General features: G+C 45.9%; 3 protein-coding genes across 3 annotated transcripts; all 3 read left to right on the top strand.

Moving 5' to 3' along the window:
• Positions 1-26,616: 26,616 nt before the first annotated feature.
• Positions 26,617-32,959, top strand: LOC104352130 (putative P2Y purinoceptor 10). Its single transcript, XM_009958383.2, has 2 exons — positions 26,617-26,635; positions 31,927-32,959. Exon 2 carries the CDS (start codon positions 31,929-31,931, stop codon positions 32,949-32,951), a length of 1,023 nt encoding a protein of 340 aa, XP_009956685.1. The 5' UTR covers positions 26,617-26,635; positions 31,927-31,928; the 3' UTR covers positions 32,952-32,959.
• A 10,520-nt stretch (positions 32,960-43,479) lies between these two features.
• Positions 43,480-44,595, top strand: LOC104352128 (putative P2Y purinoceptor 10). The gene has a single exon (XM_009958381.1). The coding sequence runs from the start codon at positions 43,480-43,482 to the stop codon at positions 44,593-44,595; it is 1,116 nt and encodes a 371-aa protein (XP_009956683.1).
• Positions 44,596-58,875: 14,280 nt separating this feature from the next.
• GPR174 (G protein-coupled receptor 174) lies at positions 58,876-59,861 on the top strand. Its single transcript, XM_009958382.2, has one exon. It carries the CDS (start codon positions 58,881-58,883, stop codon positions 59,859-59,861), a length of 981 nt encoding a protein of 326 aa, XP_009956684.1. The 5' UTR covers positions 58,876-58,880.
• Positions 59,862-71,861: the final 12,000 nt, after the last annotated feature.

Raw genomic sequence — 71,861 nt, 5'->3', positions numbered from 1 at the left:
AGGAGGACAAGGATTTGGGAGGAGGAAGGCTGAGGAAGAGAAGAGAGATGGTGTGCACTGGAATCAGATCATGAATTTCCCCAAACAACATATGGAATCTTCCACAGGATTTACATCCACTTGCCAAGCTGGCTAGATGCCAGCCGGCTCACACCTGAAATCCCTGTCCCTGCCTCAGTACAGCACTGTGCTCCAGGTTTAATAAAATCCCGGCTCTTGGCAGGGATAGCTGGCCTAGGAACAACGCTGAGCTACCACATCCCTGTTGTTTCCATCTGGGGCTTGGCCAGCCCAGAGCACGAGCAGAGACAGCTCACGCCAACTGCAAAAGCACCCAACTTCAATACATCAGGTGCTTTTCAAACAATTTTGCAATGAAATGTGTTTTTTTTTGTTACAAACAGGGTTTTTTTTTAACCAGAACAAGCTGGAAACTAGTTTTGCAAACAAGCTTTATCATCTTAGACTGGAAGTTTTATCATCTTCGACATCTTCGACTGGAGGAGAGAAGAAAATTGCAATGCATTGCCAAAGCGATTCCTCCATGCCTGTGAGTCACCAGTTTGACTCAGCCTGGTGGGACGCGAGGCATCTGACAACAATAGAAATTTGGCAGTTTGCATCTAAGAGTTAAACAAGCTCATGCGCCCTAAAAATAAAGCCTGCTAAGCTGCTGAAGTCGTATTTTCCTACCAAATTTCCTGCTGAACAGTTCCAACCATCACTTGACCACATACTGCCTCATTGATAGACCCGTTTGGTTTAATGTAGTCAGGGAGATTTAATTAGTAAGTAAGGAAGCAAGGAGTTCCTGTTGGTGGGTTGTTGGGGTTTTTTTGAGGCGGGAGCAGGAGGGCAGGACAAATGAGACCAAGAATTATGAGCAATATGCACAATTTTCTGGCATCGGAGTCACCTCAGAGTAAGAGATGCTATGACACACCTCCTTACTCTGCATGTGTCTCTCCTTTCCTTCCCTTCATAAAGTATGGTTTAAATAAAGAAACATCTGCAGAAACTTCACAGTAGATGAGCCCTAATCAGGCAAAGATAAATATATGTATTTGGGGTGTGTACAGAAGTGTAGGATATTAAAGGTCTTCACAAGAAATGGGTGCCAAGTCACTTGAGCTGCAGATTAGAATTGGCAGGGATTTCAGGGAGCTGAGCACCTGGCCTGGGAAAACGTGTTGCAGTGCAGATGCAGGCACAGGGAATACTTACAGGAAAGTACACACTGAAGCATCACAGTACAAGAAGGACATCTCAGTAAAAAAGGAAATGCTACAAGTGAATCTATACAGCAGATGTATGGAACAAGTTCCTGACTATGCAAAGAAATTTGTGATGTGTGTAGTTAACAGCGACAGCTGGAATTACCCTTCGGTTCAAGAACGACTTGTCTTATGTGTGGGAGCTCTCAGAAGTAGGCCCTGTCTATCTTTATATAGCTCTGTCTGTATTTAGGGAGAATCCAAGGCAAGAGTTCACATCCTGACAAGAGATTTGTTTGGGAAATAAGAGCTGTTAAGGGTCCCAGTCTCAAGTGAAGGTGCTCTCTGGATGCTTTACAGAAAAGAAGGGCATGGCCTCTGCTCCTAATGGATGTGCTTAATGTTTTCCACTATTGAAGCAGCAGTCTATATGCAGTGCTTCTTAGCTATACTGTCTCACCATTAAAAATTATCTTTATCTGATAATGGTGATCAACACCATAGTCATCTCTGTGCTTCGGACAAATCTAAGGAAATCTAAGGAAATCTAAGCAAACACCACACAGGGCTCTGTGAAGAGTGACTTTTTCAGCAGCCATTGCTGGTACTGTTTTCACACCTCTCTCCTGGACTGCTCTTTCTCTTGCTCTTCTGCTAAATATTTATGAGGGAAGACGGGTGACATAGGAGATTTAAAGCAGTTCCTCATAAAACCTGCTTAGTTTCATGGCCCAAGCTCCAGCAGTAAAATTTCATCTGGTAAGGCTAAACAGACAGTTGCAGCTGGAGCAGGGTGAGACCAATGGCTAGAACAGGATATATTTTTACTGGCTTTGTCTCACTTGACTGCTACAGAAAGAAACCCAAGGGCTTTAGGCAAGGAGCAGAGATCAAATTTACTTCCTTTTCTTGAAGAGTTTAAAGAGCATATTCCACAATGCTCTCTCAAGAAAATATATCAAGCATAATTCTACTCTCTTTTTTTCTCCCTTTCTTTCTTTCTTTTTGCAATAGACTATGCATGACTGCTCTGGATAAAGACCAGAGACAGGGCCTGGTATCTGTCTGTACCATTGACATTGCACTGGATGTGCTGAGCCACATCACAAAGTTCCAGAGATACATTAAAGGACACATTTACAGGAAGAATTCAACCAGCTAATTTTTAATGTGCTTGTCCCTGCACGCAGAGCCAGGGGCTCTGCGAGAGGCCTATAGGCACCTTATGGAGCTGATGAAAGCTACACATCTTGGCTTTATAACACTCTCTAAACCAGAACTGCAAGGTGCTTACCAATTTGAGTCAGATTGTGCAGCTCAAGGTCACATTTTACTTTGCACGGAACAGGACAGTCAGACTGCCAACTTCACAGCATGGAAAAAGTCACCCCATCTTAGTTACTTCACAGGACTAAGGAAAATAATTCTCCCAAAACCTCCATCTCCCCGGTCATTTTTGTAATGATGAATTGTCACAGCATTTCACACAATTTCAGACCTCAAGAAGCAACTGGCTAAAAATAAGTTATCACAGAGGTTTCCACTTAGTTTCTCAGGAAAAGTCCAGTGGTAGGTAGCAGGTTTCTGATTCGTGCCCTTCTGTTCACACTGGGAACATGAAAAGTGAGGAAGGAAGCTCCATCCCCATATGGAAAACAATGTTTTAACTGAAGAAACACAGGATAAATTGAAATACAAATTGATGCAGATAGTTCAGAAGTTGAATGACTGTGTGTTAGCTAGCAAGCTCCAGCGGTATTTTGGGGACCCTCATAAAAAAGGCTATTTGTTCCTAGCACCATAGTGACGAAAAATAGGTTCGTGTTAGCTCCTCTTGTACTGCAGCCAGGCTTGCAGTCCTGTGTCTCCAGCAGAAAATCAGGGAAGGAATTTTGATTACAAGTGATAACTGCTGAAGATGTGTATTCAGGTAAAAAGACTTTTCAACGGTTCCTTTTGTTTCTTGATTCATAGTCAAACTCTAATCCTATGTGTATGGCCTGGAAAGTGAATTTCCATAGCAACTCTTTCTAAGCTAGCTTCAGGATAGCAGAGAAAGCTGGCAAAGGGGAAAGGTCATTATTTAAATACCATATTACTATTATTTCTACAAGAAATCTGATGCCAAACTTGCAAGAACAACTGGACTTATTCTTAAGCTTGATCTGTTTATAAGTAAAAAAATTCTCCAATGTGAAAATCCTTCATTTTAGGATCTGCAAATTCTTGGTCTGCTCTCACTGTGTGGCCTATATAACCATATATCACTTAAAACACTCTGTTTCCTAATCGAAGAGGCAAGCTTTCTGGTGAAGATGTTGGGCAAGAGAGCAAAGGTGGCTTTATTTTTGGGGGTGTATACTTTGGAGAGTCGTGCAGAAACATTTTTTTAGTTAGTCTTCTCTGCTGTAGGCCCTAATGTTGAAGCAGCTATCTTCTATAGTCACACTGATCGACAGAGGAAGAGGCACGATGGATTGCTGACACTGAAACTAATATCCCTTGAAACAGTCTAGATTTGCTCCATTAGCTGAAGGACTGGAATTTATACTGTTTATTTAGAAATACACAGAAAAGAAGAAAGCCTGCCCAGCATGCTGCACAACTTCATGTGTTTGTTTCCAAGCAAGCACACTCCCATCAGCGGCTTCAGGTCAGAGCTGTGGCAGAGGTAGGACTGATGCAGACCCCAAACACAAGCTTCAGAGACTTGTGTACAGACCTTCCCAAAGCAATCCCCCAAAACCAGAGAGTTCTCTGCTGAGCTGGCCCTGAGTTGTTACGGACTTGGAAGAAGTGAGTCCTAGCTCAGGGGTCATGCAGAGCTGCCTGTTCCCCACAGACTGTATTTCTGTATCAGAACTGGATACAGAATAGGGTGTTTTTCCCTAACCATGGAAATGAGACAGACAGGTTTGCCTTAAAACAATGACAAAACCCGCAGGCACTGAATTGTACAGTCAAACCAACAAAACAAGGCATAACGTCCAGAGTCTGCAGACTCCTGCAGTTTGGACACCTGAAGCAGCAAACCACTGCCTGCACCAGCACTAGGGCCTCGATCACAAGTTCTTCTGTGGCCTCCACCTTCAGAGCCAAATGCTGACAACATTGTTCTTCCCCTCCAAAAACCCAACACTTCAGTCAAATCTAGCAGTGGGAAGGAGGCAGCTGGGCATTACTTGTCCGTGAATATCCAGGTGCACTGGGTTTCACTTCAAATGGCCAGTCATCCTACCACAACCATCAATGTGCCTGGCCTACATGATGCTAAACCACTGCTGACACATTTGATTTCACATTAGAACTCCTGAGACAACAGATGCACAATTATTTCAAAATACCAAGAATTTAATTTACAGGCAGTGACAATATTTCTCTTCAGTCTTTGAAGCTATGGCTCATTTTCTTAAGGGAGTATTTGTAAAACTCTGACCCTTGAAGGTGGTAAAGGATGCTTCTCAGTTTTACAGATCTAATTACTGGGGTTCTGTGCACAAGGAGAGCCTTCTCCAATGACAAATGATTGCATCCACATGATCAGTTCTTCTCTGGTGCTTAGAAAAGCAAGAATATACACTTTTATTCTCCCTTTGCACATGAGAAGCTGTCCAAGGCACATCAGTCCTGTGCAATAGATGGGTTCCCTCTGCATCACTTCCCCAACTCACAGAAGATACTCACAAACTTCCCCTTCATGAATGCACTCTAATTAACTGGGGTCTTGACATATTTTAAATTCAGTAACAGTTTGTTTTCCCACACTTCTGCTAGAAAGCATTATTTATTCATATAGCTAGGTACATACATGCATTCAGTGAGAAAATGCTCATGCTCTTAAGCCTTGAATTTCACGTCTGCTGCCTTCTGCCTCTTATTTCAGTCATCTTCATTTCTAGCTCCACATCTGGCTTATGCATTTATATCTTCTTTACAGTAAGCAAGTGTTCTTTGGCTATCCTGAGGGCAGTGCAGCCACTCCTTTGGAGTGTAGTCTGGTACTGCTCTGTTTTGTGGCTTGCTCAAGTTAACTTAAGAGACTAATGAAGCTATTAAAGATAGCAAGGGCCTGAAGAAATAGCAAGTTTCCCAAAATTTTCTTTTGCCTGTTCTCCACTAGTTATATACAGACTCATTCACAATTTAAGCCGTCTATGTTCCAGACAGCGGCTCCTTTTTCTTTTCAAAAATTAAAAGCAGCTTGTTTACAGCAGGTCTGTGTTGCTCAGATGTTGCTCTGAGCTAAGCAGTGCGATGGGTCTGTTCTGCTCCATGTCAGGGTTTTACCCAGTCTCCGGTTAAACTTGAACCTCTTGCACCCCAGAGCATCCCTTGTACCCCAGAACATCCCTTGCAGGCTGCCCACAGCAGTGGTGGTTCCAGAAAGCTTGAAAGAGTGAATACAAGGTGCTCCCAAATTACTTAATTTGATTTCCTGACTTGCTGGACCAAAACCATTGTCCCACACAAGGGAATAGGCACAGGTGATTTAGGTTGCTGCAAAAATAAAGAGCCATTTCTTGTGTTTTTCTTGTGTGAAGTTTTCATTGTATCAGAGATGAAATTGTTATGTATGTCAAACATAATGAGAGGTCAGATCAGATTGTGCATCAAGGAGAGGTGCCAGTTCTATCAGAGTACCAGCAACACCAAGGACAGCCGTGGGAAACAAAAGGGAGGTGTAATTAGACGCTCACAGGAATCAGTAATATACATCAGAATGACAGTTGCCTTCCATGAACTCAACTACTGACAGGGAAAACTGAGGATATCTTTGGGAGGAAAACATTGTTGCCACACACACGACCTTCATAAGTAGAGGAAGGATACGGCAAAAAGAAATTCATAAGGGGCCTTCAAAACCAGCTCATGTAAAAGCTACTTACCCAAGCTAGCCTGAGTCACTCCAAATCCTCATGATACATATTCATAGCAACAATTTCTGCCCTATAACTGCTTTTGAAGATCCTCTTCCTCTGAGCTGCCTTCTTTATTCCACCATTGACAGATTCCTTTGATGAAACCTTTGTTACTCCAATGAAATTGCTTTTCCTATTGCACTGTCCTGAGTTACAGATTGACCGATCAGTAAAATCCCCAGACCTGTGTTATCTACACAAGGGAAGCACCATCTTGCACAAAACTCACTGTGATTCAAAGCAATAGGGCACAGCACAGGAAAAAATACAGCAATGCTAGAAATAAAGGCAGAACTGAATTAAAGGGGAAGAATAAGGAATGGATTGCATTTTTCTAAAGGAAAGGAATATGAGCTACGTAGGCACGGGGGAATAAATACTTCTTTCATCTCTTACAAGCCACTGTAAAGGAAAGGATAAGTTCGCGTTCAGTTATTTTCCAAATTAAATATTCTAACTAGTGCTCAAGGCGTGTACTGCCATCATGCGTTCAGATAGGAAAACACAAGGTAAGAGAAGGAACTGACCTAATCAGCTTAGTGGGTGGGTGAGAACACCTCTGCTTTACGAGATTTTCAAGCCATCATATAACATCAGCTACCCCTAGGCTTTAGTGTTCCGTTCCGATTTACTGCTCCGAGCAGCTCAGCTCTTTTGCCCAAATAAGCTCTAAAATACCCCTGTAGAAATAAGGTTTCTTCCTGACAACACTGCATATGCTTCAGCAGTGTACTGACATGCAATAAAATAGTCCCCTCAAATAGGTACTGAGATAATCAAACAGAAGAATGCTGAGAGTAGGAAAAAAAAAAAAAAAACCCACAAAAGAGAAACAGTCTAAATCAAACTCTTCAACCAGCTCATCACACAAACTTGTCCTCTCCTGCCTCATCCTAGTTCAGACCTGGGAACAAGGTTCAGGTGGGGAACAAATCCCAGCTGAGCCTGTTTTCTAGCTTTCCTCCCACTGCGAGCACCTTCCATCCTTGTCCTGAGAAACTGCTGATGGATTATCAAATTGCTCTCCAACCTGCAGTTCAGAGTCACCTATTGGCAGTAACACCAATTGTGATGACAGAGCCACAGTCCCGCAGACAATCTGAAAGGCCCTCAGCTTCTGATGAAAAGCTGATGTGAGACTGGCCGACCTTCAAAGCAGACACAGTTGAAGTGGTTAAAACTCAAAAAAACCCCCCACCATCTGTTAAAGTATAAACCTAAGCCAAGTTATTTCTCCTTTGAGGTTTACAAGAACAAAGCTCTTTTTGCTCCCCACTTTCACACCTCTTAAAAGTTATTTAATTCCAAATTGAAAGTGCTGGTGCTTTGCTTGGACCCACCATAACATCACTCTGCCAGATGTTAGGTTTTCTTTTTCCTTTTCTAATGAACTACAGGCACAGTCCTGAGCACCTCTGAGAACTGACCCAGCTCACTTCCATCCTGTTGCTCTACTGATGCACAAGTTCGAGTGTTTTTGCAGCTTACTGGAAACTTAAAGGACAAGATCAGCTGGCACAGCTCTTTCCCAGGAAGCAGAAGCTAAATGTCAGCAACCAAAAACCTGAATGAAGCTAGATGTTCAAGATAGGAGTCTGGGACATAACTTGCATCAACGATGTTTGGAGAGAGGTCAATTATTTAACATCAACTAATTGGTAAGGATTCTCTTGAGAAGGTGTCTCTATTCCTTGAGCAACCCAACAGAAAAAAGCTGAAGAATGTGAAAATCCTAATGAAGAGATGGCTATTGCTTGCTGCCTTCCACACACATTAGGGTCCTGAGTCACGAATTTCCAATAGATTTGCTAAGCGGTGTGACAGCTATAGCAATATCAGATGATAGATACAGTTTCTATACTATCTTCTGGGATTAAAAATGGTGCAGTGGCAAGTTTGGAAAAGTAGAGCAAGGACCACACTGAACGGCAGGGGGCATCTAGCTGTCCTGAGGTTGTAACTTAGACAAAGTTACTGCACATCGCTCAGCAAAAGATTTTCTATTTGTGAGATTATCCAGAGATGAGGTGTAGAGGGAGAATAGAAGAGAATGAAGAACAGAGGACTCTAGGAATCCTAAAGAAGTCGGGGAGGAAGACATATTCCGAAAAAAGGACTAGAGACATATCAGGAAAACCAGGAGACTATGGAATTCTGGCCAAGAGAAGACAGAACTGTGCATTTGGGATTAACCCAGAGAAGGAGAATTGCTAAATACAACGTCACAATTTCTGAGAAAAAAATCATGTGTGTATTGCAGAAAGGCAATGGCATTCTTGCCAGGTAGACACACAAGCAGAAGAAGGGTATGGAACAAAAGGCAGAGCCTGAAGTTGTCAGGCCAGACCATGCAACATGAGGAAGCAGCAGACGTGCAAGATGAATCATTGTGGTCATAGAGGACAAGAGGAGGAGACTGCAAAAACAAGACAAAGAAGCGCAAGCTGACATTAGAGAAGTTGGCTGAGTGAAGATCCCCATCAACAACCAGGGGCTGGAGAAGAGGAGAAAGGGTGTGGGGTGCACAGAAGTGTGTGAAGGCGGAGTGGGAAACAGAAGCCAGGGAGGTGAAAATGGACATTGTCAAAGGCAGGAGCAGTCCTGGAGGACTGACATATGAGGAGGCTGTGAGGGGTGCAGACTTTTCTAGAGACAAAGATTTCAGAGACAGAAAAGGAAAAGGTAAGGGAGAGGTAAAGAAAATGAAACAGGAAATTAATTAAATGAGAGACAGGTTGGCAAAAATAGTAGTGGAAACAAGCGTGGGAGATGTAAAGACAGTGATCTGCCTGCATAAGCAAAAGGTTTCCTGAACTGAGGAGGACAAGGAGACAAATGCATTTGTGAGAAAGAGAAACACATCAGGACAGAGAGGGAATTTTACAAGGGTTGAGGGAGGGAGAATAGGGGAGAAAAAGCCAGGTGGGAGCGAGACGAGAAAACAGAAAGACATCTTTACTGTCAGGAGAGTTGCACAGAGAGAGAATGGCTGGCAGAAGCAACACACACGGCTGTTAGGCTTGCGTGGACAGATGAAAATCAGAAGCGTTTCTGGGTTCAGTTAACAGAAACAGGCACCTTCCCTCAGAAACCAGCACCAAGGCGCAGCGGGGGGTGCCAGCAGGGCCAGAACCAGCAGCAGCCCTCACCACGACACCCAGCTGCTTCCCCTCTGCTGCAGCGCTCTGCCAAGGTGGTTGCCAGGCCCTTTCGCCCCACAGAGCTCCCCTCAGGGGGAGCGGGGCTGCTGCCAGCTTACAGCAGCATGAAGCTGAAACACTCCACATGGGTGCTTATAGCACCTGTGGGGAAGTGTGGCTGGCTGGGGCCAGAGGTGACATGTTGCCTGCTGTACCTTGGGGAGGGCGAGCAACACATGCTTCCCCATAATCACTCCTTTGGGTCCATCCTTCACAGGAGAAAATTGCACACTAAAAACAGAAAAAATACCAATGGCAGTGGAAACACCCTGGGGAGGATATCTGACAAAGAACAAGTGCTTGCCACAGCACCCACCCTGTGAGGCAACAACCTGCGGGTTCCCTTGCATGCCCTGTGAGGCCCCAGAATGGTCACAGCTCCCAGGGCCAAAAGGCACCTGAGGGCTGACCCTCGGGATGGCGTCCTCCTCCTGGGTGTGCAGGGAAAGGGAGGGGGTCTCGTGTCTTGCTGCTGGAGGCAGCCCCTGAGCCGCTGTTTCCTCTGCCCCCACAGCTAAGGGGGCTGTTGGCCCTCCACAGTCACCTTTTCTGTGAGGCATCCACAGGGACAGCACAGAAGCCCTGTGCTGCACCAGCAATGGGGGAGATCTTGTTACTGGTGCCCATCTAGGTATGTTTTTAATTAAAGGAAAAAAACCCAGCAGAGTAAGAAGTAAGGGTGCCCTGGTGATGGAGTATTCAAAGAAGGTGGAGCTACTGAATACCTTCTTTGTCTCTGTCTATACTGCTGGAGACTGTCCTCAGGAGCCCCAGAAGGAAGTCAGGATAAAGGAGGAGTTTGCCTTGGTTGATGAGGACTGGGTTAGGGATCAATTAACAAGCTGGACATACATAAATCCATGGGCCCTGATAGGGTGCACCCGCGGGTGCTGAGGGAGCTGGCAGAAGTCATTGCTAGACCACTCTCCATCATCTTTGGTAAGTTGTGGGGAACAGGAGAGGTGCCTGAGGACTAGAGGAAAGCAAATGTCACTCCAGCCTTCAAAAAGGGCAAGGAGGAGGACTCGAGTAACTACAGACCAGTCAGCCTCACCTCCATCCCTGGAAAAGGGATGGAACATCTTATCCTCGATGCTGTCTCTAGGCATATCAAGGATAAGAAGGTCATTAGGAGCAGTCAACATGGCTTCACCAAGGGGAAGTCCTGTTTGAACAACCTGATAGCCTTTTATGAAGGCATAATCAGGTGGATAGATCATGGTAGTGCAGTGGATGTGGTTTCTCTTGGTTTCAGTTAAGCATTTGACACCATCTTCCATAGCATCCTCGCAGCTAAACTGAGGAACTGTGGTCTGGATGATCAGGTAGTGAGGTGGATTGTGAATTGGTTGAAGGAAAGAAGTCAGAGAGTTGAGGTCAATGGGACACAGTGTACTCGGAGGCCTGTATCTAGTGGAGTCCCTCAGGGGTCGGTCCTGGGACCAGTACTATTCAATATATTCGTCAATGACCTGGACAAGGGAACAGAGTGCACTGTCAGCAAGTTTGCTGATGACACAAAACTGGGAGGAGTGGCTGACACACCAGAAGGCTGTGCTGCCATTCAGAGAGACCTGGACAGGCTGGAGAGCTGGACGGGGAGAAATTTAATGAATTACAACAAGGGCAAGTGTAGAGTCTTGCATCTGGGAAAGAACAACCCCATGTACCAGTCTAGGTTGGGGACTGAGCTGTTGGAGAGCAGCGTAAGGGAAAGGGACCTGGGGCTCCTGGTGAACAGTAGGAGGACCGTGAGCCAGCAATGTGCCCTCATGGCCAAGAGGGCCAATGGCATCCTGGGGTGTATTGGAAGGGCTGTGGTCAGTAGGTCAAGAGAGGTTCTCCTCCCCCTCTACTCTGCCCTGGTGAGACCGCATCTGGAATAGTGTGTCCAGTTCTGGGCCCCTCAGTTCATGAAGGACAGGCAACTGCTTAAAAGAGTCCAGAACAGAGCTACAAAGATGATGAAGGGGGTGGAACATCTCCCTTATGATGAAAGGCTGAGGGAGCTGGATCACTTTAGCTTGGAGAAGAGGAGACTGAGGGGTGACTTCATTAATGTTTATAAATATGTAAAAGGCAAGTGTCAGGAGGACAGAGCTGGGCTCTTCTCAGTGATGGCCAATGACAGAACAAGGGGCAGTGGGTGCAAGCTGGAGCATAGGGGGTTCCATGTTAACATAAGGAAAAACTTTTTCACTGTGAGGGTGGCAGAGCACTGGAACAGGCTGCCCAGAGAGGTTGTGGAGTCTCCTTCTCTGGAGACATTCAAAACCCACCTGGATACATTCCTGTGTGACCTACTCTAGGTGGTCCTGCTCTGGCAGGGGGGCTAGACTAGATGATCTTCCAAGGTCCCTTCCAACCCCTAACATTCTGCAATTCTATGAAGCAAGAGGAAGATTAAGTGCTTGCTGAGGTGAATCTTTGCTCAACATTTCCAGGCACATATTTACTGCTAAAATAAAGTTCAGTTTGATGGAAATGTCTGTCAGACCAAAATTGGTTAAAATGCTTTGTATCAAAATTTCATAAGGTTCTTTGTTTCAAAGAAACATCTTTTCCTCTTTTCAAGCTCTCACTAACAGTGAAATAGCCTTCTGCTTTCCCTACACCTACAGACATCTTTTCACTCTTGTTTTCATTTCAGCCAGAAAACATTTAAAGCTAATTTTAAATCACCTCAAGTGTTTTTTGGAAATTAACATTTTTTTATTGCTCCACATATATTGTATTTCCAACCCCACAGCACAAAATATTCAGGACAGGGTCTAAACTTTAATGACACATTTTCAACATTTCACATGTATAAATTCCTTCATTTCATTGTGTTTCAGCAGCAGATGCCTTATAGGCTGAGGCAAATAACTGCTTACAGAAATTTTATTATCTGAAGTGGAACTGAAGCTTATTGCTACAAATATTCACATAATTAGGTTAAAAGGGACATATATCTTCACAAAGTCAAGTTGCTTCCTGCTCTAAAGGCACATTTTCAGCGAGGGAAAGTCCATTTAGCCAGAGCTTGAAGCTGAAAAATAAAACAGCAACTAAGCTCAAGAAGTTAGTAAGTCAGTGTTATAAAATAATGTACCCTGTAAATACAATTGTATGAAATTGAAATGAACTCCACAGCCATGTCTGCCAGAGAGCAAGAGATAGGTCACAGAGGCTGGTAGGGAAGAAGGGGGACTACGTGGCCTCATTACCAGTGATTTCATGGTTGAAAGGAAGAAAAAGCAGTTCAACAGCCAGAAAGGCACTGGGTTGAAGGGAGCCCAGCTCCTGTTTTGATCTTTATGCCAGGTGGCCAGGCTAGATCCAAAAAGGATTTTGGCAGGTCACATAAGCAAAATTTAGATGCTTAAATCCCAGGCTGACATCCTATAGTTTCTCATGCTTCTGCCTGAACTCTGTAGGGCATGTCTAATCTCAACCTTTTCCATGGCTTTAGACACCAGCCATGGGACACAACTTGCATAATCGTAGATGCTAATTAGTCATCTTGACTTCCCTGTAGGCACTTACAACAGCAAAGTTTAGCTTCTCATAGAATAGGTATCTAAAACAATCACACCCTAACCATACCCATTTCTTCTTGGTAACTAAAGGAGGAGCCCAGCGTGAGCAGTTCACAGCACAGTGCTCGCTTGTGCCCCAGCAAGGTCCAGGGTCCATCCAGGCATTCCAAGCAGGAGCAAAGGGAGGCAGAGCCAGAGGCAGGGCTGGAGACCAGGCTGCAACACAGCTCCAAAGCCTCTCCCTCCAAGAACCAGGGTCAAAGCCCAGGCTGGAAGCAAACTACAATGTGTACCCAAGGGTCTACCCCAAAGATAAGTTACCCGAATGGCTGAGATCCATCCCAGAGGCAGGGCCAGAGATGGGTACACCTGCAGCAAGTGACGAAGAGGCTAAAGCCTTCCCTTCCTGAGCTTAAATGGAGCCATGGGCAGGTGCAGGGGAGTCCCAGGTGAGGGTGCTTGGGGCCAATAAGAGGTACTGACCCTAGCAAAGATTTAGTAACTGGATATAGCAGCTGCCAAACATCACCGCTATGAGACTGTTGTCTGTGGAGCCCTGCAGCCTTCCAGACTTTTCCACACTAAGATGTTGAGCCACTCTCATACCAGCTTCCTTTCAGCAGTCCCCTAAAAAACCTTCTTCCTTTTCCAGTAAACCAATATCCTGTCTGCACAGTAGAGGCCTCTTTCCTCTCTTCACCACTACCGTAACTGCTGAACACAGTGTGAGGATGTGCTCTCGTGAATCCAGGATTGATGTTTTCCCTTCCACAGATCTCTGCTGGCCTCCTCCAAGCACAAAGACAGGATGTGCCTGGTGATGGTCTTAACCTCCCATCCCTCCTGCTCTGCATAATGTCTGCATGCTGTTGTAGACCCTGTGTGCCCTACCTGCCACATGGCTCCATGAGAGGGCCGTGCAGAAGCAGGGAGAGGCTGCAAGGCGCGCAAATTTCCACTGCAGAAGCCATCAGCCATGGCTTTGGCAGAGGCAAGACCCAAAGCCCAAACAGCTTCTGCAAGAGCTGTCAAGTTTGTATGAGATAGAGGTACATGCAAGGTGGCTGTCTGTGCCTCACCTGGCTGTCCTGCTTCCTCTCAGCCACCTTGCTCTGCACTGGGGCTGGGCTCTGAGCAGCTCCTGAAATTCCCCAGTGGTTCTCAGTGCAAGTCTTTTATCCACCTCATCTGTAGCCCTTTCTTATGTGGACTGCTCCAAAAGTCAGGCCCTAGGTGATGGGAGCAGCCTTGTCTGATGTGATAAAAGAAAACCAATACAGCTGTCAGGCAATGCACATCAAACAGGAATAGCCTTCTGCTGTCCCCTGCCCAGAGTGCTCGTTGCAACTCTGTATCGATCTGCCTATGCCCCTTTCAAAATCTTTTCCAGGATTGCTTAGAAAAAAAATCTAGGCAAAATGCCACACCACCAAGTAAATAGAAAGGATGGCACAGCCTGGAAGACAGCCCCAGTGACTGTGATGTTTGGGTTAGCAAGCACAGAAATAAAGAGAGCCATCAGTCCTGCAATGCAAGCGGCATGTGCTAATGGCACAGCAGCTGCCTTCCTCTCTAAATGGAACAGTGAATGGATTGAGAACCAATTCTGCTGTTTCAAAAGAGAGTGATTTGAGACTGCTGTGGTCTGCTGGGCACATTCTGGTCTTTAAGAAGGCTAAAAGGCCCTAAAATCTGCAAGGATCTTTTCAGAGGGCTGCGGGCTGGCCAGCTGGTTTGGCATGGTTGTGTCCGTTAGCAGAGCTGCAGTGCGAATGAACCTCTGCATGTGGAGATCACTCATTAGAGCAGGCAGCTATAGAGGCAGAGCCAAATAAACACTGACACAAAGGGCTGTGGGTAAATGGACCAAGACCAACATGAGAAATCAGAAGCTTTTTGTCTTACCCCTTGCTGTTTCTTGGTCCTCTTTCTGTGAAACAGAGCTAATATCACTGCCTTTCCTAGCAGGCTGAACATATTAAAGGCCACAAGGTGCTAAAATAATTAATCAGGAAAGTTATACAAATATACAAACATTTGTCTATGCTTTATCTCATAGCTCAGGGGCCTTCAGACCTGGTGCCTGGGTAACTAATAACTAATAACTAAACTAGCCACAGCTGCAGAAAGCAGTGTGGGCTATGAAGTCTGCCCACAAAGCTGCATAAATATCCAGGCAGCTCATGCAAGGAACTGTGCTATTACAGCCACACTGCTCAGTGCTGGAGCTAAATGGTCTGAGAGTAAAGCATTCTGCAGCAACTGCAGCATAGGGAGACACAGGAATTTGTGCACCACGGGATTATCCAAGAGGTGAGAGTTGGTTTGGATTCTGGGTGGGGCAGTCACATTTCAGTCAAACAAATCAGGACAAGCAGTCTCCCAAACACTCAAGTTGAGGTTGAACAAAGGACTTGGGATTCTTAAAAGTGGTATTGGTAAGACAGAGGTACCAAAACTGCAGTCACAGGAAGCCAGCACTGCCCTGGATGCGCCCAAGTGCTTTAAACAGTTTGCATTTCCACTTGTGCTACAGAAGGCGCCTGGAACTGAACTGCATGCCTGGCGCTGTGCTGTCCAGAGCAGTTCAACACCGAACTCCTGCCTCAATCCAGCAGGAATCCAGGAAAGAGCTATTCCTTCAAGCCCTTCAGACAACTTGGGTCATCCAGTCCCTGTGCTCAAGGCATACTTAACTGACAGGATAAGGCTTCTCGCAAAATGCACCTGCAGTGGTGTTTAAACAAATGGGAACCAAATGCCTGGCAGTTGTGGTGGTGCTACCGCTGTCCTTTGTAATTTCCACAGGGCTGGAGGACACACTTGGCTCAGTGCTGGCATTCAGGGTGGATTCCCACCCATGTCACACACCTCAAGGAAGACAGCTCTAACTACCACACTTGTCAATTATTCCTTGTAAAAAGGAAGGGTGCTTTTCCACCCTTCCTTTCTCAGCTCTTCCACTTGTGCTACCAAGAATTCAAGGCTCACTGAGCCAAAAGAGGGAGGGAAAGATCATGTACCCATCAGCTCGGCTTCTCCTTTGAGCTCCCTGCTTGCAGCACCCACTCTTTTGAAGAGCCTACCTCCCCCAGGGATGGATGAGAAACCTGTGAGCTGCATACAAGCCTCTGCAGTTGCTTAAGTGTCCAAATATCAAGCATGGGAGTGCTTATTGTTCAAGGCTATGCGGATGTAGTGGCTCTAGCCCCAACATACATGAGCCTTGTACTGCTCTGGGTCAGTTTCAGATGAAAGATATATACAGCTTTGTCTGAAAAACTAGCTATGAGATGAGAGATAGCTGAGTTTTGGGCTTAAACATGTGATTTTTAAAATACAGCTGTAATGGAAGAGGCTGCTAGGCTACATGTGACGAGTTCACACCTTAATGTGAAAAGGGTCATGTTTAAACAGCACCACAACAGGATTTAAATGCCCTCCCTCTATCTTTTGGTAATCTTTTCTCAACAGGGAAGACTGAATAAGGACAGCAAAACAACGAGTTCCCTCAGCTGCACAGCTCCTCTCACTTCTGCAATGCCTTTAATCTATGTTTTAGGAAGCAAAAATGTATTTTGTTGCCATCGCTCATTCACTCCCCCCAAGAATAGGATTAACTACTTTTGCCAGTTTTAACAAGAAACTGTATTGCCAGCAAATAACAAACATCTCCTGCTTGCAGATTTGGTCTGACTTCACATGAAATCAGTCCTGTTTCTCTCTCACTGCTCTGCAGTGCCTGTTCTACAGTTCAAAGGTGTCTGTGCCTGCCACTGCCTCAGTGCCAGGCTGTACGTGGTCTCTCTGCCTTCCTCCTCCTGCAAGCTGCTCCATGGTCTGCTCAGGACATGCTTTCTGTTTCCTATACCTCTCCCATGGCACCGTCTCTCAGGGCACAGGCACTTCTTACTTGCCTAAGCTGTCTAAACACACACCAGCCACAGCACAGCTGCAGTAAGAGTGGTTAAACACTGCTCAGCCCTCGCGATAGCCCTCACGTGCTCTTGCTGGAATTTCCCTCCTGCTCTAATACATGCTGTCTCACTGCTGCACACACTGTGGAAGGCCTGTCTTTCCTTCCTCCAAAGCATCTGTTGAGACCGCTGACAAAAGGCAGGATATTGCTTTGATGAAGCCTGATGTCTTTTGCTCTGTGGCAATCTAATAAATACATGTTAATAAAGCTAACTTGAAATCCCTGATACAGTGACCGTTCAGTGCTTCTTCCAGACACTAGTTCTCTTTCCAGTTAGAAAAAAAGAAAAAAGAATCGCCATGGCTGATCTTTGCACCCTGATGCCGTTATTCAATTGAATAAAACTCTCACATCACTGTACATGTCTTGACCACAAAGCAGTGGTTTCTTTTTTTTTTTTAACTGTACAACAGTTCTCAGAAAAAAATGATTGCACTATGAATTTATGAGATGCAGCTATCCAAGACGACGTATTTTGTCATTTACTGTGGCTAAAAATGTTTTTTATCTAGATGCAAAGATGTTGAGACATCCTGGGAAAAGTAGAGATGGGGTTGATACTGATGTGGAAGAGGAAACTGAGAATTACTGACAGATATGGGAAACATCTGTGTTCTGCTTATGAAGAGTAAACAGAAAAAAAAAACCAACCCAAAATGTTTCATGAAAGCTCAGCAAGCCAAAAAAAAAACCTAACGCAAAACCTCAAACAAAAAAGCCCAAAACTCAATAACCCAGGCTGAAATGAGAAAGTGTAGAGTCCAGTTCTAGCTCAAAGGCAATTATGATTTCTCGATCAGAGCCCAACACAAACTGGGATTAGCTATGCCTTGATTTACAGGGGATTGTAGGACTGTCATGCATTCTTTCACTGGTTTCAGGGAGGAGGGGAAATAAGGAACTTTGTTTTTAGTTTGAAATTAGACTTTTTACGAAGCGAACTCTGAACTTTTTCTTCTTTGAGTAGTTGTTGGGTTGTTCTGACCTTGGAGCCCCCCAGGCCATACTCTTCACTTTCTCAACAAGTTTTAAAGACAGAGGCATTGTCCCAATCTCAAAAGCTTTCTTCTGAATCTCCCAGATTCTCAAAGGTTTTAATTTTAAAGCCGCAGAAATTTAAAGTTACAATCAAATTAAAAACCTATTATAAGTTTGTGGGACACTTGTCTTCTTAAGGGGGGTAGGACTGTTGTGATCTGGCTTCTTAATTACGTATCTGTCTTAGCTAAACAGGCACCGTGTGTGGGGGAAGTCGTTTGCAAGATGTGTTTGTGGTAAATGCCCCTAACGTTTGCACACACAGCTGAAACACACTTCACGTGGGCCTGATTTCTGTGCAAAAACTTAACCAGCCCCAGAAACTATGTGGAATGTTTGCATGGGATTTTGTCAGTTAAAGCTTGAATTTAAGCCCTAATGAACAGATAAGAGTTGTGGTACTGGTTCAAGGGTAGTGCAACAGGTAGTTGTGCTTTGACTCTCCAAGTACAACTGTAATACAGGGAAAAAAATAAATTTAGACTGACTCAGGGGCAACAAATGTTCCTTCTATCTTATTAATCCTGCATCTGATCATATATGGTTAGAAACACCAATTTAGAGTCAAATCCCCCAAGGCAACCAACACACCAGCTTCTGAAATACCACTTAAGAAATCGGCAGTTTGATACAATCCACATTATGGATGCAAAACAAAATAGGTGAGAAGTTAAAAACGCAAGAAAATAAGAAAAGAAAGTAAGAAAAATAGGATGTAGCTCAATCATTGTGTCATCCCAGAATCCGAGGGATGCTTTCTGCTTGAAACTTGCAGATGTAACTAAGATATTACTGTGTTGCATTTCCTCCCCAGGTGTCAGACAAAAACTGTGACTGATGAGTGAAAGAAAAATCTGGAAGACAGAAAAAAGGAGACAACCCTAAATACAGATACTGGAGAAATTGTCAACAGGAGAAGTAGTGACTGAAAAATTTCACAAGACCAATGAATTATCACTGCCAAGGAAATTTTGACTCCTCTATCCAAATGAACTGCCTGTAATAGTGAAGACTTACGCATTCCTTCCAACACACAGATGGATTTAACAGTCCTTATGGGATGCAAGCAAAGGACAGCACTCTCCAAAATGGGAAGCAGGCCCCAGGTCTGACACACGGTCCTGTTGTCTCCTGCTCTGCTCCCTCCCTCCAGTTTCAGAAGACCAAATCCACCTTCTTGTGGGATGCCACAGCTCCTTTCCATGCCTCTTCTCAGCTCCCCTTTGCCTATTTGCCTATAACTTGCTGTACTATAGGTCTTCAGCTGTAGCTCCGTCCATACCCACAGGAAGGGGCAAACTTGGTGTTCATAACTGGTGGTATTCAGCTTCAGTGGAGTCCAAGCACAGTCAGGCACTTAGTGCAAGAATAATAGCTTATAAAAGATTTGGGTTTTTCTCTGAACAGGTTTACATCTTGATACCTAAGCACATGCCTAGCCCTGTGCTTATGTTTGTAAGCCACCTCGTTTGTCCTACTCGGCACCCAACATGCCTTTAGCTGCACCAGTCCAGCATGATGTTGCAAGCTCTGCACAATTTCTGGGGATACAGGCACATGCTAACCTCCCTTGGGAAAGACCCCATTTGTAGCACATTGTCCTACAAAGCATGAATAGAAGGTGTTTCCATTACAGTGTCCCACTGTTCCCTGTTCCTCTTAGCCCTTCTGCACCCTCTTGGCCTCTTTACTGCCTGGGCACCAGGAAGAGCTTTCCAACACAGATTCCTCTTAGCCCTGTGGGCTGCCAGCAGCATGTATGGCTACTTGGGCCTCAGCCCACGCACTGCTGGCTGCACACACTTGATTAGTACTTGGAAGTATGGCCAATGAAGTTGCAAAGGATTTCATCTTCCTTCAGCTGCAGTTGGCTTTGGTTTAGGGCAGAAGATATGAAAGGGGCTTACAGGGGATTAGCTTCAGTGCTAAGCCCCTACCAGTACTTTGATATATTGAGTTTAGTTGATGTGCTTTGACTTTTGCTCTTGTATGGTTTCATCTGTGCACCAATCTCATTTGTGTGTCTGACCTTATTCTTGTCAGGTTATTCCTAGATTTTAAATTTAATTAAGTTCTCTCTTTGCTGAAACCTTTGCTGCTGTCTACCCAGATGAAGTGAAAGGGGAAGCACAGCCTTATGAAGTAAATGTGATGAAGAACACAAGTGGAGGTTGCTCATATTTTTTAGGAGGGTGTTTTCCAGTCTTGGGAATCCCCCGTGGAGTTCATTGCTTTTTGCATCCCAGTTCCCATGAAAATGCTTGCCCTTCACTTCACTTGCTGCACCTTCATGTGCCAGGTGCAGCAGCCTGCAAGATCACAGATGATATCGGGGACATTGACACACCAATGGCTTTTGAAGGAGCCTCATGTTCCTTCCAGCCTTCCTGGTGCCCAATTCTCTGCCTCTCCACGTGTGTTAAATCATGCTGTGCCCTCCTATGCTGGTAAGCAATGTTGCATAATGGATGGGAACTCCTTTGGTCTGCTGAGAGGAAGTACTGCAAACATGCAAATACCTGAACCCAGAACCATGGATCTTCCCACACCAGTTTCACGTGCTTTCCCCTGCTGACACAGGCACTACCGCACTTTACAGTTATCGTATCTGCTGGCTTAGGTGGGAGGGTGAGCTGAGGGCATGGGAATGCCCCAATGGTTCCAATACAGGTCAAAAATCTCCTTTCCTGAAAGCCAGCTACTATATTTCAGGTAGGTTCCCAATGGCAACAACCTGAGGCTGTACAATTTCACACCACTATCGCAGACATTCTTTACCACTACTCTTATACCTTGCCAATACAAGAGGGGTTAGGCACCAGCATGTAAGAGTTGACAACTCTAGCAGGTAGATTCTGAGCTGATTTTGGCTTCTTTAGTATGATGATTTGATACTAGAAGATACTTATGCAGAGAGCTCTAAAGCCTGTTAATTGTGTAACCTTTACATTGAGTTGGATCTCACCAGATTCTCCCAGTTCTTTCTCCTCCAGGAATGCTGCTGGGCAGTGAGCAATGGCCATTAGCATAAAGCTCCTAAAGGCACGTAAAGGATGTGTTCAATATGCTGCGCCAGTAAGAAAAAGGATTCACATGTGCAGGCTTGCAGCAGCTGCTACAGGGTTACTCACCCCTTGGAAAAAGAACTTTTACAAGCCTCTTGGATAAAGAAACTAAAATCATCACCGACAAATATAAGCACACATTCGCCCCCTACCCCCAATTTTCTTTTATCCCCTTCAAAAGGCCATAGATTACTGGACTCTCTGTGTCAAGACATTCTGAACTGTAAAGGCTGGCAAAGAAGTTTTAGCAAAGACAACTGATGAAGCTCTGTTTAGTATCAGCTGCATGGAAAATACTTTTCAGAGGCTCTGGTGTTAGCGTAGGAGACATATTTCCTCCTTTTTAGTTTCTGCTCAAAAACAGAACTTCAGAAGTTAATAACAATAACAAAAGAGCAACGGTTCTGATGGGTAAGTACTTGTGGCTGGTATTGGCAAGCCCCAAGTCTCCCATGAGAAAATCTTCACAGAGTTTCATCCAGTTCCAGAGATTCAAGGCACTCAGCTGGTCTGAATAAAATCTGGGGTGAGCTTCCAAGGTTTTGGGTACCCCAGACTCCAAAATTCTAAGATTTCCTTTCTCTTTCTGCTGTCAGAGAGGAATATTTTTGTAACTGTAGAAGGACTTGGATATGAATGCTTTCACTGCATTATCTATTCACAATTTCAAGAGCCCACGGAAGGGAGAGGGTGTTGGGATGTGGTCAGTGATGAACAACGACAGAACTAGCAGGCCTCTATTACAAAATGCTCCTGTTTTGAATTAAAAACCTATCTATTGCAAACAGAATCTGCCTCTCCTTTGGACAAAATTAACATGTGCGTCTGTACTAGGACCAGAGGAAATTATTAACAATATGATTTAACTATGCTGTGTAATCGTAGCTCTGTAACAGCAAAAGAGTCACTAATGAGCAATGGTATTTCAGTTGCCATAAAAATGCAGGCAGGTCATTAGAAATTATTTCACAGTACACCCAGTTTTTACCTTTTTTACCCGCTTTTTCTTTTTTTTGCAAGGGAAAAAATGATTACCATCTGGGGGCCCAGATACATAGATAAAAGTATAGAATTTTGAAATGGTCGCCATTCTGTGTTCCTCTTTTTGTTATCTGATTTATAGCATGCAAGAGCATTTTAGAATAAACAACGTAATTATGTACTTTAATCTGCATATATGCTTTTCACTTCCTGTTATAAGTGCTTGTACCCCTTTAAATAAACCTGTCTAATTCTCCATAAGAAGAAAGACAATCAGGATACAAATATTTACTTTCTGTTTTTCATAAGACAACTTTTCACCAAACTTACATAACTTCTTGGTAGTATCTTCCACTGAATATCTGCTTTTCCATACTACGAAGGCTTGAGTTGACAGCAAAACAAATTTGCTACAACATGAAATCTAACTCTAAGTCTTTATTTCAGGCAAATGTTAATAATTATATAATATTTGTGATACTACTAATAATTTAGACATGCAATTGTTTTCCCCTTGGTTCGCCCCTAAAGGGCTGTAGTTTGTTTCATTGGAGATATTGATTTTTTTCCCTCATGTGACTCCTTCCCTTGTACGTGTGGAAAAAATGCATATCTGAAAAAACCTGCTTCAAATAATCTGTGGACTAAAATGCTGATATTGCCTGGTAAGACCCACAGCAGCAACCTAATTTAGCATTTTGGCAAAGAACTCAGAATGGAAACAGACACATGACAAAGACACAATAACGTTTTAACATGTGTTCATTCTTGCATGTTTAAACAAGCTTCCCAAAGACAAACAGGCAAATGTGGCACTATTTTTTGCATTAAAGCCCTGAGAGTGTGTATTGCTCAATTATTTATTATATAATGGCAGCACTGATGTGCAGCAGCAGCAAACATCCCAGCTGCCACTGTGGTTGAAGACCCACACCTGCCAAACCAGCAGGTAGGCTCGGCCAGCTGCAGCAGCCTGTGGCATCCCGTTACCAGGGAGGTTGCTCCACACGGGCTTCTCAGCTCCACAGTGGAGGACACAAAAGTCATGCTGCAGACCACCCCGGGGAAGGTCCACAAGGAACAAACCCAAAGTGGCATAAACAGAGCTGAGGTCAAGCCCTTCTCTGAACTCCGGGAAATATTGCCCATGCTGTTCTGCAGGAGCAAAGCTCTCCTCTGATGTTGGTAATCATGGCAGTGAATATTTCTGGCAAAATCATTATTCTGGTAAGCAATAACCAACAGCAGGAACAGTCTGTGGCATGCCACGCTAATCAAAGTTTTGCCTACATAATTAGGGCAAACAAATCTATAGGGAGAGTACATCTGTAACCAGTATAACTGTCTGCAAAATCCCTAGAGCCAGTTCAGTTTTATCAGCAGAAAAAGCCACTTCCTCACTCCTTGCCTGCAGGATAACTGATATACAATACTGGCAAGCAAGGTTCAAATCCTCCAGGCTGGCTATACCACAGCCTTCTTCCTGTACCAAGCATGCATGGGACTGGACAGGTCACTTAGAAGATTTTGAATGTATGTAATCTTCTAGCTGAAGTCCAGCTGGAAAAAAACCTTCATTTTCATATAAGAAAATGTTATCCCCACTTTGCACCTGAGTAAATTTAAGCATGAAGAAATTCAACACCTGCCTGCAGGTTTTATATGACTTGTTCTTTTAAATCTCTCTCTTGTTTCTACACTTCTTGTATAAAAGTCTGCCCTAAACCAGGCTGCCAGAACAATTTATGTGCATGAGTATAGAGCAGCAAGAGTAGCTGCATTTCTTCTGTAAGTATCCTTGTTCTTATGTACATAGTGCATTTTCTCAAGCACTCTTTTTGCTGTTATAGTTTACCTTTGTAACTGCAATGTTCCGAGTACCAACATGTACAAGTGCAGCTATGGTTAACTTCATCTCTCCTTTCTACAAAGATTGTGGCTTTTGCTCATATCAGGCACGTCTATCAGTGGCAACCGGTTTATCTTGATTTCAGTAAAGCCTTTGACACTGTCTCCCATAGCATCCTCGCAGCTAAACTGAGGAACTGTGGTCTGGATGATCAGGTAGTGAGGTGGATTGTGAATTGGTTGAAGGAAAGAAGTCAGAGAGTTGCGGTCAATGGGACACAGTGTACTCGGAGGCCTGTATCTAGTGGAGTCCCTCAGGGGTCGGTCCTGGGACCAGTACTATTCAATATATTCGTCAATGACCTGGACAAGGGAACAGAATGCGCTGTCAGCAAGTTTGCTGATGACACAAAACTGGGAGGAGTGGCTGACACACCAGAAGGCTGTGCTGCCATTCAGAGAGACCTGAACAGGCTGGAGAGCTGGACGGGGAGAAATTTAATGAACTACAACAAGGGCAAGTGTAGAGTCTTGCATCTGGGAAAGAACAACCCCACGTACCATTCTAGGTTGGGGACTGAGCTGTTGGAGAGCAGCGTAAGGGAAAGGGACCTGGGGCTCCTGGTGAACAGTAGGAGGACCGTGAGCCAGCAATGTGCCCTCATGGCCAAGAGGGCCAACGGCATCCTGGGGTGTATTGGAAGGGCTGTGGTCAGTAGGTCAAGAGAGGTTCTCCTCCCCCTCTACTCTGCCCTGGTGAGACCGCATCTGGAATAGTGTGTCCAGTTCTGGGCCCCTCAGTTCATGAAGGACAGGCAACTGCTTAAAAGAGTCCAGAACAGAGCTACAAAGATGATGAAGGGGGTGGAACATCTCCCTTATGATGAAAGGCTGAGGGAGCTGGATCACTTTAGCTTGGAGAAGAGGAGACTGAGGGGTGACTTCATTAATGTTTATAAATATGTAAAAGGCAAGCGTCAGGAGGACGGAGCTGGGCTCTTCTCAGTGATGGCCAATGACAGGGCAAGGGGCAGTGGGTGCAAGCTGGAGCATAGGGGGTTCCACATTAACATAAGGAAAAACTTTTTCACTGTGAGGGTGGCAGAGCACTGGAACAGGCTGCCCAGAGAGGTTGTGGAGTCTCCTTCTCTGGAGACATTCAAAACCCACCTGGATACATTCCTGTGTGACCTACTCTAGGTGGTCCTGCTCTGGCAGGGGGGCTAGACTAGATGATCTTTCAAGGTCCTTTCCAATTCCTACCACTCTGTGATTCCGTGATTCTGTGAGGCATGAAAACATTATAGATGGAAGTTGATGAAGACACGAGAGCATCTGCAGAAGAGTTGATAATGTTTGTTTTCCACAAATGCTAGTTGGGTCAAACAGTGAAGTGTTTCTGAATTGCTGTTCCCAAATGAGGCTCTGCTTAGCTTACCGGACCGCAGAGTATTGTTTGGTGATTTAATGTTAAAGTCAACTTTGTAATTGGATAAATGCCAGCAAATATTTTCCCATTGCTGATGAACAACTTAAAAAGTCAGCCAAACAGAAAGTACTGATAAATGCTGCAACACCGGCCAAAAGCTCACTATTGTTTTTCATGAAGCCTATATAAATAATTTTAAAATAAACATCTGACAATCTCCCAACTTCTACCAACCTCCCTTGACAATTCATGAAAACAGGACTGCCTGTAAAGCACAGCGCTGCATTTTAGGGGCTGTTCGTTGTGGGGCATCCTTATTTGAAGCAAAGCCATTATTTTGGGGTTTCTGACCAGTCAGACATCAACATCAATGTTGTCCTCAAGCCAGGCAGTAGCTGCAGTGATGTTCTACTTCATACTCTCAAACCACAACAGAGAAGACAGTTTAACTGCTGAGCTACAGGGACAGTCATGTGCAGCAAGACAGAGGCCAATCCTGAAAAGGCAGAACAGGTCAGATTCCTGGGAGCTTTCTGAAAATCTGAACAATTAGACACTCTAAGTAGGTAAAGTCCTAGCCTCACTAATGCATTTACCCCCTGGGATAAGGATGAGGCTTGATTTCACCGCATTGCCTGAAACAATTTAAAAAGTGCCATCATTTGACATTGCTGGCAGCAAACTTCTTTGACGTCCCTTCCAATCCAAACCATTCTACGATTCTATGATACCGTGAACTCCAGCATTAGTAAACTGAGCTGCCTGCCTATTTAGTTCAAGAGAAATGTCAAGCAAGGCTCACACGAGTGCTATAAAAAGCCATTGGGAAGTTGGACTTCAACAGCAAGAAGACTTAGGCTAGGTGAAACAGAGCAACCACCAGCCGAGGCTCACACACAGCAATGACCGTCTACAGCCCCATGATCAGGTAGTGAGAGCAAAGCTGAGCTTCCCAGGGAGGAGCAAGGAGAAACCTCAAGAGTGTTTCTGTGATCAGCTCAGAGCTGTGCTCGGAGAGGAGGAAGAGTGGGAGAGGAGGAAGGAGTGCCCTGCACAGAGCAGCACCCAGCTCCACTCGGGACCTTCACCAGCCCAAGGGGTGCCAAGCCATTGCAGCACAGCAGCGGGAGAGAAAACACCTAGGACGAAGGCGCACGAACCTGATTTTGGGGTAACTGTACGTACGCCCAGCTGGGATTCAGCTCAGCAGGGCTGGGAGCCGAGTGAGTGAGTCCCACTGAAGCATGTAGGGGCTGCAAGCCAGGTGCCCGTCCCAGGAACAGCCCTAGCGTGGAGCCACAAGCAAAGCAGCACCTTGCAGGACCCCATGATGTCATTCAGGTCCCTGTGCACATGTAAACAAGGCTGGTACGGTGCAGCTGGGACACTCCACTTCCTCCTGACAGCACAGTTGCACTTAACTGGGTTTCTGCCTGAAAAGGTAAGGCTGCGTTTAAGCTCTCTCTTTGTGATCTAGAAGCAAGGTTAGCGAGCCTATGCTGTTTCCTATGAAAATGTTGCGCTCCTCGGGCTTTTCTTAGGGGTTGGCTCTTGCCAGGAGGAGATTTGTCGTGCTTTGAGTCTTGAAAAAACAGCAGACCTCCTTGTGTGCCAATCCTCTGTACGAACACATGGAGGAATGGAAACAGTGGCTGCATGAAATTGCTGTTGCTAGAGAAAGCAAAATGTTAGAGCATGGGCAATTAGCAGTTCTCCAACTGTTCTGCAGTGTCATCACTAAGCACAATTTCCTTCTTTTGCTAAATTTCTCAGGGAATTTATTTTATTTTAAAATTATACTTGACAGTAACGGAAACTTGCAAATCTGTTTTTTCTAATGGTGATTTATATTACCATCAAAAAGAATCTATATGCTGCCTGTCTTTGTGCCATCCAATGCTCTTTGACTGAGTTGCAGCAGTAGGGAATTAGTATTAGTCAGGGGGACTCAATAGGACAAAAATAGCAAGATTGCTTGAACTTGTTTTTGTTAATGAGAAACCTGAGGCAGTTTTAATTCATAATTCAGACTGCAGCCACTGGTCTGGATTAAAACTTCACTAACTTCTTGGACTGAAGCTTTTAAACTGTGCTTTGTAAAAGGTGGTTTACTGATGGACTTGCGTTCACTTGCACTGGCAGCTCAGCTCTGATGGGAGCCCAGCAAAATAGCACATATGCAGGTTGGCACTTACAGACAGGATTCATAGTGGGTGGCCCTTGAATTTGAAATTTCTTACAGTAAATCAAAAGGGAATTGCATTGAAGGTGAGTCAGTTTGTCACATCTGGCTTGCTGCAGATTTATGTAGGAGAGGACTTCAGCAGCAGGCTGGAGCAGTGGGATGTGTGAAGAAAGAGCATGATTTTTGTTCAAGGGCATGTTTCCTGGTGACAAGTGAACTCCTGGGACCTTGGCTCCGGTGTAAACGTCACCAGCCATGGGAATCGCATCCTTGATGGAAGTCCACCCGTGGGACAGCCCTCGCCCAGCCTGGAGCAAGCGCTCCAACAAGGCTGCCAGCATCCTGCTGCCTGTGCATGTCCTGCTGGTTCAGCTGCCGGAGCTGCAGGAGTGAGAACTAGACTAGTGCTGCAAACTGAAAACATCTCATTAGAACAGATAAGACAAGCCAGATTTGCATATTTCACATATTGTGAAAAACGAAAACCAGAAAAAGTACCCTTAACGGTAGAACTTTCCACTTCTGACTGCAGAGGTTTCATACCGGAGGGCGAGTGCAATAGCGTGAGACATTCACAGCCATGCCGTGAGGGCAGAGTGTAGAGAGGCATTTGTGTCCTAATCAAATCAATTAACCTGTCTGCTGATGGGCATTCCGGAAAGATCCAGGACTCTGGAATGATATTCTCATGCTTCTCAGTCCTATCAAGATGAACATCTTTTTCCTGGAAGCTCCACATTTAGTTTCCAAAGGTCCAGCTACGCGCAAACTTAATTATGTCCCTATTGCAACAGCCTGAGAAATACAGACTCTAATTAAAATGTAAAAAACAGTAGTTAGATAACAGTATATTTATTTGCTACCAATTTTATGAAATTTCATATTCTGAAAACAATGTTTTAGTAGGAGCTCTCTCCTTGCAATATGTAAATAAGCACCGATAAAATCTGACGGAGCTTCTCGGCCTTCTGCCTCTGCTGTACACACGTCACGCAGCAAATGACTTTGTTTTCTTAACAGCTTTGGAGACCTAATTTCAGACCGACATTCAGTGCTATCTCTGTGTGTCTGCTTTTTGTGTGCAGGTGGGAAGGGGACAATGTGAGGACAAAAAAAAAAGCTTCAATCTGAACAAGAGAAGTGGGAGGAAGGGCAGAAATGCCATTGTTTTGTAGTCCCCTGTGCACATGTCTGGGTGCATATTGTCTAAAGAGATGGTTTAATCTCATTATATTTTTATGACTTTGTAATGATGTCATTCATTCTCAGAAAGTGCCCTGTTCTGATGAGCCAGTAGACATCACCCATATATATATTAATTGAGTTAATGCCTCTGCACTGCCTTCCGGATCATCCTGCTCAGTCCACTTCATTGCAAATGGCCTGACTCCATGGACCATACATCTCCTGTTCATTAGGCACGGTGTTACATTTGCTTGAGGTGGTGGGGATGGGACATCACCTGCATTTCTACAGGTCAGGTTTTATAACCTTTTGGCTCCAAGGTTCAAAGCAGCTCCCTGGTCTGCATCAAAATGTAGGTTTTCAGGACTCTTCTACCTGTAAATACCAGCAATATGAGGACTACTCCTAGGAGCACTTTTTTTCCTGATAGTTATTCAGCAACACGAATTTTTCAGTCTGGGATCACCCTAGAAGACAGCAACACAAACTCATGAGAACACAGTCACACCAACACCTCTGCCTCCTACCACTCAGCCCTAGTCCCTCAGGGGTTAGAAAAATACCTTAATGAGGAGGGCAAAGAAATGAAATCTTGATTAACTCTGACACCTTGTGGACAATAAGCAGATGAAGATGAAGGCCGAGGGGGAACCTCTCCATGCTGTGGACTCCACCATGGTCCCAGGCATGCTGCAGCCCAACCCCATGCTTGTCTGCATGCCTGGGCACAGTTTGCTGCAATCAGAAAGTGAAGGCTGAATTCAGTATCAAAAGTGTCTGCACTCAGCATCACCCTTGTGTTACAGCAGACACATCCCAGACACGTCGGTTTACCCTAAACGGCTCCATTCAGAGCCCAGTTTGAGTCAGAAGCCTGAACTTGATTATTCTGATTGCTGACGTTGCGGTCTGGTCCTTAACTGTCACATGAAATGTAAATAAAGGCTAACTGTATCTAGGGATCTCAATAAGCAAACTGACTGTTATGACTCACTTGAACTGAAGAACATGCATCCACTGGCCAGCGTTTAAATACAAGCGTGTCCTTAAAATAGAACATTTTGCAAATGTACCTAGTCCTCTATGTTTTCAATGGCCATCTAGCACTTGTGTTTTGGAGGAGCACCAGGCAGGTAGTCTAATCTTGACATCCAAGGGAAACCAGGCAGATAGTAACTTCGAAAGTGGCTTTTTAATGGCTTCTTGGCAAAGTGGGAGGTCACCTGAAGGGACAGAAATTGAGTGTAGTGAGCTGTGCTCTTACTGGAGACAAGGGCGGCAGACAGCTTGTCCAGCTAGAGCTGCAGACAAACCAGATGGAAAGGGATCACAAACATCCTGAGTGCCAGATATTCGCAGCACTCTCAAGAAATGGGACGTAACCCAAATTTACTGCTCTGAGAACCAACATCCTGACTGAACATCCCAGTGCTCAGCTCCACGTGCTGTCCACTCCCTGTCTCAATGTCCTGACAGAAAGGACCATGAAATGAGAGCGGGAGGCTTCCAACATTGCTTCTCAGACCAGTGTAGATATGACCATGAGCCAGATGCATCTTTCCCCTTCGTCTGAGGGGCGTCTTTTGAGCCCTCTTCCCTCCTCATGGCCATGTTCTGGCCTTGTGATAGAAGAAAGGCTGTGGTGGTCCTGGGATGGGGGCAGCTGGGGATATCCCACCACAAAGCAGAGCATCTCGTCCCAGAGCTGCCTTAGGGCAAGGGTTACTGGGAGTGAACTGCAGACTGGAAGGATTGCCCTGGAGGGAAAAAAACAGGCAGGGATGTATGCCCTAAGGCACACTTGTGCCATCTTAGTGAAGGAAGGGGATAAAATAGATGGGTTCTCAACTGCAGCGTTTCTTTGATATTCAGTACAACTGAAGGCTGTAGCCCAGCTGCTAAAGCTGAGGGTGCTGCAGGAGATAAACATGCAGACCTTGCTTTTTGAAGACCATGAGAAAATGAAAGATAAGTTTGAAAAGAAAAGGAAGAAAGCCGGCAGCAGCACCTGTGTGGGGAGCCTGCAGGAATAGTAGTTAGATGGCCCTGCTCACCGTCAGCATCAGCCAGAGCCACTGCACCTGTGGTGAGGGTGGCCTGTGTCCCATGTTGGGACCTTGCCACATCTGGGCATTTCTGGTGTCTGAATTACAGCCCTTACATAGCAACCTTGAACAGTGTGTGAGCTGCCAAGTCCAAGTATTACAATGATTAACAAGGTGAAAAAAACAGCTATTTGTGTTCTTTGTCACTCGAAAACTCTAAGCCGTACTCTTCGCTGCAACATGAAGGAAAAAAGTATTAGTAACAGGGATCAAGTTACTAAAATCTACCTACAAAGACATTTTTTCTGGCAAATGCCCCTTGCCAGTGGTGCAGGAAATGAGTCAGAAGAAATGAATCAGTGTCTGCAGTGCCACATGAAATAGGAAGCTGATACTTAATTTTAACCATTATATTATACACAGGAGGGAATCACTGTAATGAGAATTATAACCCTATGTGGAAATACCTGATAAAAGCAAACTCCTTCTGCTTCTGTTGCCTTCCTGAAGACAAGTCCCAGTTACAAAAGCTAACAAAAGAAAGATGGCTCAACAGTTCAACATGTGACATTTCATCTGAATCAAAGGAGAACGAGAAATTGGAAGTATCGAAAAATATAATTATCTGATGGAAAAAAGTGTTAAACTGAGGGTGCCAGGGTGATGAGAAATGGAAGCTGGTGGTCTGATTAAGTCTCTGTGTGTTACACTAGCTTAAGTACATGGCAGCACTGGCTGCATTTACAACAGTTAAACTTTTCAAGCCAACTCCCTGCTACCCTTTTCCATGTGGCCTGTCCCCATCATGCCAGAGAAGGTGGGTCCATGAGGTTTACTGATGGGGTCACCTGTGCAAGACCTAAAATAAACTTAATGGCAGGTATGATTCTGTGGTTGGCACCCACATTTTGATTGTTGAGCCATGTGGTTGGTCACATGCATAAGGTGGGCTATGGCACACCTTTCTTCCATGTATTCCTCCCCTGCTACCCAGAGATCAAACCAGAGACGACCTTGAGCTGCCAAAATGATAAGAAGCTGCTTCTGCTCCTCTATTATGGCACTGCTTCACCTGTGCTTATAGGACTTGGACAGCCTGGCAAGGGGACTGACACAACAGGAGTGGTCCCCCACCTCTGCACGAATAGTGGGAGACCTCTGAAAGGTCAGCTTTGAAGAAGATAGCAGGATGGTTTATGCAGAAGACATTTCCAAACCTCTACTTTGTACTCAATAATCAAATAGGAAATGCAAATGTGAATATCGACAACTCTTGCAGTGCCTTTGCATTTACAGCCCCTGTTTTTATCTCTACAGGAATGACCCAACTGCCCTACTCCACGACGGATGTCTCCAGCAGCCCAGTCATGACACAGAGCAACCAGACCTGCTCCAGTCATAATATAACATTCAAAAACAGCCTGTATGCAACCACTTACACCCTCATATTCATCCCTGGCCTCCTGGCAAACAGCGCTGCCTTATGGGTCTTGTGCCGCTTCATCAGCAAGAAGAACAAAGCCGTCATTTTCATGATCAACCTGGCTGTGGCTGACCTGGCTCACGTCCTCTCATTGCCACTGCGAATATACTATTATATTAACTCCACGTGGCCTTTTGGGAGGTTCCTTTGCTTACTGTGTTTCTACCTGAAGTACCTCAACATGTACGCCAGCATTTGTTTCCTCACCTGCATTAGCATTCAGAGGTATTTCTTCCTGTATCAGCCGTTCAAAGCCAAGGACTGGAAGCAGAGGTACGACGCAGCCATCAGTGCTGCGGTGTGGCTCTTTGTTGGAGTGGCATGCTTGCCGTTTCCCATCATGCGCAGCTATGGCCTGGCCAAAACCACAAATACCTGCTTTGCAGACCTTCAAGTCTGGCAAATTGACAGCAAGGTGGCCACCGTGCTGATGACAGGCACAGCAGAGCTCTTCGGGTTTGTCGGCCCGCTCATCATTATTTTATTCTGCACTTGGAAAACAAAAGACTCTCTTCAGGGCTTCCAGATACCACTACAAAACAGCAGTGAGAGGCGGAAGGCTTTAAGGATGGTTTCCATGTGTGCCATTGTGTTCTGTGTGTGTTTTGCACCATATCACATCAACTTCTTTTTCTACATGTTGGTGAAAGAGAATGTCATTACAGACTGCTTCCTGAGTACCATCACACTCTATGCCCAACCCTTTTGCTTAAGTCTTGCGAGTCTGGACTGCTGTTTGGATCCGATTCTGTATTTCTTTATGACTTCAGAGTTTCAAGACCAGATAACAAGGCACAGCAGCATGGTCATCAGGAGTCGGCTCATGAGCAAAGAGAGTGCCTCGTCAGTTAAGGAATGACAAGAAAGCCAGCTTAAAAGAACCAAGATATTTCACAGGAAATCTGAGATTGTTCTGCGATACTTGATTACCAACTCCGTTAGTGGTAGATCCTGCAAGTTTATTCAGTGGAGATCTGTGGCAGTGGAAATCTTTCAATATATAGAAGGTAAAACTCTGTTTAAGACCGATGTGTTGGACGCTGATGAGTGACCCAACTGGCATGACTACACCTACCACTGTGCCACCCACGCCTTACCTAGTCAAACTAGAAAACATACAGGAGGGAGAGACAAAGCTTTTGCTAGGAAATGGTGGAAATGTTCCAGGAGTTTTTCTTCTATTTTCCCAACTCCATGGCTCTATGATCAAGCCAAAGACAATCCCACATCCATTCACTGACATCCATGAAGTGTCTTCTCTGCTAAAAACACACAACACGTACAAGAACCTGAAAATGGCCAGTAACAATAAACATTGGTTTTGGTCTCTGCACTCAAGTCTGCATCACGTCAAGGCTGGCAGCTTGCTTCAGCATGGCAGCCCTGGCTTGCCACTCCCTGCTCCTGGCTTTGAGGGCATCCCACTGGTTACCACACTTATATCTGCTCCACCTTTCCTGCATTCCCCCTCCTATTCATTATTTCCTCCTCACCCAGCTCCAAGTTTGCTCATTAATTTCTGATACATCTCATAACTTGCACATACAGCTGGTGCAAGATCCTCTGCAAGACAAATTCTCCCAATAGCTCCTCAAACACTCCAGAGAGTGGGACATTCCCTTGCTCCAAGTGACTTTCTTCTCCTCCGAGCTGCCTCTGTTGGCAAGGGGGGCATCAGCATGTGGCCTTCACCTTTGGACCCCAAGAGGCAGGACCACCAGGAGCATGCCACAGGCTGGGCACAGTTGGACTCAACATCGATGCCAGTGGATTTGATGATACTGGTGGTACCGTGTAGGTTCTCACTCTCTTCTGCATGTGGCTTCTTGGGCCCAGAGGTACCTGCAATGGATCTGCCCAAGAAACCTCAGCTCACCGGGTTCAGTTGATACATCTTTTAAAAAAAAGAGGTGTCCTTGCCAGGGTGATTTCACTAATAGAGCATAGCCTAACTTCTTAAGTAAATTATTCATTGTGATTTTTTTTCCACCAGCTCCTCTCATGAACTTAATGTTTACATTTTTACAATCGGCTATGAAAAGCAGTGACAAGAAAGGATGCCATTTACCCCTTATTTTAACTTAGTGACAGCTCTTTGGCCAAGTTCACTCACTCTGTGTAACTTGAAAGGTATCCTCATGATACCTGAGGATTGTTTTGGCTGAACACAGGCACTGATTTACTGTCTTTGAAAACCTGTGTTTTTTCAAAAAGAACGTGCTCAGTAAGCACCAGTGCCGGCATCTTACATGTTGCTACAAAACCAGAAGAAATATCAGAAACACTTGCTAAGTATATTTCAAATCTAACTAGTCAATGCCACTTAATTATATTTTAAATCAGCCAAAAACTTTCTGCATATTATGTTTTCCCACTTGACTGTTTTACAACAAAATGGGAAAAAGCAAAAAGTAGCCACATTAAATAACCATTACACTGGAGTTCCTCTAAAAGGCATCGAAGACATACTGATAAAATACAAAAAGCTCCTGTACTTCTCCCATCTGTGAGAAGATGATTATGGGCTACAGCATGACGGACTTAATCTTACACACAGATAAGTGAAAATACCAAAATACGCCTATCTGAAGGAAGTAACTGTCACAGAGAGGGTGTTATTGCAGACTTCTCTAGTTTTCCGGTGAAAAAGCTGCAGAGAAGGCATCTCCCACTGCAGTCAATTGAAATGTTTCTCTGGTTCAACTGGCAGTTCGTTCTGCTGCTGATACACACACATGTTTACACACTGCAAGTAGTCCCTTCAAAAATGTGAGCAGAAGTGGATGCTCAGGTACACAGTCAAGTATGCATAATGAAATTTTTGTTAATTTAGCAGTTTGCTCATAAGCTAGACACTGTATAATATTGTCAATGAAAGAGGCTTTTTCAATGGCTGTTTTGAGGATTTTTATGGACTTTGATCAGCTAGCACATGACTGTGAGCTGTTTACTGTGATTTCTTTCTCATACAATTCTCCATTTATCAGGTGAAAACAAGCTGAAGATACTGTTATAGTAACTGTGTAGCTTGTCCTACATTTTTCTTCCCAAAACCTGATGCTTAAAAAATAAACATATTTTTGCAAATGTAAGCTGAGTTTTACGGTTCTCACTTACACCTAGACAACTGAATGGGGTCAGCTTCTCCTTCAGTCAAAGAGTTCAAGTGATGGAGTGCATTGACTTGTATTATTCTTAAACAGATTGCTTCCTTGTCTATGGAAAAGTTTTTACCCCACTCTAATAGGACTGGTGCTTATTTTTATTTTTAAACTACAACACTTACATTGGATTTAGAGGTATTTTGGAGAGAGAAAGGTCCTCCATGGGAAGGAGGGTGGCATGTGACTAGACGAGGAGTGACTGCTATTGTCCTTACATACAGGCAGGACTGCAGAAACCATCCCTCTATACCTCATCCAACAATCATCCTGCAGATCCAAATCTATATGGCTAAAAAAGCACCCACACCACTTACAACAAGATTGGTGAAGCAGAACCTGGTAACTATAGTCCCCTAGGTACTGTAAGTTATAACATGGACCAGGCAGGGGAACCTGCTCCAGAATGTGAATGTCCAGAGAGTGATGGTGGCTCTCCTGCTCTTAACCTTAACAACAAATTTGGTGGCTCCACGAGGGATAACGTTCCCTGTCACCATGATGGCATCCCCAAGCACCTCAGCTGCTCATGCTCTCTCCCATCTTCCTGTCTCACTCACCCTCTGAACTCCCTTAGACCCCCCAAAACTGTCCTTTTTACAAACTGCAGGCCCCAGCCTGAGAGGAAATATCACACACTCAACTCTTTCAGGCTTTCTAGTCAAATCATTTTGATGTGCAAGAGGTTAGACAACTTGGTCTAATGGTCTCTTCTGGTGTATGGGAAAGTGTACTGGTTTTGCCTGGGATACAGTTAAACAGCTGTGTGGTGCTTAATTGCCAGATGGGGCTAAACCACAAGAGAAAGTTATCAAAGGTGGTCACGACAGTGAGCTAGCCTAGAGAAGAGCAATTCAAAGTAAAAAAAGAGTTCAAGCAAAACTTGTAACTTTCTGAAAGCATGTAGAAAGTCAAAGACTCTCAGTTTGGCCTCCACAAACCACTATGCGAAACTCAAAGCCTTTAGTTCAAGTCCTCAAAAACCTCAGCAGTGTGGCTCAGGAGAAGCATTGATGAATCCAGCACTACTGCCAAGGAGAACAGTATTTCAGTTGCCTTCAGAGCTGGGAGGTGCTGGATCTGACACAAGACCTGGGGCTCTAGGTGCTGGCTTTGCCTGACAGCACTCTCTCACACTTTCAAAGGCAGAATGTGCCCAGCTCCTCTTCCTGTAATTCACCCTGCTTCTTGTGACCATAAAACATGTTTATTATTTTGACAAGAGGAAAAATAATTTCATGATATTGCCCTTGGATTAACTCTTGTGCTGATCCTACTGCCCAGACTCACAGAATGGTAGGGGTTGGGAGGGACCTCTGGAGATCATCTAGCCTGACCCCCCTGCTAAACCAGGTTCACCTACAGCAGGTCACACAGGATCACATCCAGGCGGGTTTTGAATATCTCCAGAATAGGAGACTCCACAGCCTCCCTGGGCAGCCTTTTCCAGTGCTCTGTCCAGTGCTCACCAGCTATAAAAAGAACATGTCTTCATCCTTCTTGGGCAGACACAAAGAAGAAGTCTTTCAACAGAGATGCCACAGAAAGGCAGAAGTTAACCAAGCCAAGCGGCTGAGTACAGCTAGGCAGGTTTGTGAAGGATGGATCTGAAGGGCTCCACTGGCACCTGATGCTGGAGCAACCCAGCATTAAGCCTCATCACAAAGGAAACTGCTCAAGGTGGAAGCATGTTGAGGTCTCCAAGCTACCCACACTGATAGCAGTGTATGTCCCCTGATGTCACAGCCCTGGGCAAAACCATAGCATGACATATGCTCCTTCTCTAGCACATGAGCCATTCACCCGTTAGCAAAAGAAAATGCATTTCTTTGCAGTGCCAGCAAATGGCCACCCCATCTTAACTGGTATCAGAGGTCTGGTAATTCCTCTCCTGCCTGAGAAATGAGCCCTCCCGTGCTTGACAGCAAATGTATTTGGAAAGAAATCCCAGGTTCTGAGCTAGAGGATCTTGCGAGTGCCTCAGTTTCTTTTTTTTTTTTTCTTATATGAAATTACTAGCTTTCTGTGCAGAAAAAAAAAAAGCAAGATACACTGTAAATGCAGGATAACAGATCAACAACTAGAAGTCAGCTCAAAAATACAAAAACTCTTCATTGTATTTGACAGATTTTAGGGCTATGACTGGTGCATTTTAACCAAAAATGCTGGGTCTGTGGATTACACAAGGACATAGCCTAAAGAGGTAGGGAATAACTGACAATTATTTGCTGTAAAAACAAATCAAAGCTTCTTAAAATGCAGCCCCTGTGGAGACGACGGTGCAGTGGCAAGAGGGACTATGTGCCACAGGGCATCAGTGACTCACCCAGCCCCACAGGCCATGTGTCCATGGCTCCAGTCAAGCCATAGCAATTTTCTGCACAAGGGTGAGTAGCTTTGTGTGAATGAGACCTCCTCCTCCTGAACGGCCCACTGTTTTTCATACATCCTTCAGGTGCATCCTGTCAGATATTTCTAAATGCTGAGCGCTTAAAGAGATACTGATCATATGCATTTGGCCTTCTGCCCACAGGATATCAGGCTAAAGGCGAAGACAACCTTTATCTGGGAGCCTCAGATACAGTCTCACAGTTATTTAAAAATTCCTTTCTGTCTTCTGCCTTTGAAAGTACAACGTTGCATAGCGTAAAATGCATGTTTAATATTGGTAATGAGCCAGCAGAGCTGAAATCCTAAACAAAAACATACACACAGCTGAAAGGAGAATGGAGAGGTTCATTAGTATATGTCGAAGGAAGAGGCTTGAGGCTTGTCAATCTGTCAGCTTTTCACAACCAGGAAGGTTGCGATCCTCTGCAAAAGTACTCCAAAAAGCTGATGAGCAGAGGAAGGGCTTGACGTGGTTACAGACCTCAAGGTGCGAGTCTGCCCCTCACTACAGTCTGACATCCACTGACCTTGCCCAGCAGCCCTGCTGTAAACACATACCTAAAAATAGGGCTCAGAGATGGCTGGATACAGCACTGGATGTGTGCTGTGGGCACAGAAGTAGGATGTCCTAGGCAGGATATCCTGATAAAACAGCCACTTCACTTTGGGATAAACCTTTAACCTCTGGAGAGGGATGGGGCGCAATGCCAACCTCCCTTCTGCAAATCTGTGAACATTTCGCAAATACATGAGCACTCCTCTTTCTTCCAAGGATCAGCATCAGCTGTTGAAAAAGATGTACAAGAAGAAAACCTGGAATGATAAGCAGCTCTTGCATTTTCCAAATCATTTTGCTCTCAGCTGAGATGAGAAGCATGGGGCTTCACAGGTATTTATTTGCCAGCAGACTATGTTTACGTGATGGATAAGCAAGTGGTAATGAAGAAGCCCATAGATGTGTCTATAAAGGCTGGTATATAAACTAGTCTTGCCTTTGCCTTCATGAGGACATTGACCAATGGATTTATGTAACTGCATCTCCACTGACAACAGGACACTTCAAGTCAAGGATCTTCTTCTCCGTTCTCTATGCTACTGTTGTGAAGCACCACCTGCACTCAGGTCCCTGTGGCCAGCATCACTGCCAGCACGGAGAAACCCTGACAAGTGTGCAGCCTGCCGAGCTGGTGGGCTCGGATGCTGTGGGGAAGGATGTACGCTTGATCCCAGACCCTCAGCTGGCAACTTATTCTCCAAAAGGTTAAAACAGCTTCCTTCTCTTCCACAGTTACATTTCTGTTAATTTTGCAGGGTCATAGGACCAAGTACAGAAAATAGATGAACAAAGCAAGAATAGTTCTATTTATATATTACGTACATTAAGAAAGGGAAAGATGCCAACAGCCATATTATTTTCGCAAGCCCTGGGCAGCAAAATGTGACACTGTATATCAGGTAAAACTGTTCAGCTGGAAATGAGGCAGCTCATAATATGTTACACTACAATATATGACTGCCAGTTTTCAGCAATTCAGAAAGGAGGTTGTGCTTAGCAGGCAGGAAGAGAACTAAAAACTTTATATATATATATATGGGAAAGGAATAAAGGATGCAAAAAGAAAAAAAAAAAAGAAATTTGGAATGATGCACGTTATAGTTTTTTTAAAACAACAGTATTTTGGGAAAATCTCCACCTTAAACCATCGTATTATTTCAGAAATAAAGTCCAAACCCTTAGCTTTAGCCTATAGCCTTGATAGTCTGAGACTAACCAAACCTCCAAGAAAAGGAAGGAAAATTACTACCTTCCAGTAACTTGCACTGGCACAGTTTTCAGTTTTCCTTTAGCAACCACTCATTGCAAGATTTTTGCCTCTGTATTTTATAGTTTTTAGCAAGCAAACAGCAAGTGACTGTGGATAAAAGCAGAAGCAGCTTGACCAAAGAGCACCATCACCTCACATAACTTCTGCGCAAAACGAAGGAAAGAAATCTGCATCTGAGGTCTCTATCACACAGCAGCTGGATCAAACAACATCATCGCCTTCCCAGTTCTTTTAACGTCATTAGCTGTACACGTCGTGTGGTGAAGAGCAACAAAATACAGGATTTCCTGTTCTGCAGCCCAGTACAGTGGCTGCAGATGCCGGCAGGATTCCAGGGCACCGAAAACATGTGGAAGTTTAACGAGGAGTCGCTGGGGCTGGGATTGCTGCGAAAATCAGTAGGAAATAAAAGCAGAAAGCTTGCTCCTCCTGTTCTCTAGCATGGATGCCACCCCCTCAAAGGACGGGAGTCACAGGAAGGTAAGCTTGATCCGTGCTGCATATTTTCTTCTGTACATTGAAGCTATCGCAGTTTTGATCAGCGTTATCACTTCTTTTTTAGTTCAAGAGATCTTACCTGGCAACATCCTTAGCAGCTTCTGACTGTCCCATGTATTTCTGTCTCGCTTGGCACTGAGGGGTGGGTTAGTGGAGCTCGATGCATCCAAGTCGGCTGCTGAGTGCAGCAGTATGCAGGAAAAACCTGTTTTACCCAAATATTTTGGTTTGGTCGTTACTGACAGAAGCTGCCATAACCACCCGGCTCTGTTTATGCATTTCCTATTAGTGCCTAGATTAAACAAAATTATTGCTTAAAGCACAAGTGCCAGAAAGCCTTCACTACTTCAAATCATGAGCTTATTTCAAGCCAAAAGCAGATTTATTTTTTTCCTAAACTGCTTTTCCCTCCAGCATCCCAGGCTTGAAGGGAAGCAGCTCTGCCCCAGCCCCCAAGCCCCAGGACTCCCAAAGTCAGAGGCTCTCCCCAGCCATTCTGGGAGTGCAGCTTTAGCCTGGTTTGTCCAACCAACCCATGGAGAAGATGAGAATGAGTTTGCCAGTGAATCTGGGAGCAGTAAATGCAATACTGCAGCCACGTAGGGCTGGGTAGGGCACAGGGTGATTCAGAGTAGCCAGGCTATTTCCAATAGTGACAGCCACATACGCCTCCAGGAACTGATACTGCTAACATACTCAGAGAGACACGGGTGTTTTCACAGCTGCCTTCACTTCCTAATTAATTGCAAACTTACTTGACATTTAATGAATTGCAGTACTACATCCACAATCAACAGTAATAACCTCCCCTCCGTAATTTCAGCATGCAGATGGATAAAACTCAGCGTTGCCACTTAAAAAAAAGAAAGCCCTCCCCAGCTCCTGCCCATGTGCACATCCGCACATGGATGAAATAGAAAAACAATGAAGGAACAGCAGGGAATATTTCATGAAAGCTTTATAAAACCCCTGCCAAAGCCCATGGGAGCATCTCTGCCCTGACACCAGCAGCACCAACAGCAAAACACGGGGAGGGGAGCTGGAGGGACTTAGGGCAAGGTGAAAACTTGAAAAACAATAATAAATTTTTAAAAAATCCACCTTTTCAGGAAGCGTTGTATGAATGAGCACTGGCCTGAACCCATACCAGTGGTGGCTTGATGGGGAGCTCCTTGCCTCTTTCTTGCCAGGTGCCCTGACAAGCACTATGACCTAAAATCTGAATGTATCAGGTACCAGGAGTGACACTTGGCCCTCTTGCTGAGAAACAGGCACTCTTGAGCTCCCAGGGAAAGCCAAAAAAACTTGAGAAAATCAGTAAGGAGGCTCCCCACAGTCATACCTGCAGGGACAAGGTTAAGGATTTGGGCTGAGACACGTGGCAGTGAGGAGCTGGCAGGACAGGGACACCAGGCACACTATAATCCTTTTCACAAGCCCAGACCAGCAAGGGCCACCTTTGTTGCTTGGAAGATGGTGACAACAGCTGGGAATAGCTGCATTCCCCACGCTCCCTGGCAGTTTTCCCTCCCTATTTTCTGCACGGATGTGAGGACAAGGTGTCCTGCCACCAATTTTCCAGGGTTAAACAGACTCAGTGCAAAGGACACCAGCTGAAAGCAGGGCCAGCACCAAGCACAAGCCCCTTGTGGATTCTCAGGCAGGTGAGGAGCACATGGGGATGCTGCAAGGACCAAAGTTTTGTTTCCCACTGTCCCCTTGTGACAGATGTCCCCGCTCCCCTGCCTCGTCCCAGCTCAGTGGGGGAATTAGAAACCTGGCTCAAGCACAGTCAGCAGCCAAAATGTGCACTAGCCCAGCCTCCTACCTGCAGCCAGGGTTTCACTTCAGCCTTGCTTTTTTTTGCAGCCAAATCCTGGAGAAATAAGCAAATGGGAGAAGGCAGTTTGGCAAGGGCTCAGTTCAGAAAGCAGGGTGTTAGCACCGCACATGCACAGAAACACGTGTGAATGCACCGACTCTTCTTGCATCAGAGGTGTGGGTGGTGGGCAGCCAGCCGAGAGGCTGCTGGCTATATTTTTTATATAGATATACATATATAAATATATAGCCTTCCTCCTGAAAATAAAAACACGGCAACCCCTCTGAAGAGCTACTTAGGTGAGGAGGAGCAGGGTAGAGGAGCCTTCACTCTGTGCCTCAAAGCAATGCCAGGCTCTGCACAGAAGCCCAGTCCCCACTGCAGGCGATTAGCTTGTAGAAATCCATCCCCATGGCAAATGCCAGGCTCAGGGTTGTAGGAAACAGCACCACTGGCTGCTTCTTAATTAAATACTGCTGTTGAGGGGCTCAGTGGCTATGGCAAGAGGTGCTCAGGGCTCTGCCAGATCAGGCTCTGTTCTCCTGGAAGGGAAGGACAGGCCGTGTGACACCTTGCAGGCAGCTACAGGCCCCATCTCCAAGGGGAAATTGCACTGTTTTGTTGCAGACAATGCTACAGGCCCTCAGTTTGTAACCTGCTGCTGCCTAATTGCCTCTTCCCAGAAGGGCAGACTATTTCCCCGCAGGCTCTGCTCATGAATGGCAAAATCCATCACCTCTCTGGAGAGCTGCACGAGCACCTGTGAACTCCCTGTGACCCGCTAATACCCTCAGCACTGTCTTAAGGAGGTGAAATGGGTAAATGGATGATAAGAAATTTCCGCTCCAACTAAAAGGCAGATATATTCATTTTCCTTCATGTCCTGAACTGTTGCTACAACACGATGCCTGCACAATGTGCCACGAGTGCCAGAACTGAGTTAGCAGGACCAGCAGAGCAACTGGCATGTGTTTGGCCAGCTATTAGTTTATAAATCAAGCTTTAAATCTGGAGCCAGACCTCTGATAGATCTGTCTGCACATCTCCCACTGTCCTCTGCTCCCATTGGCTGCCTGCCAGCACTGTCGTTTGCTGATGCTAATTATTGCCCTTGCTACTGATTCACATCAGAACACTGCATGGATCCGAAAAGACGATGCCTAAATCCATTGAAAGTCCCTATTTATTTACAGTCCCACTGAAATTGCTTGTAGACATATCAGAGAGCACTAATTTGACAGGAGTTTGACAGAAAATTATATGCAATAAAAGCAGTCCTGAAAAACCCAGGGGAGCTGAAGAAGCTCTCTGGCATTAGCAATAAAGAGATTAATGCTACGGAGCTCAACTGCAATGTCACTGTAATTGTGGCATCACCTTAGGGGGTGGCAAGGTACTAAATCTTGCAGATCACGTCTGAAAGGAGCTGCATGGCAGATGCCTGGGATCTCTGCCTGTAAGTGGGGTCTGGCTCTGCACACTTCCCAACACACTCACCGTCCTGCACATACACCTGCGCATGCACACTGTACGCACACCTACACACAACTTACTCCTCTGTACTGAAGCGCATTTACTCCAATGTGGGGAAAAACTAGAAAGTTTTTTGCTTTACAGTGTCTGTTTTTATTCCCTACAGAAACCCTCCACCCACCTTAATCACCCCATGAATGAACAGACTCAGCCAAGATGGAGAGCAATGCATCCTCTGGGAACTGCACAGGTCCCCAGATGTCCTTCCAGTCCACCCTGTACGCAACCACATACACCCTCATATTCATCCCTGGACTCCTGGCAAACAGTGCTGCCCTGTGGGTCTTGTGCCGCTTCATTAGCAAGAAGAGCAAAGCCATCATCTTCATGATCAACCTGGCCATGGCTGACCTAGCTCATGTTCTCTCACTGCCCTTACGGATGTATTACTACATAAACCACACCTGGCCTTTTGGAAGTTTTCTTTGCCAGGTGTGCTTCTACCTGAAGTACCTCAACATGTATGCCAGCATTTGCTTCCTCACCTGCATCAGCATCCAGCGGTACCTCTTCCTCCTCCATCCCTTCAAAGCCAAGGACTGGAAGCGGCGGTACGACGCAGCCATCAGCGCTGCCGTGTGGCTCTTCGTCGGGGCGGCGTGCTTACCCCTGCTTGTAGTGAGGAGCCCAGCCTTGTCCAACAGCACAAACACATGCTTCTCAGACCTAGGGGTGAAGCAGCTGAGCCCGGGAGCCTCCATCACGCTGGTGACAGTGGCAGAGCTGTTTGGGTTTGTCATCCCCTTCAGCATCATTGCCTGCTGCACTTGGAAGATGTGGCAGTCCCTGCGGGTGTGTCCAACGCAGCTGCAAAACACCCGTGAGAAGCAGAAGGCTTTGCACATGGTCTTGATGTGTGCAGTCGTCTTCTTCATCTGCTTCACCCCCTACCACATCAACTTCCCTTTCTTCATGATGGTGATAGAGAACATCATCCAGGCCTGTGATGTTCACAGGAGAACACTCCGCTTCCACCCCATCTCCCTCTGCCTAGCAAGCCTCAACTGCTGCCTGGACCCAGTCCTCTACTACTTCACAACCTCTGAGTTCCAGGACCAGCTGCTGCGCCACAGCTGTGCTGCCCTGCGAACTCGGTTCATGCACCATGGGAGTGGCCTCTCCATCACCGAAACCGGCCACGACATTAGTATGAAGAAGAGAAATCTTTCACGCTTTAAGTTTTGGTCTCTTCCCAAGTTCTTTGGCCGAATAAACAGCATGGAAATCCCCCCCATGCCACCCGATGAACTTCTGCTGGAGTCCATTTCTTGAAACACAAGCCATTTCTGTCTGCACAAGTGCTTCTCATAGCTGGAGCAAAGATTGTGTTAGGTCTCCAAATACATCTTGAATTACCCTTGTGTGCACCAGAAGCAGAATCTGACCTAAAAGGTCATTTTGATGCAAAAAGACTTGCTGGGTGCATTGTTGCTGCTGGACACTGTTTGCCTTACAGCATTTTCCATTGTGAAATTGTTAAAACACGCAAAACCTCTGTCACCGATGCCAATACTTCTCCCATGCTGAACTGCAGCTAGGTTCGGGTCCCTCTCATTTCTGTTGTTTCAGTGTTTCTATGTATTTGTCATTTTTGAAAATCATCCTTCTGAATCCTGAGTTGTAAGCAGGTGGCTCAGCCTCAGCGCAGTTTGGGGAGGTAGCACCAGGGGAGTTTTAGCCCCGACCGCAGCTACCTGCAGCCCATGAGGGCTTACAGCATCTGCCATGCTGCTACCAGGACAGTTAATTATCACCATGTAAACTGAACCTCTTTCCATTGCAAAAAGAAAAAAAAAAATCATCTGGACCTAATCTAGCCTAATCTGGACTGCAAGACTATAACCTTACCGACCTATATCAAGCAAAGAGTATTAACTTATATCCACATCAGTGTCAAAGGGAGTTTTCAAATTAACTGGGCTGAGCTCACACTATTGAAAAAGGCACCGAGAGCTGAGCAAGGGAGTCCACCTGGCTCCTGGGAGCTATGGGATACTCAGCTGATTATGGGGGGATGAATACTTGGAAGACAAACTGTGACTGGATAAGTTATGAGTGAAGAGGAAGGATGAAGGACATCTCCCAAGGCACATTTACTCAGAGACCCAGTGCGAGCCACAGAAGGGAGGACTAGTAGTTGGCGTCGCCGTCTTTTGGGTTGTTATGAGAAGTCTTGTGGTATTTGGCATTTTGCTAAAGCCTGTGGTTGCAGATTAAGATGTTATCCAAGCCCCTCTGTTCTGCTCTAAAAACCAGGAAAGGTACCAGCCCTCGCAAGGAAACTGAGAAAAGTTTACAAAAACTGACCCAAGTGCATCCTTAATGCTTCAAACTCAGGAGGAAATAAAGTGATCTCAACATGTATTTTAGCATCGTGGGTATTGTTTTAAGTGCTTGTAAATAGTCTTATTACACGCCACATCTGGTCTCAGAGCAATGGTACAATCTGCAGAAGTGGGGAGCCCCAGTTTGGGGCTCAGAGGTGCCCCATTGCCACCATGGCCCCTCGCATAGTGGCCAGTGCTGGGGCTGCAAGCTTTCCTCTTTGTGAACTAAGGCATCAACAATTGCAATGCCAAAACACCCTCGGGGAATTATATAAGTAAATGTAGGCAGAGGGGGGTTGATAGAAAACAGCTTTGCCAGTGATTGGATGCACTGGCCAGTGATTTCCAAGCCGTGCAGCATTTCTGGGAAGAATGAAGCAGGTAGTGGTTTACCCTTGCATTGCCAAGGACTGTCTTAGAAAGATCAGGGGAGATCCAGACAACCTGGAGGAATTTGCTCTGGTACTTACAGTATGCCAGAGGTGGGCAGAAAACACTGAGACTGGCAGAAAACATGCTGCACTGCAGCTTGCTCTGTCCCAAATCATCTCCTCCTCCCACTAAAAAAAAAAAAAAAAACCCACCCAAAAAAAACACCCACAAAAGGACACATTTTCCTTGTTTGCTTGGGGGAGAAAAAGAGTTTTCTGTGCTGGGTACAGACCCAGCAGTGTGTGCAGGCAAACAGGAAACCCCAGCAAAACTTCGCCGAGGCCATGGCTGGCAAGACCCAGCCCTGCACAGCCACTACAGACATGACAATTCACACCACCAGCACCTTAACTGGGAGCAGGTTTCAGCCTTCGAGTGTCTTTCAGGAATGGTACAACCTTGAGTAGCCAGGTGGATATCCAGGTAGCCCTCAATAACCACAGCTGGATATTTATAAGTCCTGTGACCAACCGCAAAGCCCATATTGTGGCTCCAACCTTACTGGCAGTACCAGGTTACCCAGTAGGTCCAGTTACCACTGGGACTTTGCCAGCTTGTTTTCAGATTGCACAGCTCTTCTGAAAATTCTGCAACACAATTTCCCTGCCAAAAAGAAAACCAGAAAAAGCAAACCAAAACACTCTCACTGCTCTGTCACATGGAAACAGCAGTAACTCTTACTCAGGCTGCCCCTGCCACCCCTCGGGCTTGCCTGCACCACAGGCTGCCTTGGAAATACAGCAGAAAATCCCTTTCTGCGTAAGATGCACTGGATAGAAAGGATTTTGCTGGGGTTTACACAAACTGAATGCTGAGGGAACATACTTTTCCAGTGCAGACCCGTGCTTTCTGCCCCTCCGAGGCCACAAAGATGCCTGCCTATTGTGCTACAGGCCGTCAAGTTCTGCTACCAAAAAGCACCCTGGCTGGGTGTCGGGACCCAAACCACAGGGATCTATGGTCAGCAGGAGCTCCGCCACTTGGATGCCACATCAACAAGGGGGGGACAGATAGACAGGGAGGCTGCTGGTCCCCAGTGTAGAGATGCAATAGCTGGAGGGGCTGTGGCAGGCAGCAGGTCAGGGCAGGCTGGGGGATGTCTGGCTCTCTAGTGTCCCTAAGGAGATTTAATGAAAAGCTGCTGTGCGGAGGGTTTGCTTTGCTGAGGCCAAGGTGTGAGCTGACTTCTTACAAGGAGGAAGTTCAAGGTTGAAGAGAAGGGAGAACAAGGGACTGGGAGATGACACATAGTGAAGAGAGGGCAGGGGTGAATTAAGAGCTTTTTAGGACTTCTTTCTCAAAGCCATTACTTGTGGACATTAAACCTTTTATTCACATGGCAAAATCAGACAGTAATAATCCCCGTCCTGTGCTTTAGCATCATTCTTTTGCAGGTAAGGGACATTCCCAGGTAACTACAGACCCTGGCCGTGCTCTCACGAGCAGGACCAGTGGCAATAGCACCAAGAGCACATCCCTTACCCATGGCACTCAGTCCCACAAACCATCAGAACCATTATCCAAGGAAAGAATACATGGCACAACGGTCCAGCCTCAGCCAGCCCAACAGTTCACATCAATAAGCTGCTGGTGACAATTTTGGCTGTGATGATTTCCTCCCCAGCATTGTGTGCTGTAGGAGGGCTTCCAAAAAGCTCTTCTGGGAACAGCAAGAGGCTGCAGCGGCAGGGAGAGCAAAAACGGTGGCAGCTCATCCGGATCTCTGCCAGCACCGATGACATCCGCGTATCTTGAGCTTTTCACATGCAATTAATTATTCTATAGGGCTTCATCCTTTAAAACTGACTTTGACTAGAACTGCTTAGGTACTTTTATATACATGTCCATCCACATCCACATACACCCCTGTACACATACTACACCTACATATACCCCAAATCATGCAGTACTTGGGAATATCCAAGAACCTGTCTCTTGTGCACAACTCTTTCTGGGGCACCACAAGGAAGGGCGGAAGGCTGCTTTTCTCTTTGCTAAAAACACCTTTTTCCTCCCTCCATGACCACATGCTTCCAGTCCAGCCCATCAAAGTGACTTTGCCTCTGGAAAACCGCTCAGCCTCCGCTCTCAGCAGAGCTCGCACCACCTACCCAGTTGTGAGACTCAGATTCTGATGATTTTTGGCACAGTCCTAATTGCCACAGCTGCTGGCACCGAGCTGCTTCTCCATCCACCCAGCTCACAGGGAGGATGGGCGAAAAGCGCTACACCTGGCAAAGGGCACATCAACACCACTAATTCCAAGTGCAACCTAAACGCACAGAAAGCAAATTTTGCTGCTTTAAACCAAGCCAAGCCAGAGAGCAGTTTTCCAGACAGTCATGATTTCATCAGACACAAGTCAAATTTTTTGGTTCACGGGCTCAGCCAGCAACACCCTGCAAAGCCCAAGTCACTGGTGTTTGACAGGGCAGCACCATTTTAGAGACCCAGGGATGTCCTTCAGTCCCTCTTGCACTGCAGGGTCCTGTTCACAGTACAAGGGAAAGGTTTTTGGGAACTCTGTGTCAATGCCACGGCTGTGTTCAGCACTGTAAGGGTTAGCTCTTCCCAGAGAAAAAGTCAAAGCCTCAACCTTGCAGCAGTCAGCAAGTCCTTTCCAGCAGGAATGGCCACATCAATGGCTCAGTCCTGCTCCTCTTAATGAGGAATTTTTTTTTTTTTTTTTTAAAGAAAGTTTCCCTGCTGTAGGCAGCTACAGCAGGCACCAAGGCTGGGGAGGAAAATTCAGAAACTTTTAGCCCCCTCCAGCCCAGTGAAAGCAGCACAGATGCATCCCTGGCTTCGTGCAAGCTGATGCCGGGAGCTGAAGGTGAGACACCAGCACAGCTGTGAGCAGCGGGTCCAGGGTCCTGCACCTGCTTCCCCTTAGCAAACATGCTCCTGCCTGGTGCATGGCCTTCCCCAGGCTCTCCTGGGTCATCTCCAAGCCAGAAGGAGAGAAGACAGATGTGCAACCTAATCTCAGGAATTATTTCTATTAAACACTGTCAGTGCAGACCAGAAAGACCTTAGCTGGTTTTGTCTGAGCATCTCTTACAAAGTCATGAAGCACAAGCTTAGGTGAACTGAAAATTTCCAAATTTTAGGTGTATGAGGTAAAGTAATAAGGTAAAAATATAAGATAAACTTTTATCTTATACTATAAAATAATTGCTTTGCAATTTGGTGCTCAGCTCCAAGTTCTCCTGATTTTTGGTGGCCTCAAGCACAGCAGGTTTGGGGAGGGTCTGGACAGCACTGCCACTGCACACCTTGTACCTGGGGACAGCATGACTCAGACTGACATTCAGCTGCCAGTAAAGGTGAGCTGGGGAAGGCACCCTTGAGTTCCCACCCACGCACTCCAAGAAGGGGCTGAGCCGGCATCACCGCATATGACAGCTCCTGGAGCGACAGGAAACGGGATGGATGCTGGTGGCAATGCACACCGGCTGCGCGCAGAGTGCAGCACCAGCAAAACAGGATATGGTTATGCTTTGAAAGGTGTTTTTGAACCCAAAAGCCTATCTGTACAGTAAATACACTCACTGCTCCAAGCACAGGCTATGCTTTCTTATAAATAGGCTGGCTTCTGCAGAAATGAAAGTGAAAAACTGAGCATCCATCACACATTTGATTAGGAAAAGAAAAGGAAATCTTCAGAGCCCAGGTGCTCTTCAGTTATTGGAGTTGGTACTGCCACCATCCCCCTCAGCCCCACAGTCCCTGTGGGAAGCAGGGGGGGTGCCAGAGCCATGCAGGAAAAGGCTCCAGGGCAGGGGGAGAGCCTGGGGACATGATTTTGGGGTGTTGGGGGGAAGGAAATAAAAGGTTTTTATTTAAATCACTACAGGAAAAACACTTTGCAAAGCATGAGAGTGCACAATGGAGGCAGCTGCCTGGAGGTGCTGGCAAGGATGGGGAAACTTTTGCATCCCAGATCCTACTTCAATTACAGAAATGCTGAAGGACTAATGTGAACTGAGCCAGCATCCTCCACCAACGGCTCAGCACATCTCCCAGGAGACTCCACAACAGCAACAAGCCCCATTTAAGCAATAAACCTCAAACCTCTGCTGCTTCTACTCCAAAAGCATCAGCAGATAAATCTATGCCTGCACCCAAAGGGACAACTCTGTGGTGAAGATCCCACAGTGCTGAAAGCTCTAGCTCCCACACAAGATTAATTAAAGCACATTAAGTAATCAGCAGGCTTCAAAAAAAAAAAAAAAAAAAAAAAAAAAAGGGCTAGAAGCTTTAACTAGCAGGAGTACTAGCTGCTGAAACAGCCAAGTGCCTGCGTGTTTCAGGAACTGGACCTGCAGAGCCCCAGCAAGAAGCTGTGCCTCTGCAGGGATGACAAACCACTGAGAGGCTATAAAAGCCCAAGAGATTAATTTGCTATAAACCACAATAAAAAGAAGTATACAGAGCTAAAAAACCCTGCTGTAAGCTGGAATTGTTATATGAGTAGATCAATAATGCTATAAAGGAGTAGGTGTCACTGAGACCCTGGTACTGGCTGTGAGCACTTGATGCTGTGGTGGGGATGCAGCAGGGGACCGCACTGCCTGGCCCCTGGATGACTCTTCTGCAGAGCCCCAACCCTCTCCATCAGTCAGGCTGCAAAACAAGCCCTGTTCTCCTGAGCAGAAAAAAAAAAAAGTATAAATGCAAATTAAAAAGCTGCAAATAATTTCAGTTGAGTTGCTATGGAAGTGGTAAAAAAAGTAACTTTTTCAAAATAACCAATTGACTCAAGAATCCTCAATCCCTCTTGATCTTAAAAAAAAATTAAAAGTTGTTTTTAAGTACTTCTTGAGCTAGAGTCCCCAGATGGATAACCACGTAAGTGCTACTTTTCAAAAGCATAAAGTCACCAGTGTACTCAGGCAAGCAAGCAGCCGGTGCGTGGCCACCACCGCCCTCTGCCGATGGCCACCACCTGCTGAGTGGCCGGCGGGCGCAGGGCCAGGGGCCACGGTGTCTCGGGAACGTGACGACAGGTGACACTGCTGCATGGCACAAGCATTCATTGAGAAGAGTCCTCGGCTCTGGCCCTGGTTTGCTCTGCACAAGCTGCAGAAATCCACTGCATAAGAAAATAATGACTGTGGAGAACCTCCTGCTGCTGGGGAAGCACAAACTGGACCATGACCAGCTTCAGTGTGACTTTCTGAAACCTCCCCGAAGCGCTGGGTGCAGGGACCTGCAGCACAGGGGTAAAACCATCCACATGAGAGTGAAAAAACCTTTCCCAGAAAGCTGGGGAAGGAAGAGAAGAATAATTGATGCAGCACCTCACTTCACCAGCCTCATTAGCTCCATGTTCTTAGCAGAAGGGGGCTCCATGAGCAGGCGCTTGCCCATGGGAGCCTGTGCTGCTGCTTCAGCCAGATGCTTCAGGGTGTCAAGCCCCCCCCCCACCAGGAGCAGGGGAGGCTGCTGGGGTGACAGGAGCCTTGCAGCAACCAGCAACTGCCATGCCACAATTTCCAAAACACCCCAAAAGCAACAGCACCTTCACATATGTATATATATATATATATATATGTATCACCACAAAAAAAGAAAGAAAGAAAGAAAAAGGGTCGAGCCCAGCAGGGAGCCACAGGCCAGAGGAGCAGCCCAGAAAGCACTGCCAGCTGGGGAGGGCTCCATTCCCCTCCTGCGCGGGCGCAGGCTGCTGCGCCCAGCAGTTGCACTTTTGCTTTGCACGTCAAGAGGGGTGGGGACCCACTGCCGGCACCCGCAGATCGGGGCCCATGGGGTCACACTAGAGCAGCTCACTGAGACGGCAAAGGTAGGACTGATATTCTTTTATCCCCAGTTACCTTTGGTTCAGGCTAATGGGTTTAAAATGTACTTTTTTTTTTTGATTACTGCAACACAGATTTGGTGCCTCCTATTACTCACACTAGAAGTGCTGAGAAGGGATGGGAACACCCCACCAAGAGGCAGGAGGGTGCAGCGTTAACCACTGACCCCCATGAATCTCCAAAAGTAAATGAGTAGAAGGAGCTGCAGGCTAAGCCCAAGTATGGGCAAGGAGCTAATATCTCCATTTATCAGGAGAGTGAGCTCCTGTGAATGCTCATGAGATGTTCTGTGTACCCAAGGGAGAGGAGGGGTATGGCTTAAGCCAAAAAAAAAAAAGTGTCAGTCATGAAGTTTCAAACCATACTTTCTATTACTGTTACCTGAGAATCAATAAGCTGTGTTTAAGAATAACACCAATTGTAGCAATTCTTAACCTTTGCAGAACCCACAGCCACTTGTGAAGGGACTTGTTTCTAAGTGGCCTTCCTGAGGCCACACAGCCCCATCTCCACAGGCACAGGGATAACTGGTCCCATTTACTCTTTACTCTGGGTCTCACTTGGGTTTGTCTCACTGCGTTTGCCCAATGGATTTTCTTAACTGGTCTGTTCCTCACAAGAGGCAGTATGCCAACTTTCCACTGGCAATTTTCCACCTAACTGCAAGACCTGGGGGAGGGTGGAGGCAGGGTTATCTGTGCCACCATCACTGCTTGCAGCCCGGTGAGCTTCACACCACTGTGTCTCCCCGGTGGGCGTGAGCTGACAGTTTGGGTGGAAAACTCACACTTTGGTGCTTGCTACCATGCACATCTACCAGGAACGCCAAGGTATGCCAGGAAGGGAGAAGCAGGGTGAGGGATTAGGCTAACACACAAAACTGCTGCTCCAGGTTTATGTTCCATTTTTAACCAGGATAAATATTAACAAGGGGGGACAAGACCTTTTGCAAAGGATTAAAAGGCAAAAGCAGTGTATTTCACATGACATTAAACTGGAGCATTTATTTTTTCCTGCATATTCTTGGAATTTACCCAGCCAAAATCCCCTGGGTGTCCCCAGCTGCCTGCCCACCTGACTCACCACCCACCAGCATGCAGCCAGCCCCCCACCACTGCAGCCCAGCCCCTCATCCCAGTGAGCTCCCCGGGGCTCCAGCCCCACAGCCTCTTCCCAAAATTTCAGTGCCAGAGCCTTTCTTGAGCAGATGCCAGCAGCTCTGCCGCTCCTCCCAGCACAGCCATGGGTGGAAGGGCAGGGAGCATGGGCAAGGCAGAGGGCAGGCACGCCACGGAAACACTCAGTTACCTTAATAATGAGCAAATGAGAAATTAGTGGAAGAACAAATAGAAAGAAACCTTTTCATTCCACTATGCCAATGCCCCACAGTCCCAACCTGTAAAACCCTGCCTGTTTCGCCACTTTTTTCCCCTGGAACAAGCATTCACCACCTTTAGTGACCCACATTTCAGGTAACCACAGATGGGATGAACAGGCACTTGCTCTATGCTCTGCCACAGAGTCAAAACAAAAAAGCCACTCTCATACACACTGCTTTGCCAGCAAAGCATTAGCAAAGATATTCCAGCAACTCAGAGCCAGCCTGCATGCGGTGCAGCAGGGATGCTGGGCTAGGGGAGGGATGCTCTTGGGGGCAACGGTATGCAGGCTGGGAGGTGCTGGTGATGGGATGTGGAGGTGGGAGGTGCCTGGGAGATGCCCAGGCTGGGGTGAAGCAGGCAGGGAACGCAGCGGATCAAGGTTCCTGCTGTGTCAGGACACACACAGAGAAACACAGGAGGCGCCAAGGATCCCTAACAAAGGCACTATGGCCTCTGTGGGCAGATGCTACTGAAGAGGAAACCTCCACAGCAAGAAGCAACATTGCCCCTATGGAAGAGGATATAAAACCTAAATATCTACCAGAAAACTGTCTCAAGGGAGAAGAGCCTTTATCCTCCCCTGACATTTTAGAAAATAACTAAAAATCAGTCCTATATGGTGATCGGTTTATGTGTCCATCATTTCTATTTTCAGTTAATAGCTATTAATTATTACTACTAGTAGTTATCTCTGCCAAAACAGGACAACAGCACCTCAGGTGACACAGAAAACAAGTAACTTCTGGGAGAAGCCTGGCACAGTACACTGCTACCCTGCTCTGGTTCCTGGGCCAGCTCTCATGTCCCCACATCCCTGACCAACTGCACAGGGAGGGACAAAGCCAGCACCACATCACCTCTGCTTGCACAACTTCACAGAAACTACGTTTCTATTTGAAGTGACCCCTGTGCATCTTCTTTTATTTTAGGCTGTGAAGGAGAAAAAAATAACAGAAGAGAGGTCCCCATCAGCAGCACACCCAAGCCTTTCCCAGAAGGGTAAGTCAGCAGATGATACCACGGTGGCAGGTCAGTCTCAGCTGCTGCTCCACCCATGTCACTACTGCCACAGGCTTTATGCGTTTTTACATCATAAATACCAGCCCCACACACACCAAATACGGAGTGCCTACACACTCACTGCTCACCAAGGCCAGCAGCAGTCCTTGCAAGAACAGTGCTGAGTAGCAGGATTCAGCCAGGCTGATCTCTTACCCTTGTTCTGGGAGGGAGCAGGAGGCATCAGGTAGCATCCCAGGTTCCCTAAAGACCTGAGCTCTAAGAAGGGAGCAGCACCTGCAAATAGTGCCTAGCCCTAGGCTGCTTTCCCCCAAGCTGGTTGAAGAGCCTCTCCTCCATCGAGCTGGGTTTTAAGAGCTGCTGTGGCTCTGCTTCCTGGGGTAAAACCCACAGGATTTGCTAATAAGAGTCCCGGGTTGACCTGGGCAGTTAGAACCATCCTCAGGTGAGGAGCCTGATTTCTTACTGAGGGTGTGATGGGCTCTGATGTGTATGTGGGGCAGAGCCCTGATGCATTCTAGGCCCATGGGTGTTGTAGCTGTAAGTGACTGCTCCCATATCCCCAGCTCCTGTACTTGTTCATATGGAGCACGTGATTATATGGCTGCCCTTCAGCACACAGAAAATGCTTTACACAACACATGCTCAGCTTTAACAAGCGTTAACAAGCTGCGGTCGTGAAGGCTGGCTACTAAACTTACCTGGTGTTTCTGACTCATTAAATACAAATGAGAATGCTTCATGCAGTGCCCTGATGTGGCTGACTGCAGGGTCTCCTTAGCAAAATATAGGGAGGGTGGGGGGGAGGAGGAAATACCATTCAGGGGAAGAAGGAAGCGATAGCTGAGGACAGTCTCACACCTACCACTGCAGCCAGCCCCTGTGCTGAGGGGAAGTGAGCGCAGAGGATGCGAAACAAAATTTCCTCTTTCTGGAGGTTTTTTTTTAAGCATCCTGCTGGTTTTTACATAGCATGTTTGGCTGAACTTTGCAATGTTACTGCTCGGGATTTCCAAAGCGTGGTTTCTCACATTGCCATGTTTTTACCCACCCTCTGAGGGTGGCCTGTCTCACAGAGGTGTTTTTGAGCGCCCTGGGCAAGCACCCTCGCTGCTGCCCAGCTTTAGCTGGGCTTTCTGGGACCCCTCGTGCTACCAGTTTGCAGCCCCAGGGAGAGGCAGAAGGTGCTGCAAGTGCATCCCTGCCCCGGGGCCGGGCTGGAAGGAGCAGAAGATGGTGCTGCAGGGCAGTTGCTGGGCAGTGGGAATGGGGAAATGCAGGCACAGGGGGTGCAGCAGGAAAAATGCTAGTGTGCATGTATGCATGCACATGTGCGTGTACTGGGCTGTGAACAGACAGATGGGCTGGGACTGCACCTTGTTCTTCCCTTTGTGCGTCTCATGGCCCAGTGATGGAGGCAAGGTGGATTTACTTGGGAATGCAGCCAGAGGAAAAAGGAGCATGATGCAGCCTCCCTGACTGGATGATAGGAGTCCCTGGGCAAGAGATGAGAAGAAAGACAAGCTTGTTTAAAAAAAAAATATATATATAAATATATTGGAAGGAAGAGCTGGGTGATGCAGGTTTAGGCCTTTATCTTGCAAACGCCCTGGTAGACGTTCCCCAGCCAGGCATAACCCTGCCCCAGCAGGGTTCACAGGAGCGGTGCTGGCTGGGCACATGTGCATCCGCAGGAGCAGGACACCCGTATGGGCAGCAAGTGATGGCACCACAAAGTCACTCAAGTTCCTCGCTGCTGGCGCTTCAGAGCAAACTTCAGACAAGAAGTTGAGACATTCTGAGTGAAAGAAAGTGAAAATCAACTTAAAGCAAAGCTGTGCAGCTCCTCATGAGCCATCCCTGCTCTGCCACACAGGCTGCCCACATCCAAGGGGACAGTGCTGGTATCTGGGAAGCCAAGAGGAACAGAGGAGCTCTCTGGGAGTGAGAGGATGCACCCGGTCACTGGTACCCCAGTCCCAGCGCCTGGGCACAGCCCAGGGACCTACAACATGGTTGTTTTGCTCAGACACCCTGGCAGGACCAGGATCTGGATGGGAAGCCCAGACACATCGTGCTGAGGAGTTTGCTGCAACAGTAAAGACAGGAACGTCCTCACAGGGCCTCAGCATCCCCGCGGAAAACCAACATGAAAGAGAGGATCCCTCCCATCCCCTACAAGTACCAAATTCTACTAAACAGCTCTGCATGCTTTCCCGGCACACCCTGCTCTGCCTGTACCAATATTCAGCATTTTTTTCAAACCCAGTAAAGCATTTCTGACCAATTGGGGAGGATGTACTGGTTTTGGCCAACTGGTTTGGCTCAATCCCAGTACAGAGAAGGGAGGAACCTGCCTGAAGCAGGTACGGCTGTCAGGAAGCCCCAAAGGGGTTAACCGGCTGCTGAAGGCGAGCTCTGAAGCCCCAAGGAACCCCAGGACAAGACAGGTACCACCAAAAACCAGCCACATCCACAACCCACTCCCAGTTACTTGTGCCAGTCAAGCTCCAGCAAATGGAAACCAAAGCCCTTGGCCCAAGTTACCCACCAGTGATGGATAAAACCTAACAAGTAGGTGAGCAGCAATTAGTTTTCCTGCATGCTGAAGAGATCATTCACATTTCTAGAATGTCATGCAGGTTTGTGCATTGGAAGTTGGGCGGAGAATTAATAAAAACATTGGAAAGTCTTTGAACTTTTTTAACTAATTAACTCTACATCTTATTAATCGTCCCTTCTGAAGTTTAATGGGAATATTTCATGAGCCATCTTGCTCTCCTGGTTATGGTAGATGCTGGCTCCCGGGAAGAAAGGAAGACATCTTAGTCTCACTGAGATCATTCACTCATATCTCACTCTCACTCCCTTTTGTATTTTTGTATTCCCTTTTGTAGAAGATTTTCTGTTTCCACCCAAAGCTACTTCAAAGTTTCGGTGCAACACACTGGCAAGTGTTGCACATCGGCCTCACTAATAAATGCTCACATTTTAACATCTATACCTCAAAGCACAGGAAAAAACATCAGGGGTTGCAGCAGGATGTAATTTTGCCTTTATAAATGCACCTTTGGCATCTTGGTTGGTACCTACAAACTTTTCGCACTTAGACCTGTAGGTTAATTCTTCATGCTGAAGCAAAAGGCAAACCTGAGAGAGTTTGGACCGAGATCTGAATTTCCTCTACATTTATCAGATCAGGGTTTTGGCCATTTTGTTTGGGGTTTTTTTGTCTGACATTCAGATAATATCAGCTGCTTACCATGCAAACAACTTTAAAATAAAGTCCACCTACAGTCACCTCAGTGACAGTATCTGGTATTTGCAACAGCCACAGCAGTCACATGCACAAGATGGGTAAAGGAAGGGCTTAGGAAAAGCAGTTGTGAGAAAGTAAAATTTAATATAATGCAGGCAGCTCTGCAGCAAAAAGCACTTCATAAGTGAGCCAGTTGTCCCTGCTTGAGTGCAAGTATGTTTTATATTCTGTTTATGAAGGATGAATGAAAAAGTTGACCCCGGTTCGGTGAAAGCCACTGACTTGGGACTTCCACTCTGTGCCAGAGCAGCAGCACCGGTGGAAAATGTTCCATTTCCCACATGCATGTGTCAGGCTCATTTACATAAAGAGCAGATTCTGTTCTGTCCTCTTCTCAGCTGTCTATAGCCGTGGTGCAGGTGGGAAGTTTCTGAAGGGCTCTCTTGGGAAGACCAGGGGAGTGTTAAACTCCTGAGTGTTGTGAGAGGTGAGAGCATCCCTTTGCCCGTACCAGAGCACCTCTGTGCCGCGCACTTGGGAACGGGGAGACTTACACAACCAGAGGCAAAGGGAGATCTGGATGGAAAAGCTGGAGCTGGGAAAGACAGAGCTGCAACCTGGCAGCAAGATAAATACACCCTGTAATCGGGGATGACTTCTGCTTGGTGATACAGCACAGGAGGCTGTTTTTTAGCAGCAATTAAACATATTTTCTATTTATTCCTCAGTGGTTTTGCACCTCCCTTCACAGAGTGATGCATGGCACTTGTTAAGCGGGAGAAGGGCTGACCACCACAGATGCCACTAGCAATAGGTTTCTGCTAGAAAGATGCTCCTACCGCTCTTGCAAGCTTTCCTGTACCTTTTGCTTTGTAAGACCCATTATAACTGCACCTTTCTTTTCAGCTGCAGGGCCACGTCAGTTGTCAAACTCCTGTGTTGAGAGAAGTGGCTGAAATGCCACCCAAAAGGTGATAGAGGTGCAGCTCCGGTGACGAAGCATTGACTGCTTTAGCACACAACGATGTGTTTCTTGGTGTGGATCCCCTCTCTGTCAATCCTGCAAGCGACTAGAGTAAGGTCTGGTAACTTCTGGCAAAGAGCATGAGCAAAGCACACAAGCAGGACTTTAATTAACTGACCCACCCCATAACAAAGCTACTCCCCAGGGTGGACACGATGATCTGGTAACCGAAGCCTCACACACAGATGCCAGGGCCAAACATTTTTATTTAAGCACCGACAACCTGGCTGCAGGACGTGAGTGAGGAAGATGTTATCATGCCAAGGCTGAGCACGGATCTGGAGCACAACCATGATGAACAGCTCGACCTGCACCGAAACAGACCTCAAGCCCTACTATGCGATTACGTACACTTTCATCCTGATCCCTGGACTAATAGGAAACACATTAGCTTTGTGGGTCTTTTATGGGTACATGAAAGAGACTAAAAGGGCTGTAATATTTATGATCAATTTAGCCATTGCTGACTTAGCGCAGGTTTTGTCCTTGCCATTGAGGATTTTCTACTACTTGACTGGGACGTGGGAATTTGGAGGAGGTCTCTGCATGCTTTGCTTCTACCTGAAGTACGTCAATATGTACGCAAGCATCTACTTCTTGGTTTGCATCAGTGTAAGGAGGTATTTGTTTCTTATGCACCCATTCAAATTCAGCGACTGCAAACGCATCTGTGATGTGTATATCAGCATCGCTGGGTGGGTCATGGTCTGTGTCGGCTGTTTGCCTTTCCCGCTTCTCAGACTTCACCAGGATGCCAAAAACACGTGTTTTGTGGATCTCCCCGTAAAGGATGTTGACCTTCCCATCTCCATCGCAATGATGACAATAGGTGTATTAGTGGGGTTCGTAACACCCCTACTCATTATCCTATACTGCTCGTGGAAGACTATCTTATCACTAAAAGAAAAAAATTCTGCTTCACATGACCTCGGAGAGAAAAAAAAGGCTTTAAAGATGATTCTCACCTGCGCTCTGGTATTTCTGATTTGCTTTGCACCTTATCACATCAGCTTTCCACTAGATTTCTTTGTCAAAACCAAAAAGATTAAAAATGGGTGTGTCCAGAAGGTGATCTCGGTGTTTCACGTTGTAGCTTTGTGCCTTGCCAGCTTGAACTCCTGCGTGGACCCAGTCATCTACTACTTTACTACAGATGAGTTCAGGAGACGCCTTTCCAGGCAGGATTTGCAAGACAGCATTCAGTTCCACAACCTCAGTTATGTGAGGAAGCACTCCAGAGATGTGCTCAGGGAGGACACCATGGACTACTAGCACTGGCCTTCCCCACACAGTTGCCAGGACTTCAAATGTTCACTATATTTTGGGGTTTGGCTGAATTTTTTTTTTTCTCCCAAGATACCGAGAGAGACAAATCAGACAAGCTTCTGCTGATTTCAGGGAGGGCTGGAGAAAAAGGAACAAAACTCCCCAAAAACCCAAACCTGATTGAAAATATGTTGGTTTAATTCTTTGGTTGCATATTTTCTCTGAATATAACTAACACCGTGTAACTTCCACAGGCCCTATTTCTGAGCTGGGCAGCCAGGAGCAGGTGGCTTTGGCAGTAGGAGGAGGATGCGGACCTGTGGCAAGAGGTGATGCTGTGCCACATTGTCGCTGGTGGGGCCATTATCTGTCTGTGACCTGGTCACACACCCTGGCTTCAACAAGAGGCAGCAAAGATTTTGGGGTCTTGCTACACAGAAAGAATTTGATCCTAAAAATTAGTAGGTGACACAGTATTATACATTTCTGAAGCAAAAGACAACCCAGCAGTGAGTAAGTTCCATGGAGAGTGCCAAGAGCCTCCCTCAAGCCATGCTGACCACAGAGCAAGGAGTGTAAGATGACCCCAAACTTGTAATTTAAATAATTACCCAAGCCTCCATTTTGGGGTGTAGCAAATGACATACCTCCAAATCACAAAGTCACTGAAGCCTCCAGACACTATTTTTCTGCTATCAGTTCCCATTTCTGGCTCGAAAGCCATATGGTTGGAAGCCATATCACTGCCTCGGATAAGCTTTAACCACAGGGCTGTGCTATTTATTCAGGCCAGACATCCATCCAACCTTTCAGGTCTTTTCACCAAAGATGGGGCAAATTATTTCCCTTTCACTCATAACTGACCTGTGCCTTCACATCTACTCTTCATTAACAGCAGCGCGATTAAAACTAAGTCAGAGGATCCAAACCTTTCTGAAGTTTACTGTGATGGGAACTCACTATAAGAAGAGTCAAAGGTGCCACCCAACAGGATACGAGAGATTTTTAAGCAAGGCTCGAATGTGGATGTATTTTTAATAATAATTTCTTTAAAATCAAACAACAGAAGTTTTGGGCTTGATTGGTATTTCATTTGCACCTTCTCGTAAAATTTATTTTTTTGTGAACATCTGAAATGTTACATTTTGAAATGTAAAAATACTGTGACAGTATTAGGTTTTATTTAATGCAAATATTGGTTTATAGATTTAATTTATAAAAAATATATATATATTGTAGAAAAAGGGATGTGAATCCCAGAGAGTGTTGGAATACAGAAAGACTTTTTTTCTTGTTAAAAACCCTTCTATATAATAAAACAAAACTCCACCACCTCATCCCTACAGGAGTCTGAGCCACTGTGTCTGCACCTGAGTGTGTCAGCTGAATAAGCACTGCTAATGAATGGAAACCACAAAGCACATTGTAATTTGTCCACAGCAATGAAAAAATACTTATTTTTTTATCCTGTTGCATACCAAAAAAAATCCTTTTTAAAAAAAAAAAATAACCGTAATTCTTGACCCACTCTCCCCTCTGTAACTGCCTCCATCACCAATACACACTGACAGGGACTGGTGCGTGGCAGCACTGGGATTGCCGATGCCTCCAGAACATTTTAGATGCCTTTTCAAAATTATTTTAACCTCCTTCTTGCACTGGGGAGAAAAGCAAAATGCTGGCTTAATAAAGGGACAAAACACACTGCTGCAAAGTGCAGCAGCTCATCTGCCCCCCATGAGAGGTTTATTGAGGCAATGCGAATTCCTACAGTTGAAGGCCAGCACTGACACAAGCCCATTGCCATCCTTTCTGGCCATTGCTCCCCTCCTGAGGGGAGCAGGATGCCCCATACAACCCCCCCTCCCGAGCTACTTTTAGCTTCTGAGAGGAAAAGATGTCACACAAAGTGGTGTCAGAAGTCCAGAAATTGTTCAATGAGAAAAACCACAATAAGCTGAAGTTTTCCCACCTAGAAAATGCTGTGGGTGCAACACGAGCCGTTTCCCCTGCTGCCATAGCAATGTGGTTTATTCATATTAGTATTAACTGTCTCTTTTTACAAGAAGTCAGGTGTAATAGCCATGGTAGCTCACAAGCCAAATTCAGGAGCAACCTGCCTGCCCTCCCCCTGCCACGGCACCTCTGCTACATGTGGGATTTGCTTGGACCTCGCTCTCCATCGCAGAGGTCTCACAAGCTCTCGGCTAATGGCGCCACGGATACCTGGAGAATCAAGGTATTACCTGGATTAACAGAAGGTGTGCTTTCATGCCCTGTTGATGGCTTAGATCCACGATACCAGCCTATCCTTGAGCCCTGGAGTAATCACACACCAGCAGAGAGATGTTCTGCTGCACTTCTGCAACCCAAGAAAGCCTCAAGTGGGGATGGCACGTGGCACACAGGAGGTCTGGAGAAGACAAGAAATGCCCAGCCACTGCAGCAGCAGGGAGCAATTGCTCTTTGACTGCTTTTCTGCCCAGCTTTGAGCTAGGCAAGATCCAATTCTTCACCTAGACTTTGCTCAGCTCTGGCTGCAGTGCTCCATTAGCCTGTCCAAAGCCAGCAGAAGCTGACATCCCCATGGAAATATTTTCTCCAGAAAGCCTTTTGAGTAATAAATCTGCTCTGCAGCACTGGACTGGGAACCTGAATGACAATGTAACTGAGAGAAAAAAAAAAACAAACACCTCAAAACATCCCCTTTTTTCTCCACGAAGTATTTCCTCTGGTAGCTCAAGAAGCACCTCTCCCCTGAGAGGGTCATAATTGCTGAGAAAAGAACTGATGTCCCTGCCAAAAGCCTCACAGGGAGGGCTTTGTGCTACAGTGACAGGTGGCTTTTTGACACAAACAGAGTTAGGTTTAATTTGTGCTAGGCCAAAAGAAAAAGTATTGTGGCAACAGTGCAGACCAAGGGAAGGTCTTGGGTGATGCTTGGGGACCTTAAGCTGTTCAGAAGCAGCGTCAAGCTTTTTTGGGAAATATTCTTTATACATGAAACAAGGCAAATGAGGATGACACAGTTCTGGGTGGAAGCAGAGCTCTCGGCGTGTTTCCAAATACCATACATGGCAGCCCCCCGTTTCAATCGACTCCCACGCAGCCGCACGCCTCTGAACCCACATGCTGCAGAAAGTGCGAGTGCCGCAACAGCTGCAGCGATTTCATCACATTTCAGGCGCCACTTCTTACAGTTTCCTTTGTGTCATTGTCACCACGAGAAGAGACACGATTTTTTTTTTCTTCATGTTGAGACTTAAAACCGCACTTGCAAGTGAAGGCTGCTAGAGAAGTGCAAGAGTGCACATCTGCCCCTCTTCCCATTCTCCTCTTTACACCTTCACAAGATGGTTGCATTGAATCAGATCGGAGACCACCAAAGCAGCTCACTTGCTGCTGCTGGTGAGCTGCGGGCACCAATCCTTTGCGGGGACAGCCGTCCTCAACCACTCGTTGTGGGGCTTCCTGCAGCTGCGCTGAGAGCATTGTTCTCCAGAGCCATGAAAAGCTCTTTTCCAACCTGCTTGACCAACATACACCTCAACCCACTCATCCCTTAAGTCTGGTGCCGATGAATTCCCTATTTTAGTTGTATGTACATTGCTCGGAAACATATCGCTGCTGCTTTGAGCCAGCCACCTGACAACATCTTTTGGTGTTCCTTCCTGTTGCACCACGAGTGACTGGTTCCCTTTTCATCTCCTCTGCACAACTCGTGCCTCAGCAGAGGCGAGGTCTTGCCCACGCTCAGGACCCCTGGCCACCTCCTGCCCCCCCAGCTCCCATCTGGAGGTGGGAGTAGGGCCACGTGCTGATGGGTCCTCCAACATTTCCAATGTCCTCTTCATCTCCTCTGCCATCACCAGCCATTGCCCATGAGTTATCCATGTAACTCAGATGATCTCCTTCTTTATGAAAAGAACTGATTTACAGCTCCTCTTACCTAAGCAGTCTTTGTTCCCCCACACATGCCTTTTCTTTTACCAGAGCTACATTTTATTTGCTATTTTGTCATCTAGTTGCTCAATGTCCTGACAAGACTCCACATTTCTCTGTAGCTGTGTTAGATTTTCCTGCTCTGCTTAAGGCCGCATTTGCAGCAAACTTTGACACTTTTTACTTCACTGTTTTCTTTCTTTCTCATTTTGCTGTTAGAAGCTAAAAATTGTTATTATCCCCAGCATCACCAAAACTGCTCACTGGCCATAAAGCCACACAGAGCATCAAGCACAGTGCTGCCGGACACCACTCCTCAGACCTCAATAACTAAAAAATGACCACAGCGAGTGACCCAGATACAAGCCAACCCCATCCAGTACAAAAACAAAAAAAAAAAAGGTAAAATCTTGTCAGAGATGGTATGATAAATACCCTGACAAAAAGTGAGCAAAGAAGCTGGAGCTGTCTGGACAGTGCCTGGCTCCTGCTGACAGTTATGTCAGAGCAGAAGGAGCTCCAACATTTGGGCTGAGAAACTGAGCTCTGTGTAAATGTGACCTAGATGATATACATTAGTGGTCAAAAGATCTGATTTTGAAAAAAGATCCAATTACTTAAAGCCATCAAGAACAAAATAACAACAAAACTCCAGAACACATCTGCAACAGCTGTTTTGGTACCACCACTGGCTGCTGTAATGAGTTTGCCTGGATGAGCAACTACCATCGGATGAACCTGTTTCACTCCTCCTTTCTCTCTAACGCAGTGATTTGCACTTCAGAGTTTAACTGCATGGGCAACACTGCTGAAATAAATAACCAGAGGAAGACTGCATGAATTTCTCAAAATTAAAAGAAAAATATGCCACAAAGGAGAGTATTTGGGAAACTTGGGGTGAACACATGACATTCCAGTTGAAACAAGCAGTGAGAGGCACAGGGATCCTTGTTTTGCTTAGTGTCAGTTCTTTCCTCCAGAGTTTCCTGAATGCTTTCTGCTCTGTTAAAGACTCATCCATAGTCTCTCAATACTGACTGATTACCCCCAAACGTTTTTATTTTTCTCATACTTACTTACTTTTTCTCACACTCGTTCCTTATCTCCTGAGATTGAACTCCACGCAAAGACTCCTGCTGATGCTAGCAGGCTCATTAATATCCATTAATGAAAACACAGACCTTTCCAGGAAGAAACAGGGATTGACACCATCATAATTTTGGATTAGCTCAGCTGATGTGAGGGGGTGGCCTTGGTGCAGTCTCCTGAAGGCTCAACCCTTGTCCAAGGGTCTGCTCCACCAGAGCCAGGGCAACCACAGGAGAGAAGCAATAGAAATGTCCTTTCTCATTGTGCTTCCAGTAGCTACAAGGGTGTCTTGGTTTGAAAAGACAGGTGTCTGTGGAGGAAGGCAGGAGCCTCCCTTGAAATGGAAAGTGCAACCCCCTTCCCTCCAAATTATTATAATTTTGAAATTAACGGGCCTTCAGGCAAAGATATGGGGAATAGGAATAACAGTTCTTTACTTATATATATATATATATAACACAAGGCAGGGAAAAACAAACAACCCACTGGTTTACACTGACAGAGTCAGGAATACAACCTGACACCCTGTTAGGGTGGCAGTAACAGTCTGATAAGATGCTGGCTGCAGTCCTCCTGAAGCGATGGATATAGTTCTGTGGAAGCAGCGATCAGCTAAAAGAGTCTGGTCTTCCTCCGAAGGTCCAGTGGTAGGTAGGTAGCTCTTGTCCTCTGGAACTCCAGTGGGGGGGAAAAAGCTCCTCTGGGAATCCAGTGGAAGAAAGGCTGCTAGGGTGTTCAAAATCTCCGTTTTTATTTGGCATGGACTGCTTGGCTCCTTCCCCCCCCTCCCCGGGCGGAGCATCTCACAATGGGATGGGGAGTCGTGAGGCAGTTCCTTGATGGGCCATTAACAGGAGATAGCCCAGGAGCGAGTTATCGATGGGTCAGGCGATAAGGCATTGTTGTGCCCATTGACAGGAGATAGTCCAGAGGGGGGAGGCAGGGAGCACCGCCCCACCTGGTCTCAACAGCTCCTGAAGATGGTAATAGAATATTTTTTTTCTTTTGGCACATTTTACACTGTAACCCAGGACAAAGGGGAAGGAAGTAAAATGCTTAAAATCTGTCCCTAATTTAAGAGGGGATTTGAATCCGTTTCCCCTCACTAGGAAAACACCCTTGGCTAGTCTGTATGAGGACAGTCTCTGCTCCTCTGTCAAAGCACTGGGAGAAAAAACAAAAGATCGCAGCCCAGTACACTGGTCCTGGGTACAGGGAACAGACACAAACATGGCTCTTGGTGGTTAGTGCCGTCTCCTCAAAGGGGAAGACCTCAGTGCTTGTTCCTGCTAACAGCTCTATTTCTGTATCTTACATCAAACCAACATGAGACACACTCCATAAACATCTCACCAGCTGCTGGTAGGGCTTAGGTGGGTTTTTTTTTCGTGGCAGTTTGCACCTGATTTTAAGGGATACCCATTCCATCCATGTGTGGGTGATAACTGAGCAATGGCTACCTCTAAGAAAGCGAGGCTGGCAACATGCCCAGATGTCCCCAGAGCCCATTTCAGCACGAGTTAGACCTCAAAAAAAGTCCTCATCCCAGTTAGAGCCAGTGTTCTGTCTGGGCATACACAGAGGTGCCAATGAACAGTTAAAGGGAAGAGAAAAACGAAGCCTCTTCGAGGTTCGGTACCTCCATGGTCAGCAAGTGGCTGAGCTACAATCATCAAGATTACGATTTTTGATGCCAGTCTGCTCAAATTGCCTCCCAGCTCTGCTTTTTTTCCCCCTAAACCTAGAATTCAGAGGGAAAAAACCCACAAAACTCAGAACAACTAATAGAAATGACATAACCGATTGTCATAGCTTATTGTGAGAATTAACAAATCTCTTAATTCATCTGGCCATTTTCCCAGTGAGCTCAACAGTGATGTGAGAAGGGAATATCTTGGTGGGGTTCCAGCTAAGTGAAAGTCATGGCTTTTACCAATCGCAATCTGCAGCCACAGGTCTGTTCCAAGCACCCTGCAGCCAGCTTCACCTCCCTGCTTGCTCTTGCAGCAGTCCCAAGCGAAAAAGCTCTATTTTAAAGTTTTTTATCCACCCAAACTCCTCTTGGCTGACTAGTTTCTCTAATCTGCTGTCAGCCTGTTTATCAGTCCTGTGATTCAGCACCATTATCTTGCACAACCACTATTACATGACAGTTGATACTTAAAGAAATGGTAACTCCTTGTGGTCAGACAGAGGTCTGCACAGCTAGAGCAAAAGTTCCCAGGAGACCTATGTAAAACAGAAGCTAAAACTCATACGGCTCTGAGTTTCTAGTTTAATGAGAGGTTTCTTATTTAAGTGAGTGAACGACAACCATCAAAGCCCCACATCACAGCCTGTTTCTGTTGGTTAACAGTCTATGAAACCCAGAGCAGCACCATCACAAGCCCAAAGACAACAGCAGCACCACTGCCCACACCAGCATTGTGCTGTTCCTGTGATTTACCGGATTTACCCTCCGGCACCCCACTATGTTATCATAGAAAGAGAAAGTCACTGGCTATGACAGGCTCCAGGGGACATGCTGGCCACAGGACAGGGCTGTCCCTAGCAATATTGCTACAAATTCCAGGAAATCTCTTACAACCAAGCAAGTCGAGCAGTTCCCTTTTACCAGTGAAAGGGAAGAGGTGCAGCGCCCCCAGGGAGCAGATCACCCCTCAGTGCCTCGGCTTCTGGGTGCTCTCCCTGCTGGGGTCAGAGGCGCCACACTGCACTTCTGCCCATCACATGGGAGGGATGCAACCACCAGAGCTGCCACGGATGAGGAAGCAGGATGGTTTGGGGCAAATTATTCCACTTGAGATACAAGATAGTCCCAAATAACCACGTTACTTCCCATGGGTGCACAACCCTTTGCAGCCACGTAACGTAGGCAATGCTGGAGAACACTTATTTTTAAGATCTTCTCCCATCACCCAGGAGCTCTTTGTTTGGTGATTGGTCAAAACCCCCAAGTTCAGCATAAGGTAAGATTGTTTCTGGACATCAAAATCCCTTTGGGGGTACACCTGCTGCCCAGACAGCGCTGCCATCACCCAACAGCATAGCACTAAAGCCAACTTGACACCAAGCTGGTCAAATATTTACAAGTTGAAAAGAATTAAAAACCTGACTGTAAACTATAGAAGTAAGTGGGCTGAATGTGGCACATGAGCACTGACCTAAGCACAGAAGAAAGCCCAGGTTCAAGCCCTGCTGATGACTTTGTTACTAATGGGTTTTGCCCTCAGATGTCTATTGCACTAAAGGACATCTACATGCTTCTGCAGCTTGCTCTGAATCGTATTTGGCAACCAGAAGATATTCCTATGCTGGCTCAAGGCCAGGTCTAACATCAGCACTGGGCCAAAACATGCACAGGCTCTCCACAGCTTGGTGCCGAGCCCTCAGCGGCTGCCTATTAGCACTTGCAAGTGCCTCCTGAGGGGGTTTGCCTCCATTTGCATCAAACAAAGTAAGTAGCCCTTGGTAGAAATACCAGATGTGGAAGCACAACCCTGTCTGCTCACAGGCAAATGGATGAATGCAAAATCAACGCTGCAAGACTGAGATTTTACAGCTTCGAAGAACACGTCCATGCTCCTCAGTGCAAAGGCCACAACCAGGACGACCTCCTCTATGCAGAATTGTGTGTGAGAGCAACGGGGCAAACCAGTCCCCTCCAACTGCCTCCCTACGATGGGGTGATGCTTTTCTGTAGGAAATAGGGGCCCAGCCTCAGAGCACAGGCACCAACTCACCTGAATGTCAGTCTTCCGTTGTAGTCCCAGCTCTGCAGCAAGGACCCATCCTTCCGTTATAGCACTAGAGTTTTTTGGCAAGTGGTTTTTGTTTGGTTGTTTTTTTTAAAAAAAATGTAAGTGAAAACACAGAAGAGGAAGAAAATCAAATGATGCCAAGAAAGCAAAAAGAAACTGTTAGCTTTATTAAAAAACAAGAAATATTGTGAGTCTGCAAAAAGATAAATGCACATAACCAGTATATCAGCAAAGAGGCTATTTCTAGAAGAAATACAAAGGTTGTTGAGATCTGGAGCTCGCTTTTTTTCTCCTACTCAAGGCACTCAGCCAAAAACTTTGTTTTCCCTCCAGTTAGCATGAGTCATTTCCCTGTTGAATATCAAGGGTCTTAACCTACAGTGAAAACAAGGCCCCAGAAATACACCAGCAGTCAGCAATTCTAGGTGCAAGCTCTCCTCAACCCATATGCATGTCTAGTTCCTAGCCACCTCCACCCAAGCAAACCTTTACCATAGAAAACACTTTCAGTCATTAACAGGGGATTGTGTCTTTGGAGTATCATCCTTGCTTCTCAGCCATCCAGATACCTACCTGATCCAGTGGTGGCTTGTGAAGTGTCAAGAACAGTAACACTGAAGCTTTGACAAGAGCAGAAAAACTCAGATGTCAAGTCAAGTAGCTTACACTGCAGCACAGACGTACCAGACAAGCAGGAACTCTTTCATTTCTTTGCAGACTACAAAGTTACATGAAAAGCCACCAGTTAGGGCTCAGCTCACAACCACAGAAGCGCTATCATTTACTTTGTGTGAAATTCTGATTCGCCCCCAGCTTTTTATTTTTTTGAACCATGATGCGACAAGGCAAAGCCGTAACTGCTTCCAACTTCATGCTGGGCAAAAAGGCACACTGGTAAGGGCAGGGTAGCCTGAATGGTGGCTTATACGTTCCTCTTTTCCTAAGCATTAAGGCTTAACTAGTGAAAAGCGAGAACACAAGGTGACAAAGCTACAACTGCCAAGTGCAGAGGAACCAAAGTACGGAATTACCTATAGTCCAGTGAGAGTGCACAGTTACCACTAATACCACCACCCCACAAACCCAAAAAACCCTGCACACGCCCTCCCCACCAAGGGATTTTTGATCATGGAGTGGAAACTGGAGGCTTATCTTATCCATGGATCTATTCCTGATAAGTCCCACATGCCAGCACTCTCACTCCAGAATAAAAGCACCTGTTCCACTCCAACAAGGGATAAGGTTTGTAGGAAGGAAGTTCCTTGTTTCAGTCAGGTGTCCACACAGAGGCTTAACCTGGAGGAGCTTCAAACAACAACAAGCCCTAAAATGGAACAGCTCATGAGAGCCTGAATGCCTCTGTAACAGACATACACTGTCTACAACCACAGTCAGAATGACTTTTAAGACAGTAAATTCACTTTCACATTTGTTAATGCGGAACTCTGATGTATCACAGTACAAAAAGAGAGAAAATATGCTTAAGTAAACAAAATAGTTGAACTATAAGAAATAATTCCTTTGGAGGTGGAGTGCTAGGTGGAGAGTCTTTAATTATTCTCAAGACAGGAAATACACTCATTTGTATTGCCTAGACAATATCACAAATACATACACATAATGAAGAAATAATTTTAATGAAATAATGTGACTGTAATGAAACATATTACAATTATTTTGATTGCAGTCTCAAGGCTTCAACCAGTGCTAGCATCCGGGCTCTGTGCCATAGCTGGCAGCCAAGTCATCCCCCACATGGCTCAAAATTAGGACAGTCAAAGCAGCTTTAATCCTTCCAAGCCTGACTTAAAGCTCAGTCTTCCCAGAGCAGTAATTCCACCACATGGCTGGCTACTGTGCCACTGCGGAGGCTTCGTGGACCGCACTGCATTTATCTGGCCCTACAAATACCCTCTTCTGTCCTAGGATTTATTTTTTTAGTTTGGGGCATGTTAGGAGAACGCAAGATGAAATGCAACAGATCAGGAAGTGGCTGTCTTTACTTAAATGTCATGATGTTTTCTTTCTTTCCAGCCTTCCTGACTACTTCAGAGAAGCCCAAGAAACAAATGCATCAACCTACAAATCTAAAGCTGGCAGCTGCTCTATCGTTAACAAGGGCTGCCCAATTCATCCCACCTTGCTGCAAGCAGAGCTGAACCAGTTAGGGAAGAACAAATCCCAGACACAGGAGGATGGTTTAAAAACAGTAAACCACAATTTTGTTCAGGGAAATTCAGAGCTCGTTTCAGTGCTCTGATATTTCTGCCATCATTCAAACTGCTGAGCACATCTGTATTTCTGGCAGCTTTCCCTGCAATGCCAAGAACTAATGAAGTCCACATAAGTCAGTCCAGTCTTGCCGAAGTCCTGAGCAGGCTCTTTGTCCTCCAGGCATCTGCATATACCCTGTGACTCTTGCTGCAGGTGAGGTGAGAGTTTTCCACTATCATAGCAAGCATGGCTGTGCTGCAACAGCCCACAGTATGGAGCTGAGCTCATTGTGAAAAATGTCTTGCTTTTAAACAACCAGTTTACCAAGTAAGAGATGCTAAAGCCCTATTTCATACCAGGTTGAGGCCTCTGTGTGTCTTTCACAGCTGTCCCCATTTCTTCTTCCCTGGATCTTCATCTTAAGGTATTTATATATGCAAATAACAGTTTAATTCCTACAAATTTTTACAAAGTCAGGCTGCAGGAAACTCTGAAGTGCTAGTGTAGACTAGCACCTGCTCTACTGGAAGCGTCTGTCACCCCACCCCCCCATCTCACCAGTCACACTCAGACAGAAAGCCATCAGGCTTCTGCAAAGGTCAACAGCATCTCCTCCAAGCAAGAAATTCAAGTTTGTTCTTCATTGTGATTTTTCTCATGTCTTCCTGATTAGAATACTTAAACTTGAAAAAACTCACATATAATGCTGGAAATCATCCAAAGCACTGGACTGTCAGCTTACCATACATCAAGGTATTTAAAAGTTATATCTAAATATACTATATCAGAAAAACAAGCCAGCATAAAGGTAACTTGTCAATAAGCAAGTACAGATACTGCCAATTGCCCTGTGCACACTCTTGTTGCTTTTTCAGTAAACACATCTGTAAACCGAAGCTACTAATACATAAACAAGTTTGTATTTGCGTTTTGGCAAATTTCAGTTACCACACCCATGCTTGAAGCACAAGCCTACTCAGATATTTAATAGGGCTTTTAC

The sequence above is a fragment of the Leptosomus discolor genome, chromosome 9, assembly GCF_034619465.1.
Source record: "Leptosomus discolor isolate bLepDis1 chromosome 9, bLepDis1.hap2, whole genome shotgun sequence".
In the NCBI taxonomy this organism is placed as follows: domain Eukaryota; kingdom Metazoa; phylum Chordata; class Aves; order Leptosomiformes; family Leptosomidae; genus Leptosomus; species Leptosomus discolor.
The sequence above is the reverse complement of the archived record's forward strand: the minus strand, read 5'-3'. Positions and strand labels throughout refer to the sequence as shown.

Coding starts and splice junctions, on each gene's coding strand:
- LOC104352130 (XM_009958383.2), top strand. CDS start 31,929: ATGACCCAACTGCCCTACTCCACGACGGATGTCTCCAGCAGCCCAGTC.
- LOC104352128 (XM_009958381.1), top strand. CDS start 43,480: ATGGAGAGCAATGCATCCTCTGGGAACTGCACAGGTCCCCAGATGTCC.
- GPR174 (XM_009958382.2), top strand. CDS start 58,881: ATGATGAACAGCTCGACCTGCACCGAAACAGACCTCAAGCCCTACTAT.